The sequence below is a fragment of the Myxocyprinus asiaticus genome, chromosome 1 (assembly GCF_019703515.2).
Source record: "Myxocyprinus asiaticus isolate MX2 ecotype Aquarium Trade chromosome 1, UBuf_Myxa_2, whole genome shotgun sequence".
NCBI lineage: Eukaryota > Metazoa > Chordata > Actinopteri > Cypriniformes > Catostomidae > Myxocyprinus > Myxocyprinus asiaticus.
This window is the reverse complement of record NC_059344.1, coordinates 3,558,084-3,630,172: the sequence shown is the minus strand read 5'-3', so window position 1 is coordinate 3,630,172 and position 72,089 is coordinate 3,558,084. Positions and strand designations below refer to the sequence as shown.

Below are 72,089 nucleotides of genomic sequence, written 5' to 3'. Positions count from 1 at the left end.
AAGCTGAACTGTAACCAATCTGATAACAGACACTTTAACGTTGTCAAAAGCAGGGTGCACACGTGAAATGATCCAGTATCATATTCAATGCAAACGCGTGGAAGTTGGCGGTAGGAGCTTGTCAAAATAGCCAAACTATAGGCAGCTCAGCCCAGCGAGGGTGGCAAAACGATGTGGGAGAGATTGACACACAGCAATTCATTTTTGAAACTATCACTGAAAATATATTCAACATGTCATTAATAGTAACCAAACTATTTTGCTTCGGTCTGCCCACCCTATCCCTACACTATACAGTAGGCGACGTGTCCACTGGCGTGGGAGAGAAAATTCGCTCAATGCCCACAGATGCTCTCAACACTAGTTCCCTATCTGTCACTCACTCGACGTTGTGTCGATGTAGTGACACTAGGGGTCACTCTTGGGAGCCCCAAACACCTCTGATCATTGAGAAAAGGCCAATGGGAATTGGCGAGTGGATGCCACTCCCCCGGACATACGGGTATAAAAGGAACTGGCTCGCAACCACTCACTCAGATTTTCTCTTCGGAGCCGAGCAGTTGTGTTTCAGCCAGTTGAATTCCTCCGCCGATCCATTCACCTTTGCAAAGCTGTTGGATTTAAGGCGCATTACAGCTGCTTCTCCCCCTCTTGCACCGGTGGTGTGCAAAGAACACCCCTGGGCGCTTCTGCAGACTAAAAGAGTATATTCTTCCTCTGAAAGAGTATATTTTCCTTCTAAAAGAGTGGCACTCATGGAGAGTCTTTTTAAAGATGTCTTTCCGTTTGTGTATAATTCCTGGATGCGGTCGTTACCTCTCCGCTTCCGATGGCCACAATCGCTGTCTTACGAGCTTTGGCGCTGCCCATGTGGAGATGGCATTCATGGATGGGTCATGTTCTCACTGCGAGAGCATGACCATGGCAATGTTGCGGTCGCGGCTTTCCTTCCTCACAGGGAAAGCCACCCCAGTGGCTCCCCGTCGCGGTCCTTCTACCTACGGGTTTGAGGTCGCATCGGTTAGCACTGGGAGCGATTTGGGGATTCCAATGGGAGCCTCTCCGCCGGATAACCCCCCCACAGACCTCATATTCCCCAGCGCGCTCATTCGCCCCACTGGGATGAGACCACCGGCTCGTCTCATGAAGTGGATGGGCTCTCGATCGCAGGATCAGAGAGTGGGCTCATCCAGTCTGACGCCGAGGACTCGACTGGACTCCCATCCTCGGGTGCAGTCACCCAGTCGCAGGCTGACGCGGAGCTGGCGGCCATGCTTGCCCGGGCGGCTGCTAGCGTCGGGCTGGAGTGGAACCCCCCACTCCCCCCTGAACCCTCATGGCTCGATGATTGGTTCCTGGGCTCAGAGTGCTGTTCACGGCTGCACCCCACCCCGGTTCCTTTCTTCCCGGAGGTGCATGATGAGCTCATGAGATCGTGGCGGGCACCTTTCACTGCCCAGACCAGATTTATGGGCTCCTCCACTATCACTACCCTCGACGGTGGGGCCATCCAGGGCCTATAGGCTTACGTCGTCACTGGCAACTAAGGCCTACGGTGCTGCTGGACAGGCCACCTCCGCCCTGCACGCCATGGCTCTCCTGCAAGTGCACAAAGCCAAGGCGCTGAGAGAACTGCACGAGGGTAGTTCTGACCCGGGATTGATGCAGGAGCTGTGCTCGGCGACCGCTCTCGCCCTCCAGGCGACGTAGGTCACAGCACGGTCTCTTGGGCAGGCAATGTCCACCCTGGTGGTCCAGGAGCACCACCTTTGGCTCAACCTGGTTGAGATGAAGGAGGCTGACAAGGTATGATTCCTTGAAGCGCCCCTGAGATGGGCGACCCAGGGACGAGGAGACCCGCTGCACTGGAGGTGGTCTAACCCCTCTAACCCCCGGTGGAGGGCCGGGAGGAGAATCTTTTGTTTCCTTTTCTGTTAATTTTGCCGCATGCCCAGAGGGGAACATGGTACCCACGTTCTCAACAAAAGAGTGGTTTCCTCATCTTCTGGGTCACACAACCGGTGCTCACGGCCGTCGTTATTATGACTTTACGGCAGGCATGGCACCCCGGTGGCGGGCCCCCCGCCCCGGCGCGCCCAGCTATGGCACAAACACACCCAGACCAGGGCGGTTTTCATGAACTACGGGGACGACTTCCCTCCTTCCCCCTCCCTGACCAGTCCAATGGTGAGTATCCAGAGCCAGGTAAGTGCTTCGATGTCCCCAGACTCAGCACGGCCACAGGTTTGGGGCTCAAGCCCCCTCAATGTGGTGCCTCAGGCTCCGCCCCACTGTGAGGCCCCACCCACCGGTACGTCTGACATGATTGTCCCCTTGGTCCCTCTTGCCCGGAGTTTGGAGGCGTGGCTTGGACCGTCCGACTCGGCTATGCGATCCAGTTCGCCAGGTGTCCGCCCAGGTTCAACGGCGTTCGCTTCACCTCGATGAAGGGTGAGAATGCCGCTGCCCTTCATGCGGAGATCACGACCCTTCTGCAGAAGGACGTGATAGAGCCTGTCCCTCCAGCCGAGATGAAGAAGGGGTTCTACAGCCCCTACTTCATTATACTGAAGAAAGGCGGTGGGTTGCAGCCAATCTTGGACCTGCAAGTACTGAACCGGGCCTTGCACAGACTCCCGTTCAAGATGCTGATGCAGAAACACATTTTAGCAAGCGTTTGGCATCAAGATTGTTTTGCGGCAGTAGACCTGAAGGACGCGTACTTCCCCCAGGTGGTCCAGCTGATTTGGAGTCCATTCGGTCAAGCGCAGGTAGACCTGTTCGCTTCCCGGGAATCCTCCCTGTGGTGGTAGACATGATCACTCAGGCTAGGGCTACCTCAACGAGCCGCCTGTATGCCTTGAAGTGGCGTCTGTTCACTAAGTGGTGTTCTTCCTGACAAGAAGACCCCCAAAGATGCGCAGTCGGATCGGTGCTTTCATTCCTGCAGGAGAGGCGTGAGGGGCAGCTGTCCCCCTCCACCTTGAAGGTGTATGTTGCCGCTATTTCGGCACATCACGAGGCAGTGGATGGTAAGTATTTGGGGAAGCACGACTTGATCATCAGGTTCCTGAGAGGCGCTAGGAGGTTGAATCCCTCCAGACTGCACCTCATGCCCTCATGGGACCTCTCTGTAGTCCTTCGGGTCTACGGGGTGCTCCCTTTGAGCCCCTGGAGTCAGTTGAGCTTAAGGCACTCTCTTTGAAGACAGCCCTCCTGACACTTCCATCAAAAGGTTAGGGGACCTGCAGGCGTTCTCTGTCAGCGAATCGTGCCTGGAGTTCAGTCTGGGTTACTCTCACGTGATCCTGAGACCCCAACCGGGCTATGTGCCCAAGGTTCCCACGACCCCATTTAGGGATAAGGTGGTGAACCTGCAAGCGCTGCCACAGGAGGAGGCAGACCCAGCTTTGGCATTGCTGTGTCTGGTGCATGCTTTACGCATCTATTTGGATCGCATGCAGAGCTTTAGAAGCTCCGAGCAGCTCTTTGTCTGCTTTGGTGGACAGCAGAAAGGAAGCGCTGTCTCCAAACAGAGGATCGCCCTCTGGGTCATTGACACCATCGTGATGGCCTATCACGTCCAGGACGTGCCGCCCCCCGTGGGGCTACGAGCCCACTATACTAGGAGTGTAGTGACCGGTGACCAGTGGCACCTCTTTGGCAGACATCTGCAGAGCAGCGGGCTGGGCAACACCCAACACCTTTGCGAGGTTGTATAATCTCTGGGTTAAGCCGGTTTCGTCCCGTGTGTTGTCAGGTCCGAACAGGTAAGTTCCGGGACAGCTGGCTGGGTGTACCGCTTGCGCATAGCGCCCTTCCCCTCCCATGAGGTGAAGATGTGTGCTTTTGACTCCCAGTCGTGTTCACAAGTTGTGATCCCTGGATGACTTTCCTCCTTAGCCCTGTGGCAGACAAGTTTGCGGAGAAACTCACTTCCAGCCCAGTATGTGTACTAACTAGGCCCTGTACTGAGGTAGGTGCTCCACATATGGTGGTTCCCCGAAGGTAACCCCATGTGATATCTTCCGCTAAATCGTTTCCCTGTCGGTAAACTGCATCTTCCTTGGGCAGAGGCCCTTCTGACCCCAGTCACCATGTTTGTAGAAACTCCTCCCCCTTCAGGTAGGCCCTACCATGGGACTTTTCCACATTACATACTTCCGACAAGACTCGGTAAGACCATGTGACGTATTTCCACTCAAAATACCCTCCCCCTCCCCTTTTTTTTCTCTGGGCGGGGTGTGGTCTTCACGGTGTCTTCCCCTTGGGAGTGACACCCCCCTGACGTACACATTTATGGCCCCCAGTCGGTTAACAAATTCCACTCTTTTTGGGGAGAAAAAAGAGGAAAAGAGGCCACGGCTGGGCTAGCCTGTCCCTATTTTTTGGGCAGTCGACTTGTTCCCGAAGGACCGTTCGACGCTCATAAGAGTGTTGGGGGAGGTTACGTGACGCCTGGTGCATTGGCTATGAGGCATACAGCGGTCTGTCCATCTCGCACCGCCAGTCCACGTAACACAGTTCAGCTAGTTGTGGCATTTTGTATAAGGACCCCTAGTGTTACTACATCGACACAACATCGAGTGAGTGACAGACAGGGAATGTCCTGGTTACTTTCGTAACCTCTGTTCCCTGATGGAGGGAACGAGACGGTGTGTCCCTCTTGCCACAATGCTGAACTACCCACTGAAATGACCAGGACCTTGTCTTGGCTCTTCAGCACAAAACCCGAATGAGTGGTTTCATACCAGTTCCTTTTATACCCATATGTCCAGGGGAGTGGCATGCAAATTCCACTCACCAATTCCCATTGGCCTTTTTTCAAAAAGCAGAGGTGTTTTGGGCTCCCATGAGTGACCCCTAGTGTCACTACATTGACACAACATCTCGTTCCCTCCATCAGGGAACGAAGGTTACGAAAGTAACCAAGACGATTTATTTTTATGCTCCCTAAATGTGACTTGGACCTTCCATTCTATGGACCTACACTGCCAAAATCTTCAAAAAAAAAAAAATCTTCATTCCTATTTGGATGAACAAGAGTCACATATCTGAGATGGAATGAGGGTGAGTAAATGCTTAGAGAATTTTTATTTTTGTGTGGACAATTCATTTAAAAGAGTGATGACATACTATTTTATTATTATTGTTGTTGTTGTGTTGTTGTTGTTTTATTTTCTCTGAGAATCATTTATAATGTTAGTAAAGTTTTTTTTGTACCAAAAACTTTCATAATTTACTAAGATATGACAATTATCCACCCTGTCTCTGGCCCTCTGGCTGAAATCCTCAGTTTTAGCAGCCTGGCCCTTTAAGACATCAGTGTCAACACCCCGTTATGATTGGCTAATGATAACGATTTTAAACTCAACCGAATGAATGAACCAGCTCCGCCTACAGAACAACAGATCTCAGATCAGTTACAGGCAGTTATATAATTATTAATTTATAATAATAATTATAATTGAATAATAATAATTATATTTATTTATCACACATTTGCACATATACAGTGAAATTCTTTTTTTCACATATCCCAGCTAAGCTGGGGTCAGAGTGCAGGGTCAGCCATGATACGGTGCCCCTGGAGCAGATAGGGTCAAGGGCCTTGCTCAAGGGCCCAACAGTGGCATCTTGGTGGTGCTGGGGCTTGAACCCCCAACCTTCTGATCAGTAACCCAGAGCCTTAACCACTTAGCCACCACTGCCACCAGTTTTTGCATATCCCAGCCAATCTGGGGTCAGAGTGCAGGGTCAGCCATGATATGGTGCCCCTGGAGCAGATGGGGTCAAGGGCCTTGCTCAAGGGCCCAACGGTGGCATCGTGGCGGTGTTGGGGCTTCAACCCCTGACCATCCAGTCAGTAATCCAGAGCCTTAACTGCCAAGGCACCACTGCCCCCTATATGCAAATTATTTGGGTCCTTGTGATGTCACAAGCCCCTCCGATTCCAAACGGGCTGTTTTTGGAGCCCGGTTTAAATGAATGCTCTTTTTGCATTGAGGAATACATTTTAAGCTATACATAGTAATCTTTGCAATTAATTAAATTCTAGATGGTGGTTCATGGTGGGATTTATTGGCTTCAGACATCTGATTGTATATCTTACTGTTGCCACCAACAACTGGGCTTCTACAGTAATAAGAAGCTTTCTCAAAGCAGTCAACAAATATGCAGTGCCATCACGTGTAAGGTCTGACAAAGGAGATGAAAATGTTGAAGTGGCATGTTTCATGGTGTCTGTCAGAGGAACAAACAGGAATTCTCATCTTGCTGGACGAAGTACACACAACCAACGGTACTCTACACTATACTCTACTTCCTGTTAAATCTGTATGTTGTTATTATGTTTGCTTGACAAACTGTAACTCAAACCAATTTTGCCACAGACTTTAAGACTTTTCTAACTCTGCTTTATTGATATTTTTTTTTTGTTTGTTTTTTTTTTAACTTATTGCACTTGGGAGTTTTCCCATACAATCATATTCAAAATGTTGAAATGGACTGCCACTGAATGTTCTGGATTTGAAATTCTAGCTTTCTAAACATGCACTCATGTGCAAGACATCCATCCATTTCTGTCTGTAAGTCCTGCTTAACCTTATAACCTTCATACAAGTTCATACATGTTTGAAGATAACCCTTTAAAGTTACTTCTCTGTGTTGATTTGGCTTGTTTTATAATATTTTAGATTGATATGGAGTATGGAATTGACAGGGAAGGCCCAAGTGGTCACCACCATGAGGGAGTTACAGTTTCTGAGGTCCAACTTCCATGCCAATTAACTGACCTTGAATTACAGAGACTGCCAGATCCACAAGTTTCTTTCTCCAATGTGTTAAACGTCTACAGTGAAACAGTTGCCATATTTTCAGAAATATTTGGTGATGTTTAAGAATCAGATAATGTATAATATTTGATACAAGTTCAGTGTTAATTCATTGGGACTACACAACCCAATGTTTCAAGTAATAAAAATAACTGCAAGACTTCAAACATTTCTTGACAATTTCATTTCTCTTGAAAATTTATTTTATCCAGAATACTTGGAACAAATGTCAATTTATTTCCTCTGGAAATAAACTCAGAACACAGCTAGCAAACCTTAGCCATCCTAACATTGGCCTCAAAGCAATGAAAACTCTAGCCGTATGTCAATTATTCACTGTCAAATCAGTTCAAATATGGCCAAAACCAGAATAACATGAGGCAATGCTTGCCCTCAAGTCTTGCTCAAACAATTCATATGTTGTTACATTTTTAGACAATTTTAGTGTTAAAAAACATGTTGATGACTGAGGTAAGGTACAGTCAATGACTTCAACATCCACATGTGATGGAAGGACATCCCACCCAGTCCAGAATGTAAGCAAGGTCTTCAAAATGAAACAGTCAATACTTTTTGTGCTATGGAAAATCATGCTATCAACACATTCACAGCGAAGAAACAGAATTTATTGAATTGCTGAAGGAACTGCAATAAATGTTAGGTCTGTCAAGTGAGTTAAAAGATCATTAATAGCATACTATTCCCTATAAATCTAAAGAGGAAACTTAATGCTCTCTGTTGGTCCTCCACAGTTAGTATATCCTCATCAACATCTTCATCTCTTGGCCAGAGAATCTTGTCCAAAATCATCTAGTATGCAGTATTCAGAAAGTGATATATATAATTATTATAAATTATGTATGAAATATTACACATTTTGAAAAAAAAAATAAATAAATAAAATATTGGTAGTGGTACTATAGTATCAGCTTATTTGTTTTACCTGTGGTGCTATTTCAGTGTCACAGGACCTTGAAAATAAGATTGCCACAGCAACCCATGTCTTTCAGTACTCTTCGCATTTGTTTGACCTGATGAGTCAGTTCTTCAAAGAACCTGTAAAATATTTATATTATCTAAAAAATAAAACTAGTGAAACTGTCTTTACAGACATGGTGTATTGCATAGAAATAAACTTACAGCATGGAGGAGATTTTTTTCTCTTAGCCACCACCTGTTTTCCAAGGTGGAACCAGGATCAGATCCCAGGGCAAGGTCACAGAAAGAACTTGGTATTTATGCTCCTCATAGAGGTCACTTGTTCCTTCCAACTGTTCAATACAACAGAGCTCAATGAAAATTAAGACCATGCAATAAATCTACAGTTAATACATACACATGCAACTTGCATAAAGAAAGAGGTTTCCTTTTTAAGAGTGGTCATACAACTAAACAGGTAATGACTTGCTTTTTACTTTGTTCCTTTAGGTTATAATATATTATAATATTACTACAGTTTTATGGCACAAAAGCAACCACAAAAGCTGTTTTGAGCCCTTCTGTAACTGCTGATCTCCTCAGATTTTCACGCACAACAGTCTCTAGAATTTACTTAGTTTGGTGTGAAAAAACATCCAATGAGTGGCAGTTCTGCATATGGAACGCCTTGTTGATGAGAGAGTTCAATGAACACTGGCCAGATAATCACTTAGTGCAACTGTGGTGAGAAGAACAGCACTAGGGTTCTGGTGGCACTAGGGGGACCTAAGCAATATTAGGCATATCTCCAGTCATCCCTACATCTCCCCATCTCCACCTTTACATTTAGTAACACATATCAATTATTATTTAAATATCCTCTTTGAGTCTTAATAACTCAAGCTCAGTCTCGTGTTTGAGCCCTTCCAGTATGGACAGCATGCTATGTTTACTTTAATATGCTGTAAGACAGGGGAGCTCATTAAGTCGATTGCATAAACAGGACAAATTGGAAAGGATGTCCACCAATAAACTACACAAATAACGAAAATCTTAAAGATATCTTATTATTTTTCAGTTTCAGCTCCGACACGCATGGATTTTCCTAAGCAGGATGGCAGGGGAAGCCTCATTCATATTTATGAAAAAAGGTAAACCTGATTATAGTTATAGTTTCTCCGACCAATCAGGTAACACTTTTCTGAAAAATTATTACTCATTCGCCATGAGTACAAATGATTCTACCATTGCCATACTATGTTTCAAAAATTCTGACTGACAGGTGGCTTCTTATGTGTGTGCTCTGAGAGCACATTTGCATGCCCAGCAGCACATTTGTGTGTAGGCTACTGCCAAAAGTTATCGCCTCATCGATGAATTGTAAATCTGTGTATCCACTTGGAATTTAACTACAACATTTGGATTGTGAAAATAATATTTAGTACGTTTATTTGTGTGTGTTTAATAAGTGTATGTGCATGTATAGAGTTTGTATGTATGCATGAATGTTTTGTAAGTGTGTATGCATGCATTGAGTTTGTGTAAGCGTGAGCGTTTTATAGGTGTTGGCATGCGTTGAGTTTGTATATATGCATGAGCGTTTCATAAGTGAATGTGTATGCATCTAGTTTGTATGTATATGTGAGTGTAATATAGGTGTATCGATTTGTGTTTCACATTGATGAGTGCAAGCATTCCACAGTATACATGTTTTGTGAGTAAATAACATATGCATAAGCAAGTGTTTCATATATGTTTGCATAAGTGAAGTTTGATTTACACCCTGTACAGCGCCTCACACACACACACACACACACACACACACAAACACGCACAGACAGGTGGGCAGTATCCTTTGGCTTTTATTGTTTTTATACTGAGCTAATGGTATTTCCCACCCCTATCTTTGAACCGAACCCTCAAAGAAACATTTTCACATTTTTAGATTTCCATTAATACAAAACACAAATTAGGAGGAAGGTTTTTTTTGTTGTTTTTGTTTTTATTTGCATGATCCTTTGTTTACTGACTTTCCTGATGAATATCTGTAGACCAAATGCTTTGAATTTTGCAGCTAGTAATTACACAACACAGATTCACAAACTCTGCTATTTTTTCTATTCAAATCAAGTAGCCTGAGAGTCACAAAATATTCTTAATTTAACACAAACATGTACACACACATACAGCTGAACATCCTGGACTCACAATAAAGGTCAATGTTGTTGGGCCTCATGTATTCATATAGAAGACAAAGGCAGGCCTAACAGTCGTAAAAACCTGACCACACACTCCTTCATAAATCTTACTGATAAAAACCGTGCCAAAATCAAACAAAGGGAGTCCAAAACAGACTACAAATCCCATGAAGCCTTGCTCACTAAAGGATCGAACTTTCAACTCCTGTTTGATGAGGCACACAACAGAACGTCCCTCAACCATGACATCATCGGGAGTAGAAATATCTCTGAGATGCTTCCGGGATTTGCTTCCAGCAACTTTGCTCACCGTGCGTAGATGCAGCTCATTGCTGCTCTCAGGTGTAGCCTCGTGGCACAAGGAAGTAACATCCGACTTGAAACTGTGGCCATACAAACTCCATCTCGCTGGACGAGTTGAGATTACTCTGTGTTCCACCGAACACTAACGGATCCAAAGGAGACCGCTGAGCAATCCACATCTTCATCCGTTTGCCTGCAGAAGTGAAGAGAAAAGATTTCTCTTCCATCTTCAATCAAGTCGACGTCGTCAATTTCTCCACCAGCCCGCCGAGAATCGGTAGCTGTACCATCCGCCGACAGAGCGAGGAAATGGCCTCCCGTCATCACCCGAGCCTCAAGGAACCGAGTCGGAGTCAAACGACGGATGGACACACATTCTAGCTGCATCCTCATGCGATTCAAGTAAAAGGTTTACATCTGGGCAGAGATAGAATATTATAGTGTATTGTTTTTGTGTATCAAGGTTATTGCCTGTACAGTTTACGGACTGCCGAGTCCACTCATTGCTAATAATAATACTCAAGGTTTTACTGTAATGACTTATCACGAATGAGATCTGCTGTGTTGTAGTCCAACCACATTGGACTGTTGTGCATTTCCCCCATCGCGGGTGAGACCGGCACACTGAGTTTATCTATTAAAGAATCAAAGACTGCGGGATGGTTTACGAGCCGTCCACCGCGTCTCTGAGTGGTAAACTTTCTCTCCCACGATCGCAAAACCGGCTTTGGGGCCGTCACTTTATTCTCTCTCTCTCTCGTACTAACCACACACACATGCATGACCCCTCACAAATATTCTCGCACAAATTTTTGGCTAGTAGATAGCTTCGTGATAAAGCTCAGCTTTGTCCCTAAGCTATCGTACAAGCGGATACACATGGTAAACTGGCAGACGCCATTGACTGGTTTCTCTCCGCCCACATTCACGGCCATATTCTCTGGCCGGAAGTCTCGCATGACATACTTTCCATGAGAGTCATGTCCGCCATTTTGTTCACGTCCCTCCTTACACACACACACACACACACACTCTCTCTCTCTCTCTCTCACACACACCCTCATGTGTTATAGGATTATTTTGGTTTCCATATCTAATCATGTCACTGTTTAGTTACCTGTGTCATGCTGACGGGATGTCAGTGCTCGGATTCAAGCCTTCATTGTTTTTGTTTTTTTTCGAAAATCGATGTCGATTTTCCTAAGAGAACAATCTAACATTGAGACTGTTATACTATCTGGTTATTAGATATTAATCCTAATTAAAATTCTATTGATTTTTTTGATAATTGATCATTATCTTTGATGATTGTTGAATTTGAAGGATCAATAAGCTAGTGTTAATGTTAATCAATGTTTCATTGATGTTAACAATTAACGATTATCTTTGATAATTGTTGATTTAAATGATTAAAAAAAGCTAACATTGATTCAAATCAATGTTCTATTGATTTTAATATTTAATAATTATCTTTGATAATTATTAATTATTGCTAATAACCAAACCCGCTCCTAAACGTAGCGCATTTACTGGAGCCCCATATGAGGTTTTAATGAGTTAGATTCTATTATTTAATTTAAATATTAATTATTAACTAAAGAAATAATTATTAATTATTTCTGATAGTAACACTGATCTAAACAACCAGTAAAGCCCTACAATGTCATCATCAGAAGAAAGGGCCATTGGCTGAGAGAGAAACAATACCTAATGAGGAAGAAACACCTGATGGGAGGAGCTGAAGAACAGATCCAGAATATCTGTATGAACTGATTAAGGAAGGAGACACAGACTCACAGGAATTAAGAGAGAAACAGACACAACTAGAGTAAGAGAAACTCTAATGATCTTTTATTAAACCAAACCTTTTCTTTACTCATATTACGGTTTTATGAAGAATTGTTATAATACAGTATGTGTCACTATTTTATGGTTATAATTAAGGTTTGTGAATTTCATACACCTTGAACTAATCACTGAACCTCATGCTTTCATGTGTGATATTTTCATTGTCTGTATCTCCTCAGAATTAGAGTGCAGTACATGATTCACTCTTATTCTCTCAGGTGAGTGAGTGTGTACAATTTTTCTTTATTATGATTAGTATGATCCTTGTGAATTGTGTAAGTTTGTTGCAATAATTTTTCAGTCTGCAGTTTATCTGCATGTGTTCCACATCACTATCACTTTGTGAATAATTAACTGAGCTGGACTGAAGCTCAGAGAAACTGCAGAGAGAATTACACAAATCTGGCTCATCCAATGTTGCGAGTTTGGGACAGGACTATCTGTTTATTCCACTGATGAAAGAGAGGGTGTTTTCAAAAAGCTTTTTGAAAACAGTTGATGCTTCTCATTTCTAAAATTGTACATGCTTGTTTCCTTTCCTCGTATCCTCTCTCTTAGGATGTCAGGAATGAATGCAAGGAAGGAGCAATCAAAGCAGCATGTACTTGTGCAATGGAATGTCCTTGCTCACATTAGCATCACTTCAAAGTGCCATCATAGTGTAGCTGCATTAGCTCAGAGTGCTTGTCACAATGATGCTGAAACTTGATTTATTGATATATTCATTTTCAGTAGTTCGCAAGTTAATGTAATCCTGCTTAGAGGATAGTGTAAAAATTTGTGGCTCCCTGTCCTGGGTGAAGGGCTCAAGGCTTGGCCTGAGCACGAATACCCCCCAAAAGATGCCAGAAAATGGGACAGCGAGCTGTTGTCTATGGAGCCTTGTATTTCAGATGAGACGAAGTATTATTCAATGCCCCACGTACCCCCCAAAAAAGGAGCATGAAACAAAGAAATTAATTTGAGGGAGGGGAAGGCACTTGCTGAGCCCTGTGAGAGGTGGGCAGAGGTGCCAAAGTATGATAGAACGAGTGGGGGGCGCTAGTGGAGGCAGCCTCGCGCTAGGGTAAGCACGGGGAATAGGAAACGGGGAGGTGTAGAATAGGTAGAGACGGAGAATGAAAATAGGTGGAAGCACTGAAGAGACAGTGGTGGTTGCGGCTGCATGGAAATGAGCTCTGCGAGAGCTGAAAAGCGCTGGAGGGATCATTATGCCCAAATGCGGGGGCTGCCCCCACGTTAGGGCAGGGTTGCCCTGGACGGAGAAGTGAATCCTTGCCATCAGGACTGGCCTTATATCTCCCTCCAGGCTTGGTTAGTTCGACGGATGGACCCGTGCAGTGAACCCCGAGGGAAGGGGCAATGCAGCCGCTCAAGCAGGTGAGCCAACCTGTTATTGAACTGGGGCTCTCGCTGCATTCGACTGGGAGAGTCCTCCGAGCTTCGAACAGGAGAGCCCACGATACAAATAAATGTGCAAAGCTCACTCAGCATTCAGCGGTTTGAATGGGAGAGCCCTTGATGGGTTGCGCTGGAGGAGTCTGACCGGCCCGAGCGGAGGTGTGAATCCTAACTGCTAGGGCAGATTGCCCATAGTGTAGACATGAATCGTAGGCGCTCGGAATGACCACAGCCTCTCCTGACAATGAGGGGCCCTCACGGCATTAGAATGGGGGAGTCCTCGCTCCACTTCGAATGGGAGAGCCCACGATACAAAGAAACATGAGTTAGCTCGCACTGTATTCGAGCGGGAGAACCCCCACTGTGTTTCGAATGGGAGAGCCCTTGAGTGCTTAAGGCAGGCCCGTCCTGTGTTGTGGGACGGGGGCTTCCAGACTGGCTGGGGTGAATCCCTGCTGCGTCTGAATGGTGGGGCCTGCCTATTGGAAAGATGAGGATTAAGCAAGGGTCCCCCTGACCCCGAATGTGAACGTTAGTGATTTGTTTATGCTGAAATTTACTGAGCTTGCTCGAAGCTGCGAGCGGCTTGATCCGCAGGCGTGGGCCTGAATGGCATACATTGGTAGGATGAACTGGATGAATCCTCGAGCGCAGACTCGCACAGCATTTCACAAGAAGAGCCCATGTTTTTGTGTGAAAAGTTTTCACTGCAAATAAGCAAGAACTAGGCTATGTTCGAATTAAACTGATGCGGAGATGCAGGCTTATGGTGAACTGTTTAGGGAAGACCTGAAACAGCACGATTGTTGTCAGCTGCTAGGTGGGTAATGGTTTGTTTGGTATAATATGGGTTACAGAGCCATGCAGGCTCAGATGCATGGTCTGAAAGACGTGACACATGTCACAATTATCTATCATTTTGTTATGTGACTCCAGTCTGTTTTTCTAAGAAGTGGACAGAAAACATTTGTGGAGGGGCTACACCATATATTATCTCTGGTGTCAAAACATGAAACTCAGTTTATCATATGTAACCACATTCTATTCCTACACAGGCCTCTACACAGACACATACAGTGAGACACATGCTTGACCATCACAAATAATTGTAGAATAAAATGGCTATATTTACATTGATTATACTTGATTAATTTATATTCGGCTTGATGAAAATATTCCACATTACCCCCCCCCCCACCTTTGGGGCTTACTTAAGTCCCACCTTCACTGTCTTTACCCAGAGTGCAGTTTCATAATTCAGTCGCCTCAATTATGCTATCTAGTGACTAAGTTAAGTCACACAGCTTCACCACCAATGACCAGATTATGCAACCGCACTCCAGCAGAGATTTCAGAACCAAACATTTCCATTCAAGTTTGATTAAGAACGGAGTAAAAGATTCTGTCTCTTTATACCTCCATTCAATAAATGAAACATATAAACATAAGCATGAGCGTGCAATTGGTTCAGCCTTGCCTGTGGTTTTCACAGTTATGTAGAGAATATCAAACATAAAACATAATATTCATCATCATATTAAGAGTTATCTTTTGTAGTGTAGATATCTTCAACCCAGATACTTTGCGCATCGTAGAGGGTCATACTGGGGAGAGGTTAGGCTAGCACTTTCATCCCGGGGCATGGCTCATCATTCATCTCCTCATATATATTCATTGGAGGAATCTTTCCATCCAAGGTAGTTGTCATTGCATTGGACCATTCACATTGATCAATGTCATCTGCTTCACTTTTGCTTGGATCAAGAATGATTTTACCAATGGTAACACAAAGCAGAATATTATTCCTCCCACAAGGATTGTTATTCTAATCATTATACCAATTTTAGCCAATCATGCACCCCATTTCTTAAACAATTCTACTTACATTTATAAACAAACAAGACAAGCAATGTTAATCTTTAGTCACCACCATGTTTTCTTGTTCCATTCTTCACTCATTTTAAAATGTACATGAGTTCAATAAAAACATAAGTAAAAGTAATAAATAATTTTTCAATCTTAATTCTTCATCATACAAACATTCCCAGGTTTGTTTAATACTTCTTTAATAAGTCAGGCACTCCTTTGTCTGCAACGGTTCTCAAAACTTTACCCCCAAAATCTATAATTAATCTTCTACACAGTGTATGATCCCTGTTGTGTCAGAATGCTTGTTATTTAACACTGTAATAAAATGTTTTAATTAAGCGGTTATTAAAATGCAGCCGGGTTGAGTGGAACTCACAATTTTCGGGCAGGTTCTTCTAGACCTCCCTTTTGATGCTTCCAACCTAAGAGCATCCATCCACTTCCTTAAAAACATCTCACCCCTTCTTGGGCAGGCTTCCAGGGAGGTGATGCCCTGCCTTAGGTTGCCCCCTCTTCTTGCTATTGGAGAGTCTTACCCATCATTGGGTCATCACCTCTGCCACTGGTCTGATACCGCTCAGTCCTATTAGCCAATCCTTAACAATTTGGTATCAGTAAACAGATATTTTCTTTTTTTTTCAGAGAGTATCACCTGAGAACCATCACAGCCAATGGAACCATCAACAACTTCTTAAATATGGAAACATGGCTAAATTCACAAAGCATTATTCATAATTCAACCATCTATTAAAATTGTCCAAATTAAAAGTAAAATGCTACAATTGAACTTATCTACAGATCATTAATTTCCATTCAGGTTGTATTTCTGCTCCTTTGGCAAACATCACAAAAGACCATGTATCATGGTGGGGACTAACATCAGAAAAACAAAAACAAAATAAAGGTAGCCTTTGTCAAGCTTCTAGGAAGTTTAATTTAAAAACATCACCTTAATTCAATTCAAGGAGCAGAAATTCAATAATAGTTTCTCGATGGTTTTTGAACCTACATTTATTCTTTCAGATGAACGTTCAACTGAATCTCTTATTATTAGTATAAACACTTAACTTCAAATTGCCCTCTGAGTATATAAAAGCTTTAATCATGATGAGGAAAGCTGTTTGAACCTCTCCTTCATATCACTGTATATAAAATTATTGTCAAATCACATCATTTTCCATATAAAAAGAAAAGTAAAGAATTTTTTTTCAGAGATGTGCCTTTAGCACACACTTTAACATCTGCTTTTGTGTTTCTGTCTCAAGCAAACACTTATCAAACTTAAACTGGAGTATGAGAGAGATAGTAGGGTGGGGGAGGAATTCAGACATTCCACTCCCTCACGTTGTTTCTAATCTCATTACAGCTATTCCTTCTTTTTCATTTTAGAATCTCATACTAATTTATTTGTTACTCTTCAACAGTGAAAATAGTGCTAATTATAATAATTCATTATATTAACTGCTTTCAAACTTTCCCATCTTAAACCATCTTCAAGAAAATGTCTTCCATAACTTTCAATCTACTTCTCTTACTTTTTTTGTCCATTCAAAGAACATACATCAAAAACTGTAGAACCTTTCGGTATTCCGAATCTAGGTATTACCTCTCTTGTTAGAAATTTGATTACTGTTCCTGACCCCTGATCTGCTGATGGCACTGTTTCCAGCTATCTGCTAAATCTGCATATTACCACAAGCATATAATGCTTTCCATGTACCTTATTTGCCATGTCCACATAATACATAACCCAATGCTTGAATGGTCCTTCTGGCACTGGTATATGACTTATTGGTGTTATTATTTTTCCTGACATTGCTTTAGTACAGACTTCACATGTGGACAAAAACTCATCAACCTTTGCTTGCAAAAATGGAAACCAATATCCCTAATATCCCTGTTGTTTAATTCTCCTTATCACTTCACATCTGTAATAAGGATATTGAGAAACTTAGTTTCTGTCCCTTCATGATAACGCCATATACCTTGTGATCCCTAAACCAAGAACCATCAGATCTTTAATAACACTTTACCTTTCTTTTTCGACATTCTCTTTTTATTCAATACAACTTACTTTAGCCTTCTGTTCAAGCAGAGCTTTACATTTACAACACTATCTTGTAGCCCTGTCCTTTTATTGCAGTCCTGTCATCTTATTACTAATATTATATATATATATATATATTACAGTATATATATTTGTCAATATTGTTTTTTTGTTTTTGTTTGTTTGTTTGATTTTTTTATGTTAATTAACTCTCTTATGATTTCTTTCTCCCTTGTCTTACTCCTTCTCAGAAGGAACTTTCATTCTATCTAATGAAGCAACACAAATCACCTTTTTAAACAAACAGAAAAGTAATAAATTTTTTTTAAAACAAAATATAGTAGTAAAGAGGCACAATGGAAATTCAGACAAATCATTTGTTTTGAAATATTTGATTAATATCATACGCTACGTCCTTTTAATTTTTCATGTCTCTTATTGTTTATATTCTACTGTTTCAGCATCATTTAACAATAAGATTTTTCAGTTATTTTTCTCAGCATTTCTTGATTCAGTTAAATAGCAAAACCAAAATTCACAGTGCAGAAACTGTATGCCTGTAAAGTGATACTTGCATGGATTCATCTCAAAATAGAAATAGTTTACTAGAAAAAGACACTCAATCAACTCTTTGTGGCACCCACTAACCTTTTTCTTTAAAGTGAGGGTACTCTCTGGAAAATTTTGGGGAGTAACCAATCCAATAGGTAACTCTAACTTTGCTATTAAGTTTGTAATATTTAACCTTCACATTAATAAATCAGTGGTTAGATACTGGATTTTAAATTTAGACCCTCAGAACAATTTAGACATGGCTATTGAACCCATTTATGGCAATCTGGTTAGTCATATAAGACTGAAATCAACTTATCCAGAGAAATTTTAATCCACATTTGAAATGTCAAATCAGTAATGATTACCAGCAGTCATGAGAGCAGGAGGACCAATCGTATAAAAGCCCACATCAATTTCAGTCTTTTTTTCTCCGGACTTCCTCCGTTTTATTAGCAGTTTCAATAAACAACATACACACAATGATGACAAAAGAAAGGGTAAAACATAGTTAGTATCAAAGACACACACAGAATAGATGCATGAATATGAAGTTATGATATTCAATTTAATCTTAGTGTTTCTCCATGGGTTTCACCTGCTACCAATGACCAATTTTTCTTTAGCATTTTCAATCATTTTTACAATCAAATAGGTCCAAGATATTTCTTAAATCTTTAAATCAGAATTTCTAGCACAAATAACATTTTCCATTTTATGAACTTCCAAAAGAAGAAAACTTCTATTTTGTTAGATATCAGAGCATATGAGCAAAACTGTTTACAATGTTTGCTTAGTTCTGCCTCCTTATTGGAGGTTGGAACTTTATTTTCCGTTTTATCTGGCATGATTGGTCACAGAACAAACCCAAGAAAAAGCATCACAATATTGGCAAGGTTGCCACACATAAAGATCAGAAAACAGTTATTAAGAGGACAACTTCAGCAAATTGAAAAAGCAGAGAACATATAATGATCCAAATCATTCTTAATTTTCTTTCCTTTAATTCTAGTCTCAAATGCAGCTCTCAGTGTACCCATGACCAACCAATGCCTACAATGTGTATATAAAACAAGAAAATAAAAGAAAAATTATCTAATCTTAACTAAAACAATCTGCTACCTATCTTTTCTAAATTCAGGGCACCCCTGTCTGAGTGGAGACACCAAAAGAGACGAGCTCTCACATTCGACATCTGCAGACTATCATTTGTGCGACACCTTTACAGATCGTGGGGTGTAACCCTTCCCACCCATTCTGCTTACAGAGCAGTGTCTCACTCAGTTTCTCCATCAGACAGTCCCTAACAAAAATAATAAACTTAACCTATCTTTTTTTTAATGGTTGATCAAGTTTACACCGATAAAGTTGCAACTCACATGTAAATTTGTTCTCCAGACATATTTATACACATAGAAAATCAAAAACAAAACAAATAATCATGGGTTCTTTCATTTAGATACCAATACTTTGTTCAATAATATTGTTAAAAATTGTATTCTCTCATAAACTGGACCAGACAGAACGTAAAACAGACACATGAATGTGAAGTTTTCTCATTTAAGGTTTACTTTTCATACTTAAGTTACAAAATATAATTTTCTTATTAGTCAGTTTCACCCTTTTTCATCTTTTTAATTTATCTTTACCTGTGCCCACCTTCCTCCATCAAATGATGACTCCTCTTCACTTTCTCTCTCCCTACTATCCAACAGTCTACTTCTATTTCTCACCAATTTATCTGTGTCTCATATAAATGTTTCTGTTTCTCTCATTTTTTCTAACCTATCTATTCTTCGGTCTCACCCCAAGCCTTGTTTGTCTTTCTTTTCTAACTCCACATGACCCTCCATCTGAATTTCTCCTAAAACTTCTACAGTTTCCTTGAGTATTAGGAACTGACCTTCTGAGGGCACATATGGAGGTGATTTGGAAAGGACCTCTCCTTTTTTACTTATCTCTTTTTCTGCATCCTTCAGTATTTTTCTTGCCTGTCTTATATTTTTTTGAGAATTTTCTCCTTCCTTTTTGAACTGTGCTAGGACTTCTCTCTCTCTTTCCCTTTTTGTTTCTCTCTTTTTATTTTTTTTTACTCATCTTTAGTTTTATAATTTTTATCAACGTTTTCATTTCCTTGCACAACGCTACATCAGATGTCCCTTCCTTTGGCCATTTTGTCATATCTTTGGTTTGCTTTTGCCATTTGCTTGAAAGCTTATAAGTTCTCTACATAATTGATATTTTAATCCTTAATTTGTCCACAGGAGTGGCTGCCATGATTTTTCTTATAATACAACAAACCCTATCTTTAGGAAAAACATATCAATATATACATTTTTGTAACAATTTTTATTTGTTCAAATAATATGATCTTCCAAAAGAAATTCAATTAATTTCATTTATTTATAAACCAATTTCCCTAATCTTCTTCTATAACACGCACTTTAATAATTATTGTGCCACATACATGTACAAATGTCCTATATGTTGTCAACTGACTTTTAGGATCACTCTGCATCCAAATAGTGCCAAACACCAATAACAGCTGCTTTTTCTTAGATAAGCTGAGTCTTTATTTCTTTCACTGTTATTTCTACTTGGCATACAAAGAATGAAAAATTATTTTATCACCCTTCATTTAGATAAACCTTTACATTTAGAGGATGAATGTATATCTTTCTATTTTAATTTATTTCCTACTACAATAATCTGCAAAGCCAATATCTTCACTTTTTTAATACACAATGTGCATACAAGTCCCTTTATTATTTATTTCACTCTCATTTCTTTGAGATTTTATCAATCAATTATTTACACAGTGGATTTATAGATTTTAGTATTTCCACTGGAGTGTTTGCCATAATTATACTTTACGTGCTATAACAACATTTATCTTAAATACAACCTTTGTCCAGATAATGTGATTTTCCAAATGGAATTCAATCACTTTATAGTTCTTTATAATTTCAATATTCTAACTTGTCACTGTGATATGAACTTTAACTCTAAGCACAGTTATACAGCTTGAATGTGTAAATTATCTGTATGAAGTCAAACAAATTTCTATGCTACAGTCTAGTTTAGGAGTTATGATCTGGCACATGTCCAACAACAGCCGCTCCTTCTCAGTTTAGTTAATCTTACATCAGGCTTCCTTCATGGCATGAAAAGAACAGCCCAACATCCAGCCAGCTAAGAGTTAACTTTTTGCTTTCATGCACATTTTGTTTTACAGCTGTGTTCTCACCGTTTTTATTATTTTTCCTATTGTCAGTATATACTGTATTATATATATATATATATATATATATATATATATATATATATATATATATATATATATATATATCTCATTGGTTTTAACTCCACTATACAACCAGAATCATTTTTAAGTGCCGTCTTTGCCTCTAATCATCAGATCTCTTCTTCCTCATATATTGATGGAAGGTTGAAAATAGGCCTAAATAGATTTACTTTGCTGTAAATTGCATATATACTCCTCATTGGTTATGCAGCAAAGGCTGAGTCTCTCTACCTGGATCACAAATTCTACAATTAGAAGAATGGCCAAACAACCTACAAAGTCAATATCTCAGAACATTTTTAGTTTTCCCTGTGTTAACAAAGGAAATTCCTTTCCAAATTTTAACAAGAGACAGGCTTTTATTCCCAACATCCATTCAAAATATAAAAGACAAACCTTCTTTATTAGACAACATTTACTTCATTCATCGTGTCCCTTTAAATTTGTATCTTTTATTTTTTAGGGCTCATATTACATTCAAATTCATACTTGTCTTCTTATTTATAGGACTCATTTACCATACACTCTGTGTTCCTTTTATTTTAAGGATGCATCATACATTCCAGTCCCTCTACTGGGCTCATATTTGTACTCAGTCATACACTTCCATTTGCAATCGTACTTCAGTCACACTTCACACACTTTCAAACACAGACACAAACACTCTCATAGACACAGAAACTTTCACACTTTTTACAAACACAAGGCCTTTGTAAACACAGAGCTCTAAAAAAATACCATAAAATTCTAAAACTCAACTATTCTACCACCTTTCTTAGGTGACCTACCAAACAGCCCTGCTCGCCGATTCACTTCCTCGACACGACAAAAAAGCGTAATAGTAGGATTTTTGCCTACCCATCAGACCTCTGTGATTCACTTCCTCAACATAACAGAGCGATATCCGCAGGACTTTTACACATACACTTTTCCTATTCTACACTCCCTGTTAGTTCTGCTTCTCACTGATACACTTCCTCAACACAGTGAAAAGCAATGCCCTGCAGGTTTTTAATTTTTGCCTACCTGGCTTTAAACTTTATCTGCTTTCATTTACTGCTATCCGTCAAAGCCCTCTTAACAGTAAAAACAGATCATGGCATGCAATTATTTCTTCTGGAATCAAAACCCTTTTTGTCTTTTTGCTCTTTACATTTGGAGAAGCTTTTTGAGTGTCCTAACCACCACGGGCATACTCTGGCAAGTACCACAAATTAATTATAAGCAAAAATGCTTACCTTTTAGGTGGCCACCTATTTGTTTTGCCTGTCTAGCCAGCCTGCCATGGAAGACCCCCTTGTGCTCCTTTCCTGCCCCACGTTGGGTGCCAATTTGTTGTGGCTTCTGCTGTGAAACATCACTCTTGAAGTCTTGGGGTTTTGATGCCAGAAGATATCAGAGATAAAAAAGCCGAGTTGCTCCCAGCGCAACTCCAGAATCTGAGTTTACACCCACTTAAATACATATGATCTACCAAGAAGTGGCTAATACATTCCACACATCACTATTATCTATCATTTTGTTCTGTGACTCCAGTCTGTTTTTCTAAGAAGTGGACAGAAAAAAAAAATTTGTGGAGGGGCTACACCATATATTATCTCTGGTGTCAAAACAGGAAACTCAGTTTATCATATGTAAGTACATTCTATTCCTACACAGGCCTCTACACAGACGCACACAGTAAGACACATGCTTGACCATCACAAATAATTGTAGAATAAAATGCCTATATTTACATTGATTATACTTGATTAATTTATATTCAACTTGGTAAAAATATCCCACATGTGTTTGTGCTGTTTGCCGTGTAGTTGGAGTTTGTCGTATAGCCCTAAAGACGCCACAGTTGCGGCACCTGGACAGCACGTTTGTGCCGCTTAGGGATGTGTTGAGCCAATAGAAAACATGGTAAATGTAGTGTCTGCAGACGTCTGAATGTAATTGTGTATTAGATTAAATGTCGGGAACATATAGTATGAGAAACAATGCCAGGAAACATGCTTGCGTGTGCATATGAACAAGGTCATTTAAAGTTGGTTTGTCTTGAAATTAGAAGGCACCTGAAACTGAGTGCCCAGATGAATACTGTAGTCTGATGTTTATTAAATCAAGCGTATGGTTTGGAGCTTGTAGACTGTTTTCCAACGTAATGTCATTTCATAGCTCTGTATTACTGGCATGGGGTGACTCGTCTCGTTTTGATGAGGACGTATGAAATCGTAGGAGTTTGTGCCTGAGAGTTGGATTGAATAGATACTATAAGAGCACCGTTTGTAGATAGTGTGGTGGATAAAACGACTTGTTTATATTGATGACTTGTAATAAAATACATTTTGGAGTATAAAGCAAGGTGCCATGCTGAATCGTTCAGCGTTGATTTAACCTGTTACTTTAAATTTGGGTGGAGCATAAATTTATGACAGATTGTTGAACGCTTTTAAAATGATGCAGCAACTAAGTTGTATGGTCAAGCTTGTTAATAAAAGTTTGTAATCCAGTGATTCGGGTAAAAGTAGAGAAGACTGTCTGTAAAATAAAATAATAGATTGATTTTACCTGCGTGAAGCATTTGTCCTGACGGGAGGAGGGAAAGTAATGTTATAGTGTAGAGATGAGTGGAAGTTTGTAGCAGTGCTTGCTTCATGTTATCAGGGCTGAGAGGCAAGGCGAGCTTGAATACTGAGAGGCGAGATGAGTTTGCGGAATGATGATGAATGAGTTGGGACACGGCAAGTTATCCACTTTTTGCGGAGCCGAATTTGGTTCATGCCTATTCGGAAAGAGGCAATGTATAACTGAAGTGTGCTGTGGAATGGTCAGAGCGAGTGCTGCACGGCAGCGAGCTCATGTTCAAATGTCTGCGTTGGTTTGAAAAGAAGTTGTAATTAGAGTATCAGTCGATTGGAAGACGTTCGCTGTTGCATGATTACCCCTGTGTTCCAAACAGAATAAATCGCACTCTAATGGGAGAACATTCATGATTAGGGCTGCCCCCTGATAGTTGACCAAACGTTAGTCGATGAGAAGAGTCTTGGTTAACCAAATTTTCATTGGTCGGTTGGTTGCAGAAAAAATAAAATAAATAAAACTCAGCAGGAAACCAACGAACACCGGTATTCCCGCTGGTTGGATGCTAGGTGGTACTATGGGGTAATTTTCGTTAATCAGGGTTAGGGTTAGACCAACACAATAAAGCAAGACACCTTGATTTCAAACATAGAGCTTTATTTATTTATTTATTTTAACTAAAAATTCAAATGAAACTGGGAAAAAAAAATAAGTGCAATTAAAGTGTGTTGTTCATCTATTTGAAAGATGGCTCTACCACAGTTGTCAACATCTCTTTGGCAAAGGACCTACTTCATCTGTGCATTCTCTTCCGGTCAGATATTTCGTTATCTGGGAAAATACATCATAATCATGTGTGTGAATACATTTGTTTTGTTCCCTCCTTCACTATATATATATATATATATATATATATATATATATATATATATATATATATTATATAATTGCAATATCCAATTACATCAGCAAACCCAGGGCTAAGGGATCGGTGAATATACTTGCTTTAGTGATTTTGCATTTAAAATTAATTTATTTAAAAACAACTTATACAAATACATTTCAAAATTCAAACTGCATTCCAAACGAAATGAAAAAGCAAATAAATAATAAAGTGATAAAATAATAATATAAGTAACCACTTTTCCATTTACCGTCAGGCAAGTGTCCGTCTAAACATGCAGGCGGAAAATTACTTACATAAATGAAGACATAAAAACAATTATAAATGTAAAAATAATAATAATGATGATAATCACGGTTCGGGGTGAACGTGTTTTTGTATTATTTTATGCTTAAATCACAGATGTATAGGTTGCAGAGTTGTGGTCACAATGAACTGCTCTGTGGAAATAAAGCGAACTGAACTCAAAGCACCTCCTGAGCTGAGATGTCTGAGGTCATGTGCAGCACTCATAAACAATACTGTTCTTGCAAAAAAATAAAATTAAAATAAAAAAAAACAGAAGACAGAAACAAAGAAAGAGTGAGAACCTTTTAGATGCGCGTGTTCCACGAGACTGCATGCCTCCGTATCAGCGCGTCATATGCACATAGGCGGCTTTTCTGTCATCTGTTCTTAATAATATAATGAAGTGTGTTTCTTCAAGTGCGTGTCTGTGTGCCGCGGCACAAATTATTTGTAATATTAATTTGATAATAATAGTAGCCTAATAATAATAATTTAATAGATTAATGGGAAAACAAGCCAAATATCATCTTGACATCATCAAAGGCATCAGCTATTGGCGATCACTCTGACCATCGTTGATTCCTGAGATCATCATCTGTCGCCACAACCCTAATGCGCATTTCTCAATATAAAATGTTCAGACAGTCTCCTTGCTGGTTTTTCCAAGACATTCAGAATAATTACCGCTTTTGCTGGTGTTGCTGCGGCTGGCTTTGCGCATGCGCTTGTAAAATTGATATTTTAAAAGCTCATTATTATGGTTTAGTATTTCTCTGTAATGTAGAACAGTGTTAGTAATGTAACTTATAACTTCTTTCTCCGCCCTGGAACTCAAACCATTTTCTGATGCCCCCAATATATATATATATATATATATATATATATATATATAAGTAATTAAATTAATATCATAAACGTGTGACGACTAGTTGACTAATGGCTTAAATTAACGACTACTAGTCGACTAGGAAAATCTTTGGTCGGGGGCAGCCCTAATCATGATATTCAAGTTTGAGGATGACGAACAGAATCGCTTAATGGATCATGCCCTAAAAGAGCTGCGCAGTGAAGTAATGAGGCTGACAGGAATAAGCTGTGTGGGAGAACCAGATTGAAACGCTGGGGACTGTTGGAATGATTTTTGTTTCCCCTCGCATTCAGGAGGTTTTTGAACGGCGCTTGGTCTGTGCAAGTTTCTATTGTAAACAATGACACACTTCCTGACACCTCCTCCACGCGACCTTACCGACGAGTTTACGTCATCCCTCTCATAAGCGCATGTCACAGATGTACGGAAGCGAACATTTGTAGTTAAAAAACTATACAAGTATTGTTTTGTTTCTAAAAATAATCAATCGTTTGCATTCAGAAGAACTATTTGTCTACTGGAATTGGCATTCCAGATTATTCTGATGCACCCTAATTATGCATTTTGGACCGTCAAAAAAATGGCCTGAAATGAAATCCTAAAAGTCATAAATTCTGTTTTGATGAAGAAAGAAACTCAGATACATCTTGGATGGCCTGAGGCTGAGTAAATTATCAGCAAATTTTCATTTTTGGGTGAACTATTCCTTTAAGTAACATTTTGGTGAATTGTATTGATTTTTTCCTCAAACAATATTACTTTTAATGAGTTAGTCTATCCACTCACTGGCAGACTTCTAAAACTTTCAGAATGTGAAAGTAACATTTTGAAGAATTTGTGATTTTCTTTTTCTAAAATAATTTAATATATGTGGCGGTGCAGTGGAGAGTAAAGACTAGTACTACAAAATGAGCAAGATAGAGAAGCTGACTACGCCACCCCGTTTCTATGAACAGGGAAATTATTATCCAAAATAGGGCACAAAGATCTGTTACCACAGAAGGCAAGAGACGACGTGGGTATCAATACAAAAATACTTATTTCACAGGCAATAAATATAAAAATGTTAAAGTGACAGTGTTGCATACATTCATTTAGACCCCATACAATGCGGCTCAATGCAACAACCAAATTGAAAAACAAAAACAAAACGAAAAGGACATATGAGCTGAGGCTTACCAGTAGGGCGGCCAGCTGAGAAGTGAGTATCCTAAGACCACACCACTCACCCAATTACACTTCACACAATCACACTCACACACACTACATGAGGGAGAAGCGGTTGCCAGTGGCAAAACACTCCGTGAGGGAAACACCACCACCAAAGGGCAAGGATAGCTTGCCTAACCCTAACCCTACCCCAGGGCCTTCAGCTCCTGAAATAAACGGAGATTGCAATTAGCCACCAGACACACATTCATCTACACAGATTTTAGTAGAACTCAAAACATAAAGAGGTCCACATTTGGCATTTCGCTGGCAACAAGTTACAAACAAGATGTAGCTCAATAGGTTCACACCAAATTGCCAGTAAAGCCCAGACACAACTGGTAAGGTAGCAAATTGCTATAAAGAGAAGGAAAAAAAAAAAAAAACATTAACACATGTTAATGCTAAAAGAATTAAATATACCTATAACAATAAATCGCTAAGCCCTTAGATCATATGGTTACTCACAGCATTGTCAGTGACAGCCAAACCGCAAGTATGTGAGTGATACATATAAGCTGCAATATATTGGAAGCATAAGTTACGGAGACCACACTAAAACAAAACATTAGCCAGTTGGAATCAAATCAAAATCAAATCACTTTTGTTGTCACACAGCCATATACACAAGTGCAATGGTGTGTGAAATTCTTGGGTGCAGTTCCGATCAACATAGCAGTCGTGACAGTGATGAGACATATACCAATTTACAATAACATCAGATTAACACAACACAATTTAAAGTCTAATATACACATAATTACACACAACACAATATACAAATAACATACACTGTACAGTATACAATACACACAATATAGATACACATTATTCAATAAAAAAAAGTATATATAGTATATATAGAATGTACAGTAGGTTTTAATGTACTGTATTGACATTCAGGCTGTCGGTTAATAGTAAGTTGTTAAGAGAGAATATAATATAATAATAATATAATTTATGACAGTCCGGTGTGAGATATAAGAGTAATAAAGTGCAGTGCTGATGTATTTTGATCGTGGGAGATCAAGAGTTCAAAAGTCTGATTGCTTGGGGGAAGAAGCTATCATGAAGTCGGTTGGTGCGGGTCCTGATGCTGCGATACCACCTGCCTGATGGTAGCAGTGAGAACAGCCCATGGCTCGGGTGGCTGGAGTCTCTGATGATCCTCCGAGCTTTTTTCACACACCGCCTGGTATATATGTCCTGGAGGGAGGGAAGCTCACCTCCAATGATGTGTCTGGCAGTTCACACCACCCTTTGCAGTGCTTTGCGGTTGTGGGCTGTGCTATTGCCGTACCAGGGGGAGATGCAGCCAGTCAGGATGCTCTCTACAGTGCAGGTGTAGAACCATGTGAGGATGTGGCTGTTCATTCCAAACTTCCTCAGCCGTCTCAGGAAGAAGAGGCGCTGATGAGCCTTCTTCACAACGACTTCAATTTGGATGGACCATGTGAGTTCCTCAGTGATGAGGACACCCAGGAACTTGAAGCTGCTGACTCTCTCCACTGGTGCTCCATTGATGGTGATGGGACTGTGTTCTCTGTCTTTTCTTCTGAAGTCCACCACAAGCTCCTTTGTCTTACTGACGTTGAGTGAGAGGTTGTGCTCCTGACACCAGTGTGTCAGAGTGTGCACCTCCTCTCTGTAGGCTGTTTCATCATTGTCAGTGATCAGACCTACCACCGTCGTGTCATCAGCAAACTTAATGATAGCATTGGAGCTATGTGTTGCCACACAGTCATGTGTATCCAAGGAATACAAGAGTGGGCTGAGAACACAGCCCTGTGGGGCTCCAGTGTTGAGGGTCAGTGATGAGGAGATGTTGCTGCCTATTCTAACCACCTGGCATCTGCTTGACAGGAAGTCCAGGATCCAGCTGCACAGCGAGCTGTTTAATCCCAGAGCCTGGAGTTTCTCATCAAGCTTGGAGAGCACTATGGTGTTGAATGCTGAGCTGTAGTCTACAAACAACATTCTCACATAAGTGTTTTTTTTCCAGGTGGGAGAGAGCAGTGTGTATTGTAGATGCAATGGCATCATCAGTGGAGCGGTTATTGCGGTAAGCAAACTGCAATGGGTCTAGAGAGAGAGGCAGCACAGAGCAGATGTAATCTCTAATTAGTCTCTCAAAGCATTTGCTGATTGATGGGGGTCAGAGCAACAGGATGCCAGTCATTTAAGCAAGTTATTTTTGATTGCTTTGGAACAGACACAATGGTGGACGTTTTAAAGCATGTGGGGACTACAGACAAAGAGAGGGAAAGGTTGAAAATGTCCGTAAAAACACCAGCCAGCTGGTTCGCACACGCTCTGATGACGCGGCCCGGAATGCCGTCTGGACCCGCAGCATTGCGGATATTCACCCGTCGGAAGGATTGGGTTACATCCGCTACAGAGATGGAGAGTGAACTAACCTCTGTAGCTTCGGCCGCGAGAGCTCTCTCGGCGATGGTGATGTTATTTTCCTCAAAACAAGCATAAAAAGTATTTAGCTCATCCGGGTGAGAGGCAGCGGTGTTCATGGCGGAGTTTTATTCCCTTTAAAGTCCGTGATGATGTTAATTCCCTGCCACATGCTTCTAGAGTTGGTGGTGTTAAACTGTCCTTCAATCTTGTTCCTGTACTGGCGTTTTGCTGTTCTGATAGTTTTTCGGAGGGCATAACTGGCTTTTTTATGCTCCTCCGCATTCCCGGAATTAAAAGCGGAGGTCCGCACATTAAGTGCCGCGCGAACATCGCTATTATTCCATGGCTTGTGGTTCGGATAGATCCGTATTGTTCTGGTTGGAACGACGTCCTCTACGCACTTTCTGATGAAACACATTACGCTATCTGTGTAAAGCTCGATGTCGTCATCAGAGGCGGACCGGAACATCTCCCAGTCCGTGTGATCAAAACAGTCTTGTAGCATAGAGTCTGATTGGTCCGACCAGCACAGGATCGTTCTGAGAGTGGGTGCTTCCTGTTTCAGTTTCTGCCTGTAAGTGGGCAGAAGCAGAATGGAAGAGTGGATGGAGGGATTTGTAGCCATCCCGGAAGGGAGAGTATCAATGGTCCAAAACCCGGTCCCCTCGTGTGTTGAAACTAATGTGTTGGTGGTATTTTGGTGCGACTGATTTGAAACTGGCTTTATTAAAGATCCCGGTCACAATGAACACTGCCTCAGTGTGCGCAGTTTCCTGTTTGCTTACAATCCCATACAGTTCCTTGAGTGCCCGGTCTGTGTCGGCTTGTGGCGGGATGTACACAGCTGTGATAATGACCGCTGTGAATTCCCTTGGTAGCCAGTATGGTCGACACAGAAGCATGAGAAATTCCAGATCAGGAGATCAGAAAGACTTGACAGAATGTATGTTCCTCTGATCACGCCAGGATTTGTTGATCATAAAACATACACCACCACCTCTGATTTTACCTGAGAGGTCTTTCGCTCTGTCCACTCGGTGCACGTTGAACCCCACGGGTTCAATGGCTGAGTCTGGAATCTCCGCAGACATCCAAGTTTCCGTAAGGCAGATAATGCAGCAGTCCCTCATCTCTCATTGGAAAGAGATCTGCGCTTTCAGCTCACAGAGCTTGTTATCCAGAGACTGAACATTTGCCAGTAGAATACTGGGTAGCGGGGGTCGATTTGCGCGCCGTCTTACTCTGATGAGAACGCCAGATCTGTTTCCCCTTTTCCTCCTGCATTTCCGTGGCCGGGCTGCCCAGACAAAGGGCTCCGCTTGCGTGTTTATAAACAGCGGGTCAGCATTGAGGAATTTGAAGTCCGGTTTATGGTGTGTAATTGCTGAACCAATGTCCAAAAGTGTTTGTCTGTCGTAGACAATAAGGCAGACAACATCCAAGACAAAAAACATAAGAATTGTAAACAAAACAAACAAAACACTACCATGTTGTGTCGGAGCTCGCAACGCAGCAGCCATACTCGGCACCATCTTGAGTCGAACTTAACCTACCTACCTGGGGGTAACAGACATTTTAGAATAATAGTAAAGTCATCAAAACTATGGAATAACATAATGGAACAATGGGAATTATGTTGTGACTAAACAAAATCCAAAATAAATCAAAACTGTGTTATATTTTAGCATCTTCAAAGTAGTCAGTAGTTCACCTAGAATTTGCAGACATGTACTCTTGACATTTTCTCAACCAACTTCTTGAGGTATCACCCTGGGATGCTTTTTAAACAGTATTGAAGGAGTTCCCATCTATGTTGGGCACTTATTGGCTGCTTTTCTTTATTATTTGGTCCAAGTCATCAATTTAAAAAAAATAAAAATATTTAATTAAATTTTAGTTTTATAATGAAATAAATTAATATGGTGGCACAATTATATTTTTGTCTACAAAACTAATTTCAAACATTTAAGCATATGCCTTCAGATCAAAAGATTTTTAAGATCATGGGAAACATTTCAGTCAAGTGTCTCAAAACTTTTGACCGGTAGTGTATATGGAGAGCTATTGGTAAAATCTCACTTGAAGTATGTCAGTCATCCCACTATATAGGAGCCCACTACAACATCGGGAAGGTGAAAGTAACATTTTGGTGAATTTTTTTCTTAAATAATTGAACACTGTATTCATATAATTAGACTTAATAATCTCACCTGTAGTATGTCTGTGTATCAACTGGAAACTTAATACAACCTCTGGAATGTGAAAATAACCTTTTAATAAAACTTTTTAATAATTAAAAAAATAAAAATAATAATAATTGAACACTATATTCATACAATTTGACCAACTGTAATAAAGTCAGTGTATCCACTGGGAAATCACTACAACCTCTGGAATGTGAAAATAAAAATTTGGTGCATTTTTGTAATAAAAAAAAAAATAATAATAATAATAATAATAATAATAATAATAATAATAATAATGTATAATTGGACATACTGTAAAAAAATCTCACGTGTAGTAAATTTGTGTATCCACTAGGAATTTACTACAACATTTGGACTGTGAAAATAACATTTGTGTGAATTTCAATATATTTTTTTCTCTCAATTAATTGAATACTGTATGCATTTAATTGAATTTACTCTAATAATATCACCTGTATTAAGTCAGTATATCCACTGGGAACTAACCAAATCCTTTGGAATGTGAAACTAAAAACTGTAGTACACTGGCAGCAATATTTTATTTATTTATTTTAATTAACAGTGTTAGTTAGGATTTAAATAACAAGTCAATTTAATGAATGTTCAGACACTAATTTGTAAAACACTAATAAACTATAAAACTAGTAAGATCACCTTAAATTCTGATGGAGACTTCCATTTACACTGAGAATTTAACACACACTCACATAGGAAATCACATTCATATACAGTATATACAGACTTTAAAGCATGTGTCTTTGCATTAGAATTTCATAAGTGTGCACATAGAGTATATATAGGCAGGGGTGGAAAGAGTACTGAAAAATAATACTCAAGCAAAAACAGGGGTGTAAAGTAATGAATTACAAATACTCACGTTACTGTAATTAAGTAGTTATAAAATTGTATACTTGAGTAAATTTTAAGTGCTGTAACTGTACTTTCCCACCGTCTGTGTTCACTACTTCCCTGTCCTGATTTTATTTTTATCTATCAACATGATTGGCTAGGGAGAGTCTCGCGCACACACAGGTAAAACACTTGAAAGGCAGCTGTAGATCGGGAGCCAACTGCTATGGATGTGGAGGATGCCTCAAACACATTTCAACACCTGAACATCACAGCCGCACCTGAAAGGGCTTTTTGCAGTGAAAAAGGCCAATTGCATGATTGTGTCATGTGAGTATAACTTGCTCAAGCCAGATATCAGCATTAATCTATTAAATTAACTATCACTGAGATTGTTTTATCACCCAGCCCTATTGTTAACACTGCCTTAATCTCTCACATCAGCCCAATAATCTAATTTACAGGCTACATTATAGACACACAGAATCTAGTAAGCAGAAATATGAAATTTACCTCGATATGTTTCTTAAAACTAGAGGCAGGATTAATGCCTTGCCTCAGTGATTCTCTTCCGCTATTCAACAGCGACAACAAACTGCAACACTAGGTAATGTTATCTTAGAGATGGAATCCAGCAAATGTCCGGATCCCAGCACAACACCGACTCCTGCACAACACCGACTCCTACACAAACTCAGAGTAAGCCAACAAAAATAAAAAATAATAATAATAATTATTATCTACTGATTCCCATCTGGATAAGCGGAAATGTGATCGTGGTCGAGCGAAAACTAGAGTGAACATCGGCAGGGCATTTGATTCCTGGAGGGACCTTCATTCGGTTTTGGGGATCAAAACCGACCCCAAATTGGCGTTCTTCTCATTGGACAGGTAAGCTTACATAACTGCAAAGCATGTGAAATATAGTGCCATAAGGATTGATCTGTGTAATTTTAGCTAAACTACAATAACACATGAAATGAATGCTAGACACTACAAAAAGACCCATTCATTAGTGTAACGTAACGTAAATATATTCATTCTATTATTATAAAACAATAGCGCATCAATATATCAAAATGACAGTTGTGATGGAATCACATCAATACTGAATTGTGTCAACATATTTATAATGTACAGTTTATTTTATAAACAGCTACTGTCATCATCCACCAAATTTAGCTAACAGCTATAGATAAAGCTGGCTAGCTATCATATAAATGCAGTCAATGTATCATGCAAAGAAAAGTGATTACTTCAAACTACAGTCTCGCATAGTCAGACCTCTATCCACACTTTTTAGTCCTGTTCCAGCACTGGAGATTCAAATATAATATACAGTCTCAAAGTTTGTAGTAAAACAATCACAACTGTGTAATTTTAATTATGCTACCTCATCTGTCAGCATGATGTTGGTGAATCACGTTGTCTCTTTGTACGTTATGTCATTGTTTTGGTTGATGCTTGCGTCCCTATGGAGTGTGTGCACGAGCGCGAGCAACAGGTCGCTGCTGCAGTTCACTAAACGGCCACAGGTGTCATTAATAACAAGGGTTTATTAATCTTTCATACTGCACATTTAAAAAAGTACAATTCCTGGGAAAAACTACTTAATTACAGTAGAGTATTTGTAATTCATCACTTTACACCCCTGTATATATGTAAGTGAGCATGATAAGTGTTTAATAAGCATATGTGCATGCATAGAGTTTGCATGTATGCATGAGCGTTTTATAGGTGTAGGCATGCGTTGAGTTTGTATAAATGCGTGAGCGTTTCAAAAGTGAATGTGAATGCGTCTAGTTTATATGTATATGTGAGTGTAATATAGGTGTATCGATCTGCGTTTTACATTGATGAGTGCAAGCATTCCATGTGTATTTATTAGAGCATTCCATAGTGTACATGTGTGAGTCATTTACATATGCAAGTGTTTTCTATGTTTGCATAAGTGAAGTTTGATTTACACCCTATATGGTGCCTCAAACACACACACGCACTCACGCACGCACACACACAGACAGACAGACACACATATTAGTTTTTCTTTCATGGTGGGAACTATCCTTTGACTTTTATTGTTTTTAAACTGAGCTATTGGTATTTTCACATTTTTAGATTTCCATTAACACAACATTTAGTATGTTAATGAAGCCAAAAACACAAATTAGGAGGAAGTTTTTTTTTTTTTTTTTGCATGATCCTTTGTTTACTGACCTTCCTGATGAATATCTGTTGACCAAATGTTTTGAATTTTGCAGCTAGTAATAACACAACACAGATTCACAAACTCTGCTATCTTTCCTATTCAAATCAAGCAGCCTGAGAGTCACGACATATTCTTACTTTAACACAAACAAGTACACACACATACAGCTGAACACCCTGGACTCACACTAAAGGTCAATGTCATCATCAGAAGAAAGAGCCATTGGCTGAGAAAGAAAAAATACATAATAAGGAAGAAACACAATGAACACAATGTTTTGAGTGATGCACGCACACTTGATGGGAGGAGCTGAAGAACAGATCCAGAATATCAGTATGAACTGATGAAGGATGGAGACACAGACACACAGGAATTAAGAGAGAAACAGACACAACTAGAGTAAGAGAAACTCTCATGATCTTTCATTAAACTAAACCTGTTCTTTACTCGTCACTATTTTATTTAGGATTACTATATTATGTGTTATTATTTTATAGTTATAATTAAGGTTTGTGAATTTCATACACCTTGAACTAATCACTGAACTTCATTTTTTCATGTGATATTTTTATTGTCTGTATCTCCTCAGAAATGGAGCGAAAAACATTTATCACTCTTATTCTCTCAGGTGAGTGAGTGTGTATAAGTTTTTCTTTATTATGATTAGTATGATCCTTGTGAATTGTGTAAGTTTGTCTCAATATTTTTCCTCTTCTCAGCTGTCTTCAGTTCATCTGCATGTGTTCCACGTCAGTATCACTTTGTGAATCAGAAACTGACCTGGACTGAAGCTCAGAGAAACTGCAGAGAGAATTACACAGATCTGGCCACCATTGACAACATGAACGACATAGAAGAGCTGCTGAAGAGTGTGAATGATGATCAGATTGAGCATGTCTGGATTGGACTGCAGAAGACTGTCAGTTATAAATGGAAATGGTCTCTGGGTGACCCTGCGTTCTACACAGGAATTAATTCACAGTATCGCAACTGGGCATCGACTCAACCAAATTATGATGGTGACTGTAGTAACATGAATCCTGGAGAATGGAATGATTTTCCTTGTGATAGCAGCTTAACTTTCATATGTTACAATGGTGAGTGCAGCAGTCACAGAATTATGTGCTATACACAATATCTTCATCTTTTAAATAATTTGCTTATCAAAGAACAACATTTTATTGTTAAAATACTTTCTTCCATACTGGTCTAATATGCAGAGACAACTACAGCTCTGGAAAAAATTAAGAGACCACTCCAAATGTTTCTTAAATCAGCATCTCTACATGTGTGGCAGTCATTCCATTCCAGTGTCTGACAGTGATGGGCATTCCGGCTCTTTTCAGTGAGCCGGCTCTTTTGGCTCCCAAACGGCTCTTTAAAAAAATATATTTTTGTATTTTTCAAGTCAAACAGTTTGTGATAGTTTGATAGTATGATTGGTGTTAAAACAATTCTAATTACATTTTTAAATGAAATCACAATGTATTTAAAAATGCATTGGTTTGCATTTGCATTTAAAGTATAACTTTTTAATGTATATAAACAAAGTGCATATAAATGTAACCATTCAAAACAAATACAATCTGAACAACATAAGTTGGCTCGCCCTCCCTCACACATCTTTGGTTCATTGGTTGACACTGCGTGTCTGATTGACAGGAACAACAGGTGAGGCTGAACGAATGTGTGTGCGCTTGAGCAGGCCTATATTATTTTATTTCTTTTTTCGTTCTTTGAATTCATTAATTCTATTCATTTAAATCTTTTGATTCATATCTTAATTTTTTTATATTTTTATAAATAGATTCAGCTCTTCTGATATGCGAGCCGGCTCCCAACATTCACCTACAAGAGCCAGCTCTTAGAGACGACTCGTTCGCGAACCATCACTAGTGTCTGTTGAATTCCTGCTTGAATTTTTGCGCCAGGAGTGGCATAAAGTCACCCAACAGCAATGTGAAAGACTGGTAGAGAGCATGCCAAGATGCATGAAAGCTGTGATTGAAAATCAGGATTATTCCAACAAATATTGATTTCTGAACTATTCTTAAGTTAAAACAGTAGTATTGTGTTTACTTTGTGAAAACTGCATCTATTTTGTTATTTTTACCAGTTGTCATTTTCTGCAAATAAATGCTCTAAATGACAATATTTTTATTTGGAATTTGGAAGAAATGTTGTCAGTACTTAATAGAATAAAACAAAAATGTTCATTTTACTCAAACACATACCTATAGATAGTAAATTCAGAGAAACTGATAATTTTGCAGTGGTCTCTTATTTATTTATTTTCTTTTTTTTTTTCTCAGAGCTGTTTAAGTAAACCATTCATATGATGATTTTCCTGAAAAGTGTTACACTGTGACTGTCAGTTTCCAAAATTTTCTGTTTGAGCGGCTTGGCCTGCCTGATGCAGTAACATTGGCTCAACCAATGTTGCGAGTTTGGGACGGGACTATCTTTTTGTTCCAATGATAAGAGAGAGAGGGTGTTTTCGAAAAGCTGTTTGAAAACAGTTGGTGCTGTATGCTACATCCTTGTTTCCTTTCCTCATGTCCTCTCTCTTAGGATGTCAGGAAAGTATGCAAGGAAGGAGCAATTGAAGCGGCATGTATTTGTGTAATGGAATGTTCTTGCTCACACTAGCATCACTTCAAAGTGTCGTCTTTGAATGCATTAGCTCAGATGCTTGATGCAAATTATATATTCATTATAAATCCTCATAATTAAAGATACACTGTTGGAGTATGTGACAATTATGGTTTATTTAAACTGTAAAGGTTTAACCCTTTCCAGCTGGAGCATTCAAAATTTGGAACAATTATTCCCATGGTTCCTGTCTCAATATCTTCGCCGTCCAATCACCGATTTTATTTCTGAAAACTGCCAGATACTCATGACAATATAAGCTAAAAGCACATATGATTGGTTAAGGGGTTACTGGGCGTGAATAATAAATGTATTGTCATCATCGTAATCCTCCATTTGCCTGGGCGGAGCCAGAGAAGTTATCCCGGGAGATTACTTCCAGTGTTGGACTTACTGCTGCAAATTGAAAACTGAGGCGATCTTTCGAGGTAAGACAAGTTATTTAACAGGTGTTGTCAATATTGTCTATTGAAAGTCAAAACATTTTAGTTACGAAGCATTTATTTGTAGGAGTAACGCTAGTTATTTCTGGAAAAAAATGACATGACCGTCACCGTTTATCAGACAGGCATCTAGCCTCTATTTTTAAGCAAATTTCTGTGAAACTTGCTAAATAAACATTAGCTTGCAATACTATGTAAATTTTTAGCTAAATATCAATAACTTTTTTGGCCAATTTTGTGTAACTAAACCTTTTTAGTTACAAAGCATTTATTTGTAGTGGCGCTAGATATTTTTATTTTTTTTCTGGAACAAAACGTGACCGTCATCAGGAGCCTTCTCTTTTTATATAAAGATTTTTTGTCAGTTTCTGTGAAACTTGCTAAATAAACATTAACTAGCAATACTATGTAAATTTTTAACTAAATATCAATAACTTTTTTTGCCAATTTTGTCGCTTGTGAAAATCCGCCTGAAGTAATGTGAGGCAGAGAGCAGACGCTGTTCAGAACATTTTTTTTTTTTTTTTTACGCTGTTCAGATCTGACTGGAAACTGGCCTGCTAGTTAGATAAGTTATCTAGCTTATTGATTTTCCCATGTAATAAAAAAAATGGTAGATATCTTTCTATAATTTAGCGGATAGCCTTACCAATCCATCACACAGACATGATTTTAGATTGTGTGTAGCTTCCTGTTCACAAGGTAAATGTTGGACATTCTGGTTAGTCTGCAAGCCTTTGGTGACTATTCAGTGTATGGATTTGTGAAGAACACGCTGCTGGCTACCAATTGTGTACTTTTTTCTGTTGTAAAGATGGATAGGGACTATGGCTCCCTGCTTTTGAGGGCATAAGCACACAGGAGGTAGATCTGCTAGACCAGGAACTACTGCAGGAAGACCCGGACCAAGAGGAGATGGAACCTGATCCCCAGCCAAGACCATCAACTGGGTATATATGAATGTGTATGTATTGTTTGTTTCTATTTCTCATATGACTCATACTCACAGTAACACTAACACTGTTACGCTTATTATTTTGGGTATGGCTAGCCATTCTTGCACAGGTCCCAAGTCAGCTAGAAAGTGTAAACGCTTCCCTGACTTTGTTTCTTATCCCTCATACTCTGACATCGATTCACAGGCACCAAAACCTCTCCCATTTAAGCCTAGCCGTCCACTCGGTATTGACTTAGGTAGCATGCGTCAAGTTGTGCGGTCAACCTCCAATATGATGTTGCGAGAAATTGACTTTTTCATGCTGTTTTTTACTCAGGCTGTAGTTGCTGAGATATGCAGCTTTACAAACCGTCAGGGGTGGGAGCTCATCCTAAACTGTCCATCATATTCCAGCTACCAAGGAGCTTGGATGGAGGTGACCCCCAATGAATTTTACAAATTTCTTGGGTTGCTCATTTACATGGGTTTTCAATTCTCCCTGATTTCCATTGTCATTGGGGAACCAAGTCACTTCAGGGCACGTGGGCGAGGGGATTTATGTTGTGTGACTACTACAAGGCTCTTTTAGCAGCTCTACATGTTGTAGACCCTACCACAGAAGATAATCAGGATCGCATTAGGAAATTGTGTTATCTTATGGACCACCTCAAACAAAAATGCCAGCAACTCTTTCAGCCTAACCAAAATCTCACAACAGATGAACGTATGGTCAAGTCTAAAGCTCGGTCAGGATTTAAACAATACATGAAGGGCAAGCCTATTCGGTGGGGTTTTAAATTATGGGTAATTGCAACATCAGACTCGGGGTATACTCTCGACTTTAATGTTTACACAGGTAGTCATGATGGGCATGTCACTGACTTGGCCACTAAAGTAGTTGAATCGTTACTGCAGCCATTCAAAGACCAGGGCCACAATGTTTGGTTTGACAACTTTTACACGTCCTCAGCTCTTATGGTTAAGTTGTTAGAAATGGGAACTAATGCCTGTGGGACATGCAGGGTGAATCGTAAACTGTTTCCTGCAGAATTTAAAGACATCAAAAGATGGGAACGCAAGACAGCTCATGGGGATATGAGGTGGTGTAGGATTGAGGGGAATATACTTGTAATTCAGTGGAAGGACATGCATGCAGTTACCTCTCCAATTTCCACAATGCGAATGGCTCAACCGAAATTACTAGGTTTGTAAAAAAATTATGGCGACTGGACAAAACAAGTAGCCCTCCAGCCCACTCTCATCAGCAATTATAACAAAAACATGGACGGTGTTGATAGGTCAGACCAAATGATAAAATCTTACGACGTCCTACAAAAAACTCAGAAGTAGTGGAAGACTCCACTTCATAGACATTGCCGTCATCAATAGTTTCATATTGTTTAAGGAATGGCAACACATTCATGCGGCACCAGGGGATGAGCATAGACCAGTGAACTTAACCCAGATAGATTTCAGAGACAACCTGGCAAGTTTCCCTTTGCATACACTAAAGCCTGTAGTCCCTCCTTTGTCATCACTCCACACAGCCCATGTCCCTAAATTTGAAGAGTCCTCTAAGAGATGTTGGCTATGCTATCTGAAAAGTAGGGCTGAAAATAAAAATATATGTATGGCAAAACACTTTGATTGGTTCGTGATAGGAACTGTTTTCAGTTTTGGCACTCAGCTGAGTGTGACCAGTTTCGTGAAGAGGCCTAGATTGGGCTGTGTTTACTGGTGTTGTCCTCCCCCTCCCCTCTTTTCTCCCTCTCTTCTCTCCAACTTATTGCAGTTGTTGAGTATTTATGAATGTATATATATATATATTCTGTTCCTGCACTCTTTATTAAAAATGTATTTACTGTAGATAGTTTGAAAGTTTGATTTTGTATGTTTGCTGTATAATTCGTGTGAAATTCTAATGTTCAAATTAAATAAAGTGTGTGTTTTATTGAACACAAAATGTATATTTCAGTGTTTGTGTCCTTCAATTTCAGATGCAATCTCAATTTATTATTACAGGTGCTCAAAATGAGTATTTGAGGAGTGGTCATGTGAAATGTATCTTAACATTCTAAATGTTTTTTTTTTTTTCCCCATTTTCCCACTAATCACTAGAATGGTCGTAACTTTTAAACAGTAGATAATATTTCTAATCTGTCTGCTATTCTACATTGCTTGTAATTAAAATGGTTAAAAATGCAGTTGTCTGATGAAGAATGGTGGCTGGAGAAGATTTTTGTAACATTTGCTGTGTGAAATCTTATTGATAAAGGATGATTAGCCTTAAATAATCATACATATATTTATATCATTTGAAAGCGCTAGTTCTTCTCTTCAATATGGTATATACAGTTCAGGTGTGTGATGTTATATGAATATGAATATAATATGAATTTTGATATGAATATCATATTCTGGCACAGAATGGAATTTTCGGAATTTGGGGCTCAGGCTTTAAAGGGTTAAATAACAATTTAAAACTGTTGTGGCAGAAGTGACAGGGGAGGAGAACATATGCGTTCATCAGGTGTTTTGACAAAGAATACTTCCGGCTACCTATGCGTCCTCGCTCAAGCCTTCTTATGATGCTTCCTCTGTCCTCAACTCCTTGCAGTGCATTTAGAGAACTGATACATCATTAATGATGGTGGACATTGATCAGTTTCTGGGTCACAGGCTGTAGGACAGAGGAAAAGAGGAAGCATCAATTAGGGTACTGAGAAGCACCCAATATTTTTCTTTTTACAACTGCATTTTGTGAAATTATTGGTGCAGAATTATTGTTGTTTAATCACCATTGTAAATTAATGTCTGTGAAAACTTTCTCTTATAAAGACAGCAGTAAAGGATACATCCCTGTACTTCAGCCTATGACGTGGAGAGCTGCTCAGATTTACTGCAGAGAGTATCACACAGATCTGGTCAGTGTGAGGAACCAGACTGAGAATCAACAGATTGAGAAGATCAGGAATAATGCACCAGTCTGGATCGGTCTGTTCAGAGACTCATGGGAGTGGTCAGATCAGAGTAACTCCTCATTCAGAAACTGGACAAACATAGGTAATAATGGTGGGGGGAATGACAAATGTGCAGTGGTTGGGGTCAAAACAGACCATGGACAATGGGATGACAGGCGCTGCGATGATAAATCTCATTTTGTCTGTTATGAAGGTGAGAATATCTAGAGAATGAATCTCTTTCAGTGCAATGACATCCAAAATTTCAAATGTAAAGTGAGAAAAATATTGCAATCTGGATCCATTTTAGAATAATATGCCTTAACGTTAAAGTTTGTTGACTTTTGTTTCCAGATAAACTGGTTTTGGTTCAACAGAATCTGAGCTGGACAGAAGCTCTGAAATACTGCCAAGAGAATCATGTGGATCTGGTGTCAGTTAACTCTGAACAGATTCAGAACTGGGTGATGGAATTGACTAGAAAAGCCTCCACTGCTAAAGTGTGGTTGGGTCTACGTCATTCCTGCACTCTGGGCATCTGGTTCTGGGTGAATGGAGAGATCTTGTGTTATCAGAACTGGGCTGCAGGTAACGGGACAGGGGTGGAAGACTGTAGTGAAGCAGTGCAAGTTGGAGCAGTTCAGTCTGGAGGAGATCAGCGCTGGGTCAGCCTTCCTCAAACTGACAAACTCAACTTCATCTGCACCAACTATGATGAGTAACAATGTCTTTGGATGTGATTATGGGCATCTGGTTGGGGGGGGGGGGGGTCAAATTGTTTGTTTTTAAAGAAACCTCATTCATGTTCCAAATCTGTTGTCTCTTTCTGTTTTGTATGAAGACAGAGCCACATCTTCACATTTTATTAATCTTCTCACTTTACTCATGTTGACTTGTATTATGATATTGGCATTATATTCATCCTGTATATCCAGAATAGAACTGGCTCCATCCCCCCGTAGGTTCGGAAGGAGCTTGTTCATCTAACCATATCAATTACATTTCATGGGAATGCAAGCGGTCGCTTACCTCGCTCCCACGACATTCTTATTTCTAAGACACCTTATTTCTAAAAACCTTGTTTAACATATCTTCCAAACCACATAACGAGGGGATCACACAGCTCAAGCCTGGTCCCATATTTGTGCCCCTCAGGTATGGGCAGCATGCCAAACCTGCTTACCTTATCGCACTATGGGATTATATGAACCAGCAAACTAGTGAATTGGTCTATTCGTACATTTGTCCATTTATTTATCTTTACATGTATTTTGCATTATTTGTGGGTTTGGAGAGGATGTCTTTGTTTACAACTTCTGCGAACATTACTTTAATCAAGCCTTTTAATGAAGACATAATTATGAAGAGAAATCCAGTAGAATACAGATTTCTGTACTGATGGAGACTTTTCCCCAATGTTCTATACATTTTTCTTTGAAATATTTCAATACAGGTATTTTGGGTCTTGAGCATGTTTGAAATGTGTGTTAATAAATATCTTAATTACACAGAATGACAGTTGTTTTTCCTCAGATTATGCTTTCATGCTATACAGTGCCCCTCAAAAAGTATTTGGACCCCAATTTAAAATAACAATAACAACAACAACAAATATACAGCTTAACCAACATGCAATTCCCATGCTGGTCCAAACTGACAAGTGCTGGTTTGGTGCTTGTCTTGCTGGTGGACCATCATATCCATGCTTTTCACAGCGCAACCTAGCTGATGAAATTTACCAGCATGGTCTTTGATTAATCTGTTTAGTTAAAGCCTTGTGAGGACACCAGCACAACAACATCCCTTGCTGGAGGACTACCCAGCAAACAAGTTATACTTTGTCCACAATTCACCTTGTGAAATTCAAGGAGCCTACTTACTGTAAGGGACTCGACATGGAGGCGAAGGTAGAATCCATATGCAAGAACTTTATTACAATCAGCAAACAAATCCAAGACACATGGCAGAGACATAATCGTTGAAGCAGGCAAAGTAGTCGTTACACAGGTAATCAGTCCAACCAGGCAAACAGAGAAAAACGGTAATCCAGAAAGCAGGCACAATGGTCATAACAAGTAGGCAATAAACAGGCAAGGAGAATAACGCTTGGTAAGACAGTGAAACTGGCATTACGTCACAAAGTCACAATGGAGAAGCATGGCTATTTATATAGTACAAACAGGAAGTCGCCATAGAAGAATCAGTATAGTGTCAGTATTTGGGTGAGGGCTCCCTCTTGTGGTTGGCTGAAGGGAAACCAGCCTCATTCATTACACTTACCACATTCAACCTCTGATACTTCATGTGCTGTTGTGCAAATGTTTGTTTTCCCTTCTATATTGTCTTCTAAAGCAGACATGTTGACAAGTCCCTGAGGTCCAAGTCAAGTCTCAAGTCTTTCAAGGCCAAGTCTATGTCAAGTCTCAAGTCTTTGGTCACAAGTCCAAGTCAAGTCTTAATTGTTTTTTTTTTTTTGTTTGTTTGTTTGTTTGTTTTTTGTCAATAGACTAGTTCTTTATCTGCATCTGGTTAGTTTAATAAACCCTGTATAAGGCTAATTCAATTTTCAAATATTAAAACTGACTACTTTAACTGCCTTGTTTATTTATGTATGTCTAATAAAGTACAAAAGGTTTTACTTTAATCATGGATTTTATTTATATTCAGGAAACAGTCAATAAACTATCCATTTTTTTCTTCATAAAAAGAGAACAGATATACACAGAAGGAAAACTAGCTTTGTCTATACATTTTTAGGGCTTTAAAGCCCTTTATTCTATTTTGCATTTGCCCTTATGAAAATGTACCATAGTTTTTATAGTTTAAACTGTGGTATTTATTTGTAACATGACCATGGTTACCTCAGATTAAATTAAGCATGGATCGTCATCATGGTCAAATGCAACATGATTTTTATAAAACAAACTTTGCCGTTTTTAAAAAAAGAAAAACAGTATCCTACAACATTTAAAACTATAAATACAAAATTTAAATAAAAACATTTATAAACTTATAAAGTTGTAACAAAAATTAATGATATTCCCTTACTTCTCTTGTGTAGCCTATTATAAATTTAACAGAGCTATAGTAGTAATATAATATTTATTATGAATATATTTCAGCCTAAAATACTACAGTGAATACAGTTACTGTTACTACAGTAAATTCATGATAAAGGTGGTGATGTGTGAAAAGTGTGCTGATTTATGTCTGCGCATGTCGCTGTGTTTTGTCATTGTCAATGCTGTTTTGTCAGGCGGTTTAATGTTTGTTCACCGAGAGGTTTGCACCAGAGAATTCTGTGCCGAATTCAAATGTTTTCGTGACTCGTGCCGTGTAATATGAGCTATGAGGTTGAGCTGCTCTGCGCTCGGGCTGCTTTGTCCATTATTCCGGGCAGCGAATAGCGCTGTTTCATTCCACTTTTGATGCGTATGACATTTGATATCGCTTAACAGATAACGACAGTGCATAAACGGAGAGAGAGAGAGAGAGGGAGAGTTGGCCAACTCTGTAGTCACACCGGCGGGGAAAACAGTTGCAAAATTACTTGTGTTTTTAACGAGTCTATGATTAGAAGTCCAAGTCAAGTCTCAAATTGTTTACGAGTCCGAGTCGAGTCGCAAGTAATTTTTTTTTGTCACAGACTCGAGTTTCCATCTCTGCAAATTACATTGTACTTTTTTTGCACGTCGTGATGATGTTTTTTTCTGACGTACTTAGAATGACAGATGGCATTTTTCACATTATAAATATGTTTTTATCACATCAGCATATCTCCTTGCAAAATTTTAGGAACGTACTTACCACGTGTAGTCAAGTGGAGAAATTTAATGTCATTTAACACTGATAATAAATTGGACGTGGCCCCTTTAAGAGCTTTGCAACGCTCACTGTGTTACACTAGTGATGGGAAGATTGGATCATTTTACTGACTTGAATCTTTGAGTCTCATTCAGCAAAATTAATGAATCTTTTTCAAGTCATTTAGTTCATTTCGTTCATTTGAACAGAATTAAATTAAAATGTTACATTTTCAATAGTCTAATCCCCCCAACACATCTACTTATGCAAACTTTGATTATAGTCCCACTAAGAAAAAATATATAATGCAGTCAAGGACAAATTATGAGAAACAAATGATTAGTTCACCTCTGGATTGAATCTTCTTGTCCAAGTCGTTTGTTCTTTTGTCACGTGACAGCCGTATGTGCATAGCATATACGGCTGTCCCGTGACAAATGAACAAATTACTCGGACCAGAAGACACGAGAGGTAAACTAAAAATTTCTGTTCCCTGTGTGTGCAATGCGTAGCGTATACGGCTGTCACGTGACAAAAGAACGAATGACTTGGACCAGAAGTGTCACATATTCCCTGTTTTTTTTTTTTGTATTGACTTATGTTGAAATTCTGGTTTAGATCCCTGTTCCTGTTTCTTGTTAGTTTTGTAGTCCTTTGTAGTTTCTTTTCATGATTGGTTTTCCCCGATTGTTTCCCCAGGTGTTCCTCGTTCCCTTGTTTTCCCTTGTGTATTTAAGCCCTAGGTCCCTGTTTTTTTTTTTTTTTGTTGTTTTTTTTTTTTTGTCAGTCTTCATATGTATTATGCTGTGCTTTGTTTCCTGTGTTTTGTTTCATTATGTTCCGAGTTACCTGGTTTACCTTTATTTTATTAAAAAGGCTGCATTTAGATCCTCATTCCTCTGCCGTCTCGTCACAAGAAGACTCGAGAGGTGAACTAATAATTTCTGTTTCCTGTGTGTGCAATGCATAGCGCATTGTAAATTCAACTACTCGTTCTTCTGAGTCACATAAAAGATTTGTTCAAAATGAACGAATCGTTCATGAACGACCCATCACTGTTACACACATGTGTGCTGGTTAGAATGTGAGAACATGGCTGCATCCAAAATCAGGAAAATGCTGCCTCTGGAGGCTGTATACAGAGGTAGGTTGAAAAAAAGGTGCCTTTCAAACTGTTCTGAGACCAATTTCCATTCATTCAAAAATGCTATCGGTTAAGCCACTAACTGATAAGCAGCAAGTCAGCAGCCTAGTTTTCGATGCAGCCCCTATGTTGGGCAAGAAAGCTCTCGCTTTTTTTCATTGGTTGATAATTCTTTAAGTATAAAATTTTACTCTAAATGCTGATTATTTGCATTAAATATGCTCAGAAGGGTTGCATGTATAAAATTTAGTGTTTGTTATGGATAATTTTTGAAGAATGCATATGGATTGCATTTGTGGCATTTGACTTTTGGTGCACACATGTGGGAACTGGGTATGTAAATTTAGTATTAAAGTCTTTCTAGCAAGTCAGTCTGTCAGCCATCTTTGGAACGCTCTCAGGAGGCTATTTCCAGTCATGCCAGAGCAGCTCTTATCTACTTGAATGGAGAGACCAAAATCTCACACTGTTTGTGAAGATTACCATCAAAGAAAATTTTTCAAATCGGCAATAAAATCTGACAATACTGGAATCATAAATTGTGATTCTTTACCTCATATTACACTTTTTTTTTTTTTTTTTTTTTTTTTTAAAAGCAATTTTCCCAGCTTGTATAGCTCATGCGCATTAGCTATACGAGTTGATTGACAGGTGATGTTTAGCATTCCAATTTCTCCCATTCATTTTAATAGAAGTGGCCCATCTCTGTTAAATAATCTCTGGTATTAATCATATCTTATTTAAAGGTGCATTCAGTAGTTTGGAGCCAATTTAAAAAGTTTTACACATTAACGAAGGAATTATGTTTAAGTTTGATCCGAATGGGGTACACTCACATGAGATGAAGACTGTACTCAAAATATCTTTCTATAGAAAGTGTTTTATTGTACATGGTGCGGGTCACCCCCTTCAATGTGTTTCACCAAGTTGAAATCACATGACACGTGGTGTTTCACTAAATGTTGAAGAAGAGAATCCTCATGCTCATTGGCTGCCACCTGTGTAGATACTCTTGGTTATGCTTGGAACATTTTTGTTTGGTGACGAGCGAAACAAATCAGAATGAGCTTTATTGCCAAGTATGCTTACACAAGGAATTTGTCAAGGTGACAACACAATGGAACATATTTATTGTGCTTTAGCAGTGAAGACAATGGGAGATCCAGTAGCTGTACTGCAGTAGATACGAAAACGGTCTGAAGCAAGAAGACAAAGACCTGCAAAGGCAAACTAGAGCAAACATCGGTAACGGTAAGGCATCTACATCTTCATTTTTTCAGTGCAAAGTAGCTTGGCACAGCGATTGTTGTGGATTTTGTGTAAACCATGATGTTGGTTGCTTGAAAATAAAACAAGTTCTTCAAATACAGTATTCATGGACATGCTAAATTTGATCATCAAAAACAATTCTAATCTTTCCTTTACCTTGACATTCTGTATCGCTAAACATTTGAGGTTTATTTTACGCTAAGCAGTTTTCTAATAAAGGTAATAACTGTCATTAGAAGTAACGTGAAACATAGACAGTCTCAAAATTATTGATATGAAGGACAATAATAATCTGTCCTTAACTGTAGAAGTCTTTTTGCTTGAATTTTGACATTTTGTTTTTAGGAAATGTGTGTGTTAAATAACTTTAGAAGTTACCTCAAACTCTGACATTTTCCAGATGCAATTTATATTAAAAAGCTGACGGGGCAGCAGAGACAATCATGCTGATCCACGTCGAAAGATGGCAGCACAGCATCTAACACCATTGTTGTATCTGTATTAAAGTACACAAAGAAGAGCAATGCTAATGCTAGCTAGAGAACTATTGAATGCCACTTTAATGATTCATAGGCCAGAGTGTATTCCAAATAAGTGTAATGTGTGTTATGTGAAAATATGAGAATTCCATTTTAAACTGTTGTCTTTAATGTCTGGTTAAAAATAAGCAAGATACTGTGAGTGATAAGCATGCGTTAAATTCATACAATAATGTGTTTAACCCTCTGGGGTCTAAGGGTGTTTTGGGCCCTGGAGAAGTTTTGACATGCCTTGACATTTGTGCTTATTTCAGTTGCTTAAATACATATTAATGGCTAAAGTCTGATAACACTGTATTCAGCACCAACTGGGCTACAATAATATGAGAGCAACATGTATGTACATGTTTGTCTTTTTAGAGAAAATAACATTTATGCATGGTTTTTAAAAAACAAAAAAGTCACTGAAATAAGGCCATATAACACATACTAAACATTTGTTCACAAGACTTGAGAACTGGATCATGTAGCCTAGAGTTTTTGCTACAAAATGATGTGAAAACCATCCTGATCACTCATCCAAATGAAACAGTATAGTTATTTAACTTTTGTAAGACACTTTTAGTGTTAGAAAAGCCATATCTGAGGAGGTGTGAATGATCGTGAATATTAATGTAATTCACACCTGACGAGACAAAGACCCTGGGCCTATGAGGAATGTGACTGAGAGAATGAATGTGAGGAGATGTAATGATTGAATGTATTGTTTGTAGCTTAGTCACAAAATCAAGTTAAAAGAAGTAATCTGACTATACATTTTCTTTACATAAAGACTTAAAAACGTTAGACCTACACTACCGTTTAAGAGTTTTAGATTGGTAAGATTTTAATGTTTTTAAAAGAAGACTCTTCTGCTCACCAAGGCTGCATTTATTTGATCCTAAATACAGCAAAAACAGTGATATTGTGAAATATTTTTACAATTTAAAAGAACTGTTTTCTATTTGAATATATTGTCAAATGCAATTTATTCCTGGGATCAAAGCTGAATTTTCAGCATCATTACTGCAGTCTTGAGTGTCACATGATCCTTCAGAAATCATTCTAATATGCTGATTTACTGCTCAAGAAACATTATCAATATTGAAAACAGTTGTGTACAACTTTTGTTCAGGATTCTTTGATGAACGGATTTACACATGAAACACATAGAGCAGTGGTACAAAAGAGACATTCAGGGCAAAAGTGCAAACAGGGACAGTGCAAGATGAAAGAAAAATAAAGTGTCCATTGCACATAGGGAGAGACTAGAGTATTACCAAAGGTGGATGCTTTGTATGAACCCACTCATCCACCTATACGTAGCCTACTCGCTCACATAGTATTGCAAATAAGCATTGTAAACTTTACAATGAGAGTGATGCAGCCACATTCCAAAAAAAAAAAAAAAAAGAGTTGAAAACTATTACATATATATTCCAAAGTATAATACCAGTAGCCTATATGCATAAATGACGGAAAATTAATGGGTATAGACGCGTGCTGTATATGTTTGTCAGTGGTCCATTACCGGAGATGGCACACCGCAAACACTTACTCATTCGCGCTCTTCATCGACCAGGCATATTTACACCTGAACAGATATTTGCGAGCACAAGGTTTGTTGATGATAATACTAGTTAAAATATGATCGAAACATTCATATTACTTTTATATCATATCATATTTATATCATACAGCATACAATTTAAATACCTGCTTTAGCCGAAACATCATTTATTGTAACTAAAACCTGCCTATTAGGACATATTTCAAATTTCAATACTCTGAATACTGGCTGGCAAGTCTGGAAATAGTCCAGCTAGTAAAATATGTACATGTATATATAAAATAGCATGTCAACCAATGTAAGTTAAAAGCATAAAATGATGTGTGATTTGGGCAAGAGCTTGAATGTGTGACGAGACAGGAGAGGAATGAGGATCTAAATGCAGCCTTTTTCATAAAATAAAGGTAAACCAGGTAACTCAGAACATAATGAAACAAATCACAGGGAACAAAAGGACAGCATAATACAGATGAAGACTAACAAAGAAAGCAGGGGAAAACAAGGGCTTAAATACACAAGGGAAAACAAGGGAACGAGGAACACCTGGGGAAACAATCAGGGGAAAACCAATCATGAAAAGAAACTACAAAAGGACTACAAAACTTACAGGAACAGGGAATATGTGACAGAGCCCCCCTTTTAAGGAGCAGATTCCAGATGCTTCAAAAAACAAAACAAAAACAAATTGTCCATGGGGTGTGGGGGAAAACAGGTAGTTCAAGGGGGCACAAGGGGCAAGGGGAGCGGAGGAACAAGGCAAAGTCACCAAGGCGGAGCTGGAAGGACGGAGAGCCAGGGCGACGCTGCAGGCTTGGAGGACCAAGTAGACCAGAGCAGATCAGGCAGACGGCCAGGAGACCAGAGCAGATCAGGCGGATGGCCAGGAGACCAGAGCAGATCAGGCGGACGGCCAGGAGACCAGAGCAGATCAGGCGGACGGCCAGGAGACCAGAGCAGATCAGGCGGACGGCCAGGAGACCAGAGCAGATCAGGCGGACGGCCAGGCGACCAAGGAGATGACCTCAAGTTGGGGACTGGTTCAGGAATCCTGGGAAGCGGCCGCAGGGCCGAGACAGGTTCAGGAGGCCTGGGAGGCGGCCACAGGGCTGAGACAGGGTCAGGCGGCAGAGCCGCTGTAGGAGGAGTCTCTGGGGGAGTGGGCGGAGCTGCAGGAGGAATAGTCTCTGGGGGCAGAGCCGCAGGGGAAATAGTCTCTGGGGGCAGAGCCATGGAAGACGGAGCCATGGGAGGCTCGAGACAAAGAGTCTTGGATGAATGGGAAATTACCTCCATGGTCGTGAACATGGGAAGAGACTCGGGAATGACTCTGTGGTCGTGGGCATGGGCAAAGACTCGGAAATGATCTCTGTGGTCGTGAACATGGGCAGAGACTCAGGAACGACCTCCATAGTCGTGGGCATGGGCAGAGACTCGGAAACAACCTCCGTGGTCGTGAACATGGGATGAGACTTGGGAACAACCTCTGTGGTCGTGTACATGGGAGGAGACTCGGGAACGACCTCCGTGGTCATGGGCATGGGAGGAGACTCGGGAACGACCTCCATGGTCATGGGTATGGGAGGAGACTTGGGAACGACCTCCGTGGTCATGTACATGGGAAGAGACTTGGGAACAGAAACTTTTCTTCTCTTCCTCCTCCGGATGGCCGAAGTTGGAAATGCTGGCTCTGGGAGGGACGAGGCTGGCGAAGCTGGCTCTGGGAGGGACGAGGCTGGCGAGGCTGGCTCTGGGAGGGACGAGGCTGGCAATGTTGGCCGTGGCAGGCGTGGGCATTTGCTCATTGACCGTGGCAGGCGTGGGTGCAGACAAATTTTGAGGTAGGGTCTTCATGGACCTACGCACCGACATCAGTGGCAGATCATACAACTTGGAGACAGGGGCCGTGGAAGGCTTCACAACAGGGGCCGTGGATGCAGGTTTTGGCCCGGGATTCCCGCCATAATCCACTGTTTAAGGGGAGCCGCTAAGTTCCAGAGCCTTCTCCACATAATCATCGAGCATCCAGTGAGGATCAGCCGGAGGCATGAGTTCCCTCAGTGCACTATTCAGACCGACCCGGAAGAAAACCACCAGCGAGCGGTCTGGATAGTGCACTACATTTGCCAGCTCTAGAAACTCACGGGCGTGATCCTCAACCGGACGGTCCCCTTGCTGAAGGAGCAGAATCCTGACAGCCACTAGATCCATTTCTGGGTCAGTCTTTCTGTGACGAGACAGGAGAGGAATGAGGATCTAAATGCAGCATTTTTCATAAAATAAAGGTAAACCAGGAAACTCACAACATAATGAAACAAAACACAGGGAACAAAGCACAGCATAATACAGATGAAGACTGACAAAGAAACCAGGGGAAAACAAGGGCTTAAATACACAAGGGAAAACAAAGGAACGAGGAACACCTGGGGAAACAATCAGGGGAAAACCAATCATGAAAAGAAACTACAAAGGACTACAAAACTAACAGGAAACAGGAATAGGGAACTAAACCAGAATTTCAACATAAAAGTCAAGACAAAAAAGAGGGAATATGTGACAATGCATGAAATGCTGTGAATTATTTAAGTATATGTTTTGGCATGTGGGTAGGCTCATGCCCTGTTTATGTTTTCATTTAACATTAGCCTCTACCGTATTTCATTATACTGTATTTCTTTCTATTGAGTTTCATTGTGCTGAAATTTACTGAATAACTTTTGCTCTCATTTGGGACTAGGGTTGCCACCCATCCCGTAAAATACGGGATCATCCCGTATTTAAAGATAAAATGATGCATCCCGAATCAATAAGTGATGCAATTTGTCCCGTGAAAATCCAGATCGCTAATTTAACATTGATAGAAGTTGGAAAATTTGCCTACGGTGGGTAAGGGACTGTCTGGAAAGTCCACACATTGTGCTCAAACGTGCTAATACTGTGGTGGGTATGGTAAGGGACCATCTGAAAAGTCAACAAATGGTGCTAAAACTGTGGATTTTTTTTTCTACATAAATGCTCAATAAGATCAAACAATGTATTAATACCATCACTAATTACGTTTCCATCCAAGGCGTTTTTGCGAAAAAAGTTTTAGGCCATGAAAATAAAGCTGATGGAAACGCAAATTATCGCTAAAATTTCACAAGGGTCGACATAATATTTTTCCGTTTAACTCTAGCGCATAAACTCTGTGTCGATACTTCAAATGTCATGAAAATCTGGTTTGGAAACACTTTTTGTCGAGAAAATTGGCATTAATGCAAAAATGTAGTGTCACATGACAGAATTTGCCCCAATCGTTAGCCTGTGTTAATCATGATGACAGTATACATCCTTGAAAGCCAATTTATTGTACGTGATTATGGATTGATCTTAATGTCATATAGATCCGATGCTGCAAACATGACACTTCCAGGAGTGCCAACACAAATATCTCGTATCATGCACATGGACAAGTGCACGGAGAACAAATTAATGGCCACTGTTTGTGGTTAATAAATAAACGGATGTGATTAAATTAAAGTTGCTTTTCCACACCATTCAAAATAATAGACGGCATTCATGGAATTAGACCAAAATACAAAATAACATATCATTTCTGTGCACAAAGATGTTTTAAATTAAAAATAAATACACAATACTAGGAGAAACGCTTCAGTGTGCTTTTTTGAAACACTATCAGCCCAATTCTATTAAATTATAGCTTACTTTTGGAAAAATGTCAGCACATTTCCCCGTATTAAATTAAACAAATTACCAAGCGAAAAAAGCATTAAATAAAAAAGAAAAATAATAATTACCAAATGAATAGACCTACTGTATATACTTGCCTTTACACAATCTTAAATTAGCCTTACCCTGTTCTGTAGAAGAAAAAAGTCGGCTGAATGACATTCTCAGAATGTTCTACCCTTTTTTTCAAGACTATAAACTATCAGAACTATTTGTCCAATGCTGAGTTCACTTTCAGAAAACGAGCTTTTGAACATTTTAAAACGTTTAAATATTTTAAATCTAACCCTCATTACCTTGGATCGCATTTGCTGAGCTTCTTCAGAAAATGTGAATTGCATTATGACATTAAATTAATTTTAGATGACAGTCAAGTTCAGTTGGTCATTAAAAGTTGCTGGACAAATATGCGGGACATAATGCAGTTGTGATGGCAATGCTTTAGATTAGATGATTGTTCAAATTAGCCTATTGAATATCAGGAATGTATAATAAATACTGATGTTACACTGCATCAGTTTTTCTTTAATAGATTTGCACACAGCATATACACATCGATGGATGGTCCTTATACTAAGACCGAAAGTTCCCCCACTACTTGGTGCAGGTTGCTAGCTTGAGAAGGGCTATGACGATTCACTTTCAGGTTGGAACCGGTGGCAACCTGCGATAGGCGCAACATCAGGACCAATATTACAGTCCTGTCAGAAGGGCAACTGCTCCCTTTTGATTGCAATTCCTCCTCTTCTGATTGCTTTTATTTGTGAAATTAAAATGGCAGTAAAGCTGTCTAATTTCAATGAATTATCTCAATACTCTCCCCATTTTACCAAAACTTCAGAGCACTGCAAAAACTCAAAATCTTACCAAGTATATTTGTCTTATTTCTAGTCAAAATATCTCATTACACTTAATATAAGACACAATCGCCTAACAAGTAACATTTCAGTGAGATATAGGGACTTGTTTTAAGACAATGCATCTTGAATATCTTGTTAAGTGAGAGAGTCTTGAAAACATCTTATTTTGAGTTGTATGTCAGCTGAAACAAGCTTTTTTGACATTCCATGAGGTTTTTTTAGCTGCTGTGTTATTTGTAAAAGATGAATCATCTTGTTTCAAGAATTAGACTTACTTGATTTAAGAAAATAAATCTGCTTTATTGGAAACCCTCAAGTTCAACAGATTTTGCCCAAAACTCATACATCATATTGTGACTTTCTGGAGTCTCTGCTGCTTGCCTGTCAATCTCACAGTGTTCACAAGACTCTATGGATTCCCAGAACGTTGAACTATTCCTTTAACCAAAATAGAATTCCAACAAAATTGAATAAAATATCAAAAATACAATGATGCACATAGAGGCAAAAGCAAAAACATCCAAAAGGCCAACAAAGTTTTCAATGTTGTTACATAAAAAACAATCTCCACATTTGAAAGGCTAAATAAACTGTATATATGACTTAAACAGTAAAATGTCATTGCTTAAATTATATTTAACAGCCACTCTATTTGAGCATTATTCAAAAGTATTCACTGAATACCATAATGGCCTTAATACACTGGAACCCCATGAACACATACATTAATAAATCAGTTCCTTATTAAAGTATCTCATACACACTGGCCTTATCTAAATGATTCAGTGGTGAGAGGAGAAAAAATAAAAGTACTATGAAATGCTCCCTAGAAAATCAAAGGGAGTGATGTTCATTGATGTCTGTGAGATCATACTTCATTGGAATGTACTTGCCATTATTGAAGGTCAAATAGTAGTATGGTGTATAATCAACAAGTTTTTCAGCATCCACAAAAATATTGGCTTGAGCTAGGTAGGGAACTTCTACCTCATAAGCTAAATAATGATCATTCCACTCGGTTATAGAGAGAGGTTGGCATTCAAAACAATACACTGACGAATTTACTATGTAGATGTTTTTCACAAGTCCAAACTCTGGAGTACTATTGATGACATTAGAAATAACCAAAGTTTTCTCACATGTATACTTATTTCCATGTTGCATAATCCACTTTACAGAAACTACATGTTGAACTTGCTCTATTCCTAAGAAGTCTTTCATCTTTCCTTCTACATAGTGAACATTTTTAACCTCAGAGACTGGGCCCATTTCAACTTCACTTGAAAAAATTGGATGTTTCTCATGCACATTCTGACTACATTCATATAGTTGATTGTGCTTCACAAGAGATTTACAAATATTCTTAAAACTACTTTTCAAAGCCCACTGCTTGAAAAAGCAATGCTTTGACTCAAAGCGCATACACATATGCCTCACCATAGGACCAAGTGCCTTAATCTGAGAAGGAAGATGCAGAAGGTAATGCTGTTTAGGTATGATATTTGTATCTGGAAACAGTTGTTTGAAATCTTTCAAATGTTGCTCTATTAAAAGCTTCAGCCTTGAAAGAGTTGGGAGAGCAATAATAGGTGAAAACAGAATTTTGACTATCTCTAACAACTTAAGCAGCATTTGTGTGTAATCATTTTCTTCAATTGTGTCAATGAGAAATGGCAGGATCTTTAACAAAACCAGCATCTGCCCAGCTGACTGTTTCAGTTTATTGTCATTTGATGACAGTGTATTGACAGATATGGGGCAAGGCTTATCCCTCGCATCCACAGGAGAATAAGGGAAACCAATAATTGCACAGTTGAATGTGTCTAGCTCCATATGCCCTGAAAGCACAAGATACTTTAAAACACATTTGATTTCATATGGGGCAACACCTTCAAGAATAACATGCATGATGTCTTGTGGGGTTTGATTGATTACATCAAATTGAGGAAATTCTGTTAATTTGCTTCTCCTGTTAATACCATATGTCGTTTTTAGATTTTCTTTCAGAAAGTCAGTGCTTGCCTTTTCAATGTCACTACATTGCCTGATATGACTTGCCATGGTCCTTTTAACAAACAAATCTTCATTAAATTGTTCCTGCATGTCTTCAAAGTTGCATTCGCAGTGTCTGCATTTACTGTAGGCAAACCCTACTCCTTCCTTAAATCCAGCCACTTCATGCTGAGCTAGAGTGTCTCCACACACAGACATAAGCGCCCCACAAATTGTCTTCTCACCATTTGCAGTGACAACTTTAACACCATCATACAGCTCAATTAAGTCACGGTTAATCCTCTCAAATATCTTATCAATACCACAATCGGAAAGATCTTTTGATTTTACCATGGCAAGCAGACGAATGGCAGCAAGTCTAGATCTGTATTTAGGTTTGATGTTACCCAAGGTGTAATAAATCAATAACAACTTATTTTTGTTTGCCCGAGATCCAAGAGGATTGCATAATTCAATTTCGTCTGTATATAAAATTAACTGCAATGCTGTGGGAACTTTCAAAAACAGTGGGTGCGATTTAAAAATGTCTCCATCAACTAAATCATGAAAAAATCCATTTTTGCATGGCTGTGGCCCCTCTTCAATCACTGCAAGAATTCTTGGATGGAATAACAGCTGCTCCAAACTTTTCACCAATGGTATATAATAAAAGTAATGGTTTTTAATGGTAAGGACTCTGGAGTCTCCACTTTTCACATAACATACTGTATTTTTTGATATAATAAGCTCTGGTTCAATTGGTTGTAACAGTTCTTTGATTGTCTTATCCTGCAAATGAGTTGTAGCAATTTGACTGAAAGGGTCAGTAAACTGGTCAAATATTCCCATTGCATCACTCTTCAGCTGATCCAGATCCCCAGAATATGTCTCAATCATGTTACTCATTTGATGTTTTAGGTGCTGCAGTAATGCCGCCTGGTATTGCTGGACTCCACTGACCATCTGGTTAACAGCTCTCTGGAGAAGGGGGAAAACAACAAATATACAAATAAACAAACAAATGACAAACTAATGAGAGGAATATGAACAAGGCTATGCGACAGTTGGAATTGAGGTTGAATGGAATGTTAGTATATAATGCTATATGTCTGCTGATTCCTTAGGTGGTTTAAGTATTTGGTCTTCTCCACCAAATTCAAAATCTAGCCTAGTTTAATTTCTTTGGTCTTCACTGTTGTGAAACATCAGTAAAGACCAAAGAAATAAAAATGTATAGACTTCTAATTCTGTGCTTAAACTGACTACATCAACCATCCTAGGAATCAGCAAAACTATCATCTAATCATTCTATTCTAACATTCCATTCAGCTCAATTCCAACTGTTACAACATACTCACATATGCAGGCCTCATTATGCTCATTTCCACCTCTATATTTTTATTCTGGGACTCAACTATAGTAGTTTTGGATGATTGACAATTCCAAAAAAATCCTTATTTATCTTATGCTGGCCCTTTATGCAGCCCCTCAGTTCATCCTCTGTCTGAAACAAGTCGTTTTAGACAGAGCATTCTGGGAGTCTACTATGGTTACTACAGTTACTGTTCCTGCATGTGATGTAATAAGGGGAGCCAAATGTAAATGTCATGTTTGCATACACATTTACTGAAAGATGGAGCAGGAGAGAAAGAGAGGACTTTTTTTCTCATATTTTGAGGGTCTCTAGACACACCAGGGACACACAGTTCTGTTGAAGACGGGAAAAAGTGGATTTTGCATAGTATGACCCCTTTAAGTCATTTTTTACATTATAAGCTTATTGCTATTAAGCTTGCTACTAACAATGAAATACCATTCATTGGAAAACAATGGGATAAATTACCTGTGTCATTCGATGGGTTTCTCTGGCTTGAAGAAGAAATGCAGTTGCATGTTTGAAAAGGTCAACGTTCACACGACCCTCTCCACCTTCTTGAAATCCACTCTGAAACAGATTAACATCTCTATTAAAAAAAGGGAAAATGTTGGCATTGGTAGCTAGCACCACCAGACAATCTGATACTAGTCTACCTGAATACCATAAATAATGACGTACCGTTTGAGTGACGATGCTTGAACCCACTTCAGCCTCTGAAGAATGTTGCTGCATTGCACAGACCTCAGCCACAAGGCTCACATTAGTTTGGTTGTTTGTGGCTGTCCTCTCACGTGTTCCTGGTGAGCCATGGCGAGTAGATCCTTCCTCCTCGGCACCTTCCACTTGGAGAAGATGATGCGCGTGCGTTCGCTTTACGTGATAGTAATAGGAGTTATACACCCTATACTCACTTAGACAGCCATCAATGCCACACACCACGCGAAAGTCAGGGCTGCGACTGTGCAAAGAGTTAATGTGACTCAATAGTTTTTTCAGAGTCAATGCCACAAAAATGTAGCATATGAAACAACGCCAAATCATCTTAGAAGAGCAAAGTTCAAAACGTTTAGACCGAGTGCAGCACGTTACATCCAGCTAGGGAGAAAATTATAACCTTTAAATGTGGGGGTAATTGGTGTAAGTTCTTATTTAGCTAGCTTGTATTTACAGAATAATTCATCTGCAATGCGCAACTATGTAGTTGAACTAAACACAATTGTTATATATATATATATATATATATATATATATATATATATATATATATATATATATATATATAATAATTCCTCATAAATTTGCCCATATATTTGGGACAGATGTGTGAAATAGCCTGATAACAGTCAAATCACCCGAAGAAGTAAGCCATCCCGCGTCTGGTGGGATTTGCACATGCGCAGTACTGATCACAGACTAGGAACGTGAGCCGAAGAAACCGCGCAGGAAAGCTACCTTTACCGAGACATTTGGATTAGTGTTTCAAGTAAGTTTTATCCAATATTTCATGTTTTTTTTTTTTTTTTTTTTTTTTTTTTTTTTTTTGTAGTCGCATACGTTTTTAAGTTATTCATGTTTCAATGTATATTTATTGTGTATACTGTTGCAGCCGAGGACGAACTAACGTTCGCTGAGTTAACTTGCAAGCCAAGACAGCTAACAGCATGGACGAACTGGATGACGCCGCGGTGTCGATTTTAAGAGGTAATGTAGTCAAATATTATTTGTAAACTTAGTTATTGTCATACATACGATATATATCATATATAAACGTAGATACCGCGTTCGACATTTGGCGCGCAGATACTTGTTTCAATTAAACCTAGTTACTGGGGGTGGGTATACTCAGTTCTATACTAAAACTACGGTTAATGCACTAAACTAGTTAGCACTAGCTAGCTATTCTGAATGAAGTGAAAACTTTTACTAGTTTCATGCAGTTTGGCTGTTCTAGGGCACTAATTCATCTTGCCATGTATGTCTTCCAATATGTCACAGCTGCAAACATCAGTGAGGAAATGATGAGCACCCTGTCTCGTGAAGACTTGCGGGATCTTTTCCCAGGCCCAGAAAACTTCTTACGGAGAAAAGCAGTCTGGTGTGCTTGTCATGGCGTTTCGGAGGAGGTCAGTTTCTCAGTGACACGGCATTAACTAGCAAAGTGGTTTTGGAACAGGCATGGTAACCTACAGGTGTGTTCAATTGTTACATCATGTTTAGATTTACATGTTTTGTTGATTTAGTTTATTCCTTTTCTGTTTGTTTAGTAATTATTTTTTAGGCTGTAACACCATAAGATAGTGACCAAACCTTCCCTTATTGATTTATTATATCACTAAAAGGAGAATATTAACACAAACCTTTATCAGTCAGTATTGTTATTATTTCCTTACACCATGTATCCTCTAGCTGTAGTAGCCTAATGGTGTTCCTCTATAATTTTTTAGTTTTTAAAAAGCACCACTTCAGGGATATATTGCCAGAGTTGTGGTGGTAGACATGCCCAATTCCGGTCTAAACCATTCTCATTACATATACAGATCATTTTTGTGACTAAACGGATACAGATGTTGCTGTAGTCACTGAACTCTATTTGCTTTAGGTTTCTGTAATGGAACTGACTTGCATAATTCCTTTTTCATAAATCCAGATTTGTTATATCCTCCACCATATTTGATGTATTCCAGTCAATAACTGGTAGGCTCCATGAAGTGGAGCGTCATTGTAGTGCTACGTTCTTAATTACTAGAGTGCACAGAGGCTACTGGAAGTGCACATGCATGCACACAACAAACTCCTGCAATGCCCTTTTTATGTCTCATTTCCCATTACAGTAGGTTGTTATTGAGTGTTTCAGTGTTTATATAGCTTAACATTATTAAACTTAATATTACTTAATATTCTTGCAAATTTTGAATAGCCTCACCATTACCCTCAAATTTCACCGGCGGCGTGCACCATGACAATGCATGTCTGTCATAACAGCACACCATATAAACATGGTCGTGAATTTGGTGTGTGTGCATACTATTTTTCATGCTTTTGTGATGCTGCAGTTTTATGAGATTGTTCAACATGTATAAAATTGTTATGAACAATGATTTCTCTTTCAAGAAATAAATACTGATTTAGAGATTCATTGATAGGTATTCAGTTAGTTTATGCAAGAGATTTAACCTCCAAAATGAAACAGATTGCATAGTTGTGAAATGTTGTCAATGCTGCATTGCAATTTGTGGTAACACAGTAAAAATGAAATGTTGCTTTTACAAGTAGTTCATTATCTTTTATTTTACAGGAATCTGGCCGAGAAGACTCAAAATCAATGGGCAGTTCCACTCCTATTAATGAGTCACCCCCACCGCAGACATCCACTCCTGTGAAAAGATGTCCTGCAAAGTACACAACACCTGAAAAGGTTGTGAAGTTATCATTCCCAGAATATGTATTGCACACTGACACCGAACTAGAGCAAGTCCGAAAACAATACTTTGAGTTGGCGAAGAAAGGTGAAGAGCGCAACTGCCAAATGTCGAAGGACCTCAGATGCCGGCTCATCCGAAACACAATGACCAGTATGATCGCAATCCTGAGGGCAACGGGGGATGGAGACAGATACCCGTCAAAACCAGAAATTACAGCTATGGCAAAGAGAATAGTCCTGTACTACCCCATGCTGCAGGACCGAGACTTGAACAACAAGAATACCTGGGTAAGTGAAATGCAGCCAGTTGATGACCCAAGTGTTTCATATTGGCTTTTGTTAATAGCATTTGTTTGATATTTGAAACATTTATTTAAATTGTCTTGTCACAGGTTACTGTGTACTCACAGCTATTCAAAAGATTGCAAAACGTGAGATCCCCCCAAAAGACCATTCCAGATGGGAGACATTCGAAGAGGCGCCGTCTTGAGCAGCCAGGTGACCCAGATGAATTTGATTCAAGTGACTCGACAATCATTCTAGATTGCTCCTCACAAGGGAGTAGCAATCAAGATTGCTCTTCACAAGGGAGTAGCACCCCAGACTCGGGCAGCAACGGAAGACGTGAGTTCCAACTTTGCATTTACAAATTTACCATGGTGTGGTGTTTATATTTCATTTACACTTCTGATGTTCACAAGTCTAATAAACCCACATTATTGGATCTTTAAAACAATATAAAATACTTATGGAACTAGTTCTTGATATGTCACATTTTCAACATTTTGTTTTCCTTGCTCTCATAAAATAAGATTTACCAAGTGTCAGTCAATGTGATATTGGCATATATGTGCATGGTACATGCATTCTTTTGTGACTTGTGTCAAAATAGAGACTAGACGCATTCAAACTAATTACTACTACTGCCTACTTCCTATAAGAATAACTCATTCATTCATCAATTAATGTCATGTATTCAGTTATGTATGTTTGTGTCTTTTAGCTAACAAACCCACAGACATTGACACTCCAGACACTGACAGTCCAGCAACTATGGCCAAGCACTATAGAACCCTACAGGCTTTGTGTAAAAAGAAAAATCCAAACCATGAGTCTGTCTCTCAGCTCCTGGATTTAGAATTTGCAGCCAGAAGAGCATTCATAGATTCCGATTCTGTTCGCGAGGAGGACAGATATGAGAAAATTCTAGAGGCGTATCCTTGTTTCAAGGACATTGGCCATGTAAGTCATTATTGACTGAGCATAATTCAGAACATGGTACCACACAGAACAATGTCTTATATACCAATTTCCTTCTCCTACCTAATGCAGTCAAATGTCTGTATTTGTATATTGGATAGGTGATGGGGGAGCTTCGACGCATTCTGGACAAGGATAACAGCCACTACATTGATGAACTGAGGGGAAGATGGGACAACTTCTGCCAGAAGGTGCAGTTTTTTGGTGCATGGAAAAAGATGCTGAAACCCCCAATGGGAATGGACAAAGGTAAGCAATGATGTTTTGATGTTATTAGTGGTCAGGGTGGACATTAGAGCATGTTAATTGTCAACGTGCTAGTGTCTTGTCTTCCTCCTTTTTCATCTGTGGTGTCTATCCCATCGTTTGTTTAATGTTTCTGTATTTTAAAGCATATCTGTTGTTGACCGTTGATCAGATTTGACCTTGTGTTATCTAAGTGTAAAAGTAATAAATATTTTCCTCAACAGTTGAACAGGCTCTCGGGATCCTACGTGTGCTACCATCACTGTTCCCCTCTTCATCTATTCCTCCTAAGAAGATACGAGATGCGAGTGAGGCTCTGGTGCATGTCCTCGAGGTGAGCTGTGTAAAATATTACAGAATAATTTAGACTGTCCAAAGTTATAGCTTAAGATGCTGGTTTTAATTGCTCCCAATGTATTTCCTAGTCACATATGTTCTAAGCCTTCAGAGATACCCCAGACATTTGTTTTTGGAAACAGGATTTTAAATGGTAAGATGTGTGTAGCTCTCAATATTACAGTATGTACAAAAATGGATGCACTACATGGTTAATAACAGGTTGTATAGAACTAGTGAAGACCTAACAAGACTAGCCTAGTATTGGCTAGCCCAACAAATCTAAATACATTTCTATAAATTCAAATACAGTGTGTTTAGCAATACAATTTTGTACAGCAGATCCACATACACATTTTGATATTCTTTATATGATTTCAGTGTTTTGGCAGGTTTAGATCGTTTGTGAACAGGAAATGCATTGGGGACAGTCAAAAGCAGCAACTTCAGCTGTAACTTTCTCAGTACTGCGCCTTTCGTCAAAATTTTGTTTTGGAAAGTTATTTGATTGTAAACAAACTTCTGAATGGCTTAAGTTGAAAAATACCGAAATGAATCATTTAAACAAAAGTGCTTTATCCTGATAGAAGGATGTCTGTGTTGTGTGTTTAAGGAAAACGAAGAACCCAATGCCTACTTGAAGAAGCGCCCTCTCTCCTGTCCAGTCCTGATTGTGAGTTCGTCCAACTGCCTCCTGGCTGTAGGAGATGTGCCGATAACTACATTCCCAAAAGACAAGGTTACAGAGGGTGCTTTATACCTTATGGCCTACTATTATGCCCTACACCTTACTTACCCCAAGTGTGTAGCCACTTTGCTTTCTGTCATACAAACGGAGGTCCTCTTGGACACAATCCATGAGCAAGACCTCACACCATCTTTCAAGAAGGGCATGGCCGACTGGAAAGCTTTTGTTGGCAAATAAAGCCATTGCCATTGATTCTTGTTTGGAATTTAGCCAAGGTAGCCCAATGTTAATGTTGCAATAATAAGCACTTTGTTGATGTATTGAGACACATTGTTCAGATGTTCTATGTTGCTATTTAACCAAGTTAGCCCAATGTTAATGTTAGCCCAAGACCTGTAATTTGAAAGTTACCATAATAAGCACTTTGTAAGTGTACTGAGGGTACACATGTCAGATGACTGTGTCTGACTTTAACCCACAATGTTACACATATTTGGCATGTTCTGTTTTTATTTTATTACAGTCCCATACACACTGTGAGCCAAAACATATTGACTGGTGCTCCAGTCATACACTGCTGTGAAGGTGTCTCCATGTAATGCACTAGACTGTCAGAAGTGTATGTTTACTCCTGCATTCCACAGAGGTAGAAAGAGGTAAAAAAAAATGTATGAAGAGAAAATAAAACATTTGTTTGTTTAATGCAATACTTGTTTTCATTGAAGTAGGTGATTGTCTTAAATCTAGAACCGTATCACTATTGTAGAGCTTGCAATAAGTGAAATACACTTGAATTGAAATGAAGAGGATGACCAGAATGATATGGCACTAATACGAGTAACAAATGCATAATGAGTATTTCCAGCTAACTTCAAGACATATTTTATCCTAAAATGCTTAAATATCACTTTCTAATCTTATTTTAAGTTGGTGATGGTCTTAAATCTAGAATGGTGTCACTTACCAATAAGTTAAATACACTTGAAATAAAGAGGATGACATGAACAGTGAAAAACAAAAAGCTAATTTTGAGGGACAAAATGCTACTTTTGAGCATTACAGGCTTATTATGAAATACAACACTTCCTAATACTAGTACAATATAGCTCAAAATGAGTTTTCCTAGATAATTTCAAGATCAGTTTTATCTCAAAAGTCCTAAATATCACATCTTATTTCAAGAAATCTTGACAAGCCAATTTTCACTTGTTCCATTGGCAGATTTTTTTACTTATTACAAGCAAAAAACATCTTGTATTCATTATTTTTTTACTTGTTTTTGAAATGGCCTTTTTTCCAGTGAGGAAAAAAAATTAGGGACATCTGGGAGGTGAATTAGCGATAAACACACATTTCTGTATGGAAACGGCTTCAGCGCTAAACCAAAACGTATGCGACAAAGTGTTTTTTTAGGCATGATATCATCACGCACACCATTTTTATCGATAAAAGGCCATTTGAATGGAAACAGGCAGAAGACGGCAAATTTCGCAATATAATGTTTACACATTTTCACTTTGTCGATAACAAAATAGCGCGAAAAGTGGATGGAAACTAGGTTACTGAGTCCTAAAGACAAGTACAGGTGAAGGAAAAAAATAAACATAAAATGAATACAAATTATTAAAAAAATTGGAATACATATAAACCAACCAAAATGTATACATAAATAAGATAAAGAAGACAAATAATCGAAAAAAATACAAATAAATATATTTTTAATATACAAAAGATGTATTTTTTTTTATAAGTCATGGGCCAGGAAAGTTCTCATTTTAGCATATAAGAAAGGATATACCATTTTTATTAATAATGCATATTAACACAACACATTTATTGCAAAAACTTGGAGGATGTGGTTGGGGGCCATGATTCCTGATATCTTCCCCCGATTCACTTTGGTAAGTCTACAATAATGATTTTTATTTAAAGCTGTCGGTTCGGATTTTGCGCGAAATCGCAGGCATACGTCATTCACGCTTGCGTGTTTACGTAAGCTCAGAAAGAAGGTCCAGCTGTGGTGCGTGAAGCGAGTGCGACAGCCGTTCACTGTTCAGTCAATTAGTCAAGGTTTCAGGAGTCAAGACAGCAGCTGAGTGAAATCAATCACCTAATAGATTTATTTGTTTATAACTGCTTGGTGAAGTTGTTTACCAGCTATTATGCTTGGATTTTTTTTTTTTTCTGGTAGGGTTGTTGAAGCTTATATTGGTTGTTATGCTTTAATTAATCGAATATTACTTATGTCTACCGATTGCGATGTGTTTATACACTGTAAAAAATCCAACTTTCAAAAAGTTGTTAAGAAGAAAACTTGAAAAGGTTGACTTAACAATTGAAAATACTTAATTTGAAAAATCCTTAGATGAACTTAGTTGTAATTGTTACCTACACTTGCAATTTGACATGTATGACAGGTTGGTTGCTAGGTTGGAGCATGCGCATTGTAACGTGTCAAAGTTAGTGCATGTGCATTGTAGCAATTGACGCTGAGCTGTGAGTGTGCGCCACCATTTTGAGCATCGAAGCTTCTCGACGAGACAGCATGGAGAAAGTGTTTACGTGCTTCTTCCCAACACAAAAGCAACAAACAAAACAGCGAACTGCATCATTCAGGGTAAGTAAAAATATTTACAGCACTTATTTGTTAATTGTTTTTAAAACATTTATCAGCCTAATCGTAAAATGTTGGTTACGACGTGCCATACAGCCTGATGCAATTATTCGGTTAAGCCCAAAATATACTAAGCCTGTCCGTGTTCCGCGACGGTCCACGCACAGTCCTCCGCGTGATGTAGTTTTCGTCATCAGGATTGTCCACGCACAGTGTCCGCGTGCAGCCAAATTGTTCTGTCCGCGCAGACGTTGCGTGGACAAATGCACATGGGCAAGGTTGAGTGTTGAGATAGAAGAGTCGACTAGGTGGCAATACACACAGTTGGGCTGTACTGTCAAGCAGTAGTTGAAGAACATATCCTTCTCCATTGTTTAGTTGTTGTTGTTCTTGCTTCCTCTAATGGCAGATCCACGTTTTTTTTTCTTCTTTATCTTGCAGAGCGGATATCCTGTAAATGACACGACTCGTTGATGCCCTCTAATGTCTGGTAGCGTATAACAAAGCAATTGTACTGCGCATGTGTCGAACATGTCCATTCACACTCATCCACGTGAGGTATACTTTCAAAGCTGTGCGCGAGACGGAACGGAACTGGGCCTTTAGTTAGCATCAAGAAATGATCTTGAAGTTATCCATTAACTGCTAACTTCAGCATTCAAAGTAAAATATTTATGGTGCAGCTATTTGTTATTAAACTTATATCGAGAACGTTGGCAATGACGTGCAATGGAGCTTTAGTTTGCCGGCATCAGGGAACAAGCTAAAAATGACCACTTAATATTTTAGATTACTATGACATAGACTTTTAGAAATGCACTAGTTATTTTGTGACTCTCTGCAATAGTAGTGAAGATTGCACCAAAGAAACGACATGCTAAACTCGACTTTTTAGCACTGTGGTTCTCAACCTTTTTTACTCCTAGGCCCATCACCACTGTCCAAGACAATATTTGAAAGCCTCCTCCCCTGAAATTAGATGTGTCTGATTAACATAATTTATCATGAATAATTTTTGACTCTAGAAGTTTCAGAAAGAGTCTGTTTAGAAAATGTAGACAAAAATCATAATTTAAAGCATTATTAGCATTTTAATTAAGTTAGATTATTTTTTATAATTCTTATTTTAAATTAAGACATCTTGTGCCCCTCTCTGAAGTGGGCCCCAGTGAGAACCACTGCTTTAGCTTGTGCCCCTCTCTTACAGTGTCCCAATCTTTGAATTTTGCATTTCAGAGCTCAACAGCACATGCAGTGTAATATGTGCAAATTTGCCCGCTCTTCTCAAGTTGTTCTTCTAAAGTCTGGAGAGGTTTTAAACATATCTCTTACAGAGTAAAACTACAGAGACAAACAAGACTGTGAACTTCATCATTCTAAGTAAACATATTTATATTGCAATTATTTGTTAAAATGTTTGAAAAATATATCAACCTGATCATAGAACACTGGTTACGATGTGCAGTAGAGTCTGAGGCAAGGAACAAGCTCAAAATTAGTGTTTTAAATAATGGCGTGTCTATTTACACTAAGTGCAAATAGCCCATCTTGTTGGCAAAGGCTATTTACACTAACCCCGCCCACCTTTGCTGAAACCAAGCTGAAGACAGCCATGACAAAATTTTTAGGGGTAAACTGCTGGTCAAATGAAACATACAAGTTTACGACAAAGTACAATTCTCATGTGTCGATGTAGTAGCTCAGAGTGTTAAGACAGTGAGCGGATACATACAGTAGTAATGCTGCCGATCCTGCCTTGTCATACTTTTTCCCATGTCCCTATGCTTAAAGAGAACCAATTATGGTTTATCAAATATTACCTTTCATATAGTGTGTTATATAGCTGTTTGTGAATGTAAAAAAGTCTGCAAAGTTTAAAAAAATCATAGTGCACGACAAATGGAGTTATTGACTCCCAAAAGAAAGAACCGATTCTGAACACCTTAAACGAGTCGTTAGTAATTCCAGACTTACTTCATGTACTAACCTACATAATTTGGTAACAAAAAACCTGCTTCTGGTCTTCATTGGCTGCTCGCGAACAGCTTTGACCCGCCCTCAAACACTACACTAAGCGGTAGACCAATCACAACAGACTGGGACATGTGACCAATCAGAACAGAGTAGGCTCTCTGAAAGGAGGAGTTTAGAATGAAACCTTTAGAATGGATCATTGAACGAGCCGTTTTTGACACTGGGGAAAAAAAAGTAATGCTGCAATTTAAATTGTGAGCAAATTAAAGTGTTTTTTGACCTTGAATGCATGTAAATCTATTATATGAGACCTTTAAAACAAAATTAGGCACGTTTAAAAACCATAATAGGTGCTCTTTTTAATATTTCTTATAATATGATAATAAATAAAAGAGATTCCTCACAGTGATTTGGTCACAGTGAAGGTCGGGGAGTTGAGAGAAGTATTTGATATGGATAAAATGGTTTTACAGTAGTAATATGTAGTAATGTTTTTAGGTGGAAACTAATTTTGATGCAATGAACAATGGTGTTACAACAATAATATGTTGTTAATATAGTAACCATGTTTAATTTACTTTGATTTTATTACAAAATACTATGGTGATCCTATAGTTACTTTAGTAAAACTATGGTTAATTTTTGTATGGCATGGTGAGGTTTAGGGGTAGGGGTTGGTGTAGGGCAGGGGTTCTCAATAGGTGGACCCTGGTCCGGATCTGGACCGAAGGACAATTAAATCCGGACCCAAGCTCTGAAGCTTTGTGCTAGTTATCTGATACCTGGCTAAGTGATTATGTAAGCATATGGGTATAAAAGGAGCTGGTATGCAACCACTCATTCAGGTTTTATGCTGAGGAGCCAAGACAAGGTCCGTCCATTTCAGCAGGTAGTTCAGCGTTGTGGCAGGAGGAACACAACGTCTCATTCCCTCCATCAGGGAACGGAGGTTACGCAAGTAACCAAGACGTTCCCTATCTGTCACTCACTCTATGTTGTGTCGATGTAGTGACACTAGGGGTCCCTATACGAAATGCCACAACTGGCTGAACTGTGTTACATGAACTGGTGGTGTGTGACAGGCAGACCATTGTGTGCCTCATAGCCAGCGCACCAGGCTGAAACGTAACCTCCCCCAACATAGTTATGTGTCGAACGGCCCATTGGGGACAAGTTGACTACCCAAAAGATAGAGACAGACTAAACCAGTCATGGCCTTTTTTCCCCTTCTTTTTTTCCACTCCCTAAAAAAGAAGGGGGATTATCCGACTGGGCTGCCAGGTCTAGTCAGGGGGTGTCCCTCCCAAGGTGTCCCTTCCAACGAATTAGCGGAAGATATACATTGTATGGGGTTACCTTACAGGGAACCGCCACAAATGCGGAGCACCTACCCCAGAACAGGGCTCTTAGTTAGCATGTGTACTGGGCTGGCAGTGAGTCTCTCCGAAAACTCAACTGCCACAGGGCTCGGAGGAAGTCAACCAGGGAATACAGTTTGTGAACACTACTAGGAATTAATGGTGCATGTCTTCAGCTCAAAAGAGGTGGAAGGCGCTATGTGCAAGTGATACACCCGGCCGGCTATCCCGGGCTTATACGCTTGTATTGCATGCCACTACGAAACAGGTTCCACCCGGAGGTTGTAGAACCTTGCAAAGGTGTTGGGTGTTGCCCAGCCTGCTGCTCTGCAAATGTCTGTTAGAGAGGCACCCCCTGGCCAGGGCCCAGGAGGCCGCTACACCCCTGGTAGAATGGGCTCATAGCCCTACCGGGGGTGGCATGCCCTGGGCGTGATATGCCATAGCTATGGTGTCAATGAGCCAGTGGGCGATCCTCTGCTTGGAGACAGCGCTTCCTTTCCGCTGTGCACCAAAGCAGACAAAGAGCTGCTCAGAGATTCTAAAGCTCAGCGTGCGATCCAAATAGATGCGTAAAGCACGCACCGGACACAGCACAGGGCTGGGTCTGCCTCCTCCTGGGGCAGTGCTTGCAGGTTCACCACCTGATCCCTAAAAGGGGTCTTGGAAACCTTGGGCACATAGCCTGGTCGGGGTCTAAGGATCACGTTTGATTAGCCCGGACCGAACTCCAGGCACGTTTCGCTGACAGAGTACGCTTGCAGGTCTCCTACCCTCTTGATGGAAGTGAGCGCAGTCAGGAGGGCAGTCTTCAAGGAGAGTGCCTTAAGCTCAGCTGACTGCAAAGGCTCAAAGGGGGCTCTCTGTAGACCCTGAAGAACTACAGAGAGGTCCCATTAGGGAACGAAGCGCGGTCTGGAGGGATTCAGCCTCCTGGCACCTCTCAGGAACCTGATGATCAGGTCATGCTTCCCTAAGGACTTACCGTCGACTGTGCTGTGGTGTGCTGCTATGGTGGCAACGTACACCTTCAAGGTGGAAGGGGACAGCCGCCCTTCTAACCTCTCCTGCAGGAAGGAAAGCACTGCTCCGACTACACATCTCTGGGGGTCTTCTCGGGAAGAACACCACATAAAGAAAAGACGCCATTTGAAGGCATACAGGTTCCTCATAGAGGGGGCCATAGCCTGAGTGATCGTGTCTACCACCATGGGTGATAGACCGCTTAGGTCTTCTGCGTCCCGTCCAGGGGCCAGACATGGAGATTCCAGAGGTCTGGACGCAGGTGCCAGATGGTGCCCCGTCCCTGAGAAAGAAGGTCCTTCCTCAGGGGAATTCGCCAGGGGGGCTGTCGTGAGGAGCGTGAGGTCCGAGAACCACGTCTGGGTGGGCCAGTAGGGTGCTACCAGGATGACCTTCTCCTCGTCCTCCCTGACCTTGCACAGGGTCTGTGCAAGTAGGCTCACGGGGGGAAATGCAAATTTGCGCAGGCCAGGGGGCCAGCTGTGTGCCAGCGTGTCTATGCCAAGGGGGGCCTCGGTCAGGGCATACCAGAGCAGGCAGTGGGAGGATTCTTGGGAGCCGAACAGGTCCACCTGTGCCTGTCCGAATTGACTCCAAATCAGCTGGACCACACTTAGGGTGGAGTCTCCACTCTCCCCTGAGTGTAACCTGCCACGTCCGCTGTAGTGTTGAGATTGCCCGGGATGTGAGTGGCTTGCAACGACTTGAAGTGCTGCTGGCTCCAGAGGAGGAGACAGAGGGTGAGTTGTGACATACAACGAGAGAGTAGACCGCCTTGGCAGGTGACATATGCTACCGTTGCCATGTTGTCTGTCCGAACTAACACGTGTTTGCCCTGGATCAACGGCCGAAACGTCCGCAGGGCGAGCAGAATTGCCAACAACTCGAGGCAGTTGATGTGCCAATGCAGTCGTGGGCCCGTCGACAAGCCGGCGGCTGCATGCCCATTGCAAACAGCACCCCAGCCCGTTTTGGAGGCGTCTGTCATGACCATGACATGCCTGGAGACCAGTTCTGGGGGAACACCTGCCCGTAGAAACGAGAGGTCGGTCCAAGGGCTGAAAAGACGGTGACAGACCGGTGTGATGACCACGCAATGTGTCCCATGACGCCATGCCCATCTTGGGAC

At 39.7% G+C, this 72,089-nt stretch overlaps 3 protein-coding genes across 3 annotated transcripts; 2 read left to right on the top strand and 1 right to left on the bottom strand.

Moving 5' to 3' along the window:
- The first annotated feature begins 35,135 nt into the window (after positions 1 to 35,135).
- On the top strand, positions 35,136 to 42,516 carry LOC127442566 (macrophage mannose receptor 1-like). The gene is made up of 5 exons (XM_051700702.1): positions 35,136 to 35,183; positions 35,374 to 35,412; positions 35,504 to 35,885; positions 41,662 to 41,990; positions 42,131 to 42,516. Exons 2-5 carry the CDS (start codon positions 35,376 to 35,378, stop codon positions 42,496 to 42,498), a joined length of 1,116 nt encoding a protein of 371 aa, XP_051556662.1. The 5' UTR covers positions 35,136 to 35,183; positions 35,374 to 35,375; the 3' UTR covers positions 42,499 to 42,516.
- Positions 42,517 to 55,504: 12,988 nt separating this feature from the next.
- LOC127443496 (uncharacterized) lies at positions 55,505 to 59,218 on the bottom strand. Its single transcript, XM_051702209.1, has 3 exons — positions 58,719 to 59,218; positions 58,506 to 58,607; positions 55,505 to 57,640 (listed from the first exon to the last, which is right to left on the bottom strand). Exons 1-3 carry the CDS (start codon positions 59,079 to 59,081, stop codon positions 55,505 to 55,507), a joined length of 2,601 nt encoding a protein of 866 aa, XP_051558169.1. The 5' UTR covers positions 59,082 to 59,218.
- A 373-nt stretch (positions 59,219 to 59,591) lies between these two features.
- On the top strand, positions 59,592 to 64,692 carry LOC127441875 (uncharacterized). Its single transcript, XM_051699400.1, has 8 exons — positions 59,592 to 59,741; positions 60,036 to 60,229; positions 61,336 to 61,749; positions 61,854 to 62,085; positions 62,465 to 62,703; positions 62,823 to 62,970; positions 63,192 to 63,301; positions 63,917 to 64,692. The coding sequence occupies exons 3-8, from the start codon at positions 61,363 to 61,365 to the stop codon at positions 64,226 to 64,228; spliced, it is 1,428 nt and encodes a 475-aa protein (XP_051555360.1). The 5' UTR covers positions 59,592 to 59,741; positions 60,036 to 60,229; positions 61,336 to 61,362; the 3' UTR covers positions 64,229 to 64,692.
- Positions 64,693 to 72,089: the final 7,397 nt, after the last annotated feature.

Bases quoted from the DNA above. Each gene is read 5' to 3' on its own strand.
- LOC127442566 (XM_051700702.1), top strand. From the start codon at position 35,376: ATGGAGCGAAAAACATTTATCACTCTTATTCTCTCAG. The intron at 35,886-41,661 runs GTGCAGCAGTCA...TAAAGACAGCAG, and splicing joins TTCATATGTTACAATGGTGA to TAAAGGATACATCCCTGTAC. The intron at 41,991-42,130 runs GTGAGAATATCT...TTTTGTTTCCAG, and splicing joins TCATTTTGTCTGTTATGAAG to ATAAACTGGTTTTGGTTCAA.
- LOC127443496 (XM_051702209.1), bottom strand. From the start codon at position 59,081: ATGATTTGGCGTTGTTTCATATGCTACATTTTTGTGGCATTGACTCTG. The intron at 58,608-58,718 runs GTACGTCATTAT...AATCTGTTTCAG, and splicing joins CAAGCATCGTCACTCAAACG to AGTGGATTTCAAGAAGGTGG. The intron at 57,641-58,505 runs GTAATTTATCCC...CCCCTTCTCCAG, and splicing joins AAACCCATCGAATGACACAG to AGAGCTGTTAACCAGATGGT.
- LOC127441875 (XM_051699400.1), top strand. From the start codon at position 61,363: ATGGGCAGTTCCACTCCTATTAATGAGTCACCCCCACCGCAGACATCC. The intron at 61,750-61,853 runs GTAAGTGAAATG...GTCTTGTCACAG, and splicing joins TGAACAACAAGAATACCTGG to GTTACTGTGTACTCACAGCT. The intron at 62,704-62,822 runs GTAAGTCATTAT...TATATTGGATAG, and splicing joins GTTTCAAGGACATTGGCCAT to GTGATGGGGGAGCTTCGACG.